This window comes from Cheilinus undulatus, linkage group 21 (genome assembly GCF_018320785.1).
Source record: "Cheilinus undulatus linkage group 21, ASM1832078v1, whole genome shotgun sequence".
Lineage (NCBI taxonomy): Eukaryota > Metazoa > Chordata > Actinopteri > Labriformes > Labridae > Cheilinus > Cheilinus undulatus.
The window spans coordinates 21,071,358-21,143,446 of NC_054885.1; the positions used below are offsets into that span (position 1 = coordinate 21,071,358).

The 72,089-nt window shown below is 38.0% G+C and overlaps 1 protein-coding gene and 2 long non-coding RNA genes across 3 annotated transcripts; 2 read left to right on the top strand and 1 right to left on the bottom strand.

The window, feature by feature from the left end:
- Positions 1 to 14,883: 14,883 nt before the first annotated feature.
- uncx (UNC homeobox) lies at positions 14,884 to 17,442 on the bottom strand. Its single transcript, XM_041778409.1, has 3 exons — positions 17,184 to 17,442; positions 16,622 to 16,797; positions 14,884 to 15,930 (listed from the first exon to the last, which is right to left on the bottom strand). The coding sequence occupies exons 1-3, from the start codon at positions 17,440 to 17,442 to the stop codon at positions 14,884 to 14,886; spliced, it is 1,482 nt and encodes a 493-aa protein (XP_041634343.1).
- A 16,069-nt stretch (positions 17,443 to 33,511) lies between these two features.
- Positions 33,512 to 34,670, top strand: LOC121503762. Its single transcript, XR_005991391.1, has 2 exons — positions 33,512 to 33,904; positions 34,352 to 34,670. It is a non-coding gene; the product is annotated as an uncharacterized LOC121503762 (long non-coding RNA).
- Positions 34,671 to 41,150: 6,480 nt separating this feature from the next.
- Positions 41,151 to 44,168, top strand: LOC121503761. Its single transcript, XR_005991390.1, has 3 exons — positions 41,151 to 41,263; positions 43,016 to 43,136; positions 43,708 to 44,168. It is a non-coding gene; the product is annotated as an uncharacterized LOC121503761 (long non-coding RNA).
- The last annotated feature ends 27,921 nt before the right edge of the window (positions 44,169 to 72,089 follow it).

Genomic DNA, 72,089 nt, shown 5'->3' on the forward strand with positions numbered 1-72,089 from the left:
TGGTTGGACCTGAAAAGTACTTTTCATGTCTGATCCCTGTGCAATCTGACAGAGCTTGAGCAGTTTTGCACAGAAGAATGTAGTTAAATTGCACATTACAGATGTGCAAGCCTGATTGAGATCTATCCACACAGACTCAGCGCTATGATTGCAGCCAAAGGGTCATGTGCTGAATACTGACTTGAAGGAGGTGAATATTTATGCAGTCATCTATTTTACATTACATATTCTTATTTAATTAACATTACTTTGGGGTGAATACTTTTTATAGCTACTGCAATGGGGAAACAGTAAACATATTTGCTCATCCATTTTTTTGTGTAGGCAGTTTAGTTGTAGAGGATACAATTCACCCTTAAAGAAATGCAGAAGGTGAATGCATGCATTTCTCTAAACTGCCTTACATCTGCCTAAAAGAGCTGCAGGAGGTACTTTAATTATTTTGCCTCGCTTTTAATCAATTATTTTGAAAGCCCTGTCTACCCATCAATAGCAGAGAACTGAATGTTATGTCTTAAAATGTCCCTTCCCCAGGTCCTCCTCAAACTGTCAATACTGAGTCGGGAGGAAGGTATCGTCGGCCGTCCTCAGTGCTGCTGATGGATAAGCTCACACCTCTGAGTGGTAACCAGCATTGATTCTATCCCACTATCACCTCTAATTTGCTTCCAGGCACTGCACAATAAGCTCCTTTATGACTAATCACACCCGTTTACAGCCCTGATACAAGGCATTGTTTCATTTTCAGAAGTGTTCCTGAAGCTCTAAGACACACTACGTCAGTACTGAAATGTTTCTGGGCTGTCACATCTTGACACTTCCTCAGCCCTAATGTGATCGATCGAGCTGACTACAGAGCCATAACATGCTCGTCTACAGAGCACTTTTATGGAAACATTTCAGGCCTGGTTGAACCCTTACACTTCCCCCTTTGGGCCATTAAATGAAAAACTGGACCTGAAGTGGATCTCTGAGGCTGGTCCATCCCTGAGCTTACAGGCACGTTAATGACAGAAATTGTACATGTCAGTACTACCAGGGAGCCCAAGGATTAAATAATGTGCATGTAATAGTGAGATCTGAGGTCTTGGCCTTGATGTGCTAAGAACATTTGCAATACCACTTTAATGACGAAAGGAAAGAGCGGGTCTGAGACTGCAGCTCTGAGGACATGTCAGGCCTTTCATGGGAACCATTTTAATTGCAACCAAAAACGTCTATTAGTGAAGCCTCCCTCAGGCACATATTGTATCCATTATAGAGGTCATAGAAGCAGTTGAAATGTATCATTTCAAATACCCTAGCAGAATTACCTTCAGTATTACAGTTGTTTTTCAAAATCTTATAAGTGCTGTTTTTTAAATGTTAGTATTTTTGCTGTTGTTAGCTCTTTGTTAACAGTGTTTAAACTGCTTTCAGTGTTATCAGTGGACTTGTCATCACTGTAGATGTTGTTTATTTACTTTTTTATTTTGTTGTTGTTGTTGTTATTGGTGCTAATAGTGTTTTGGTTGTTAATGTAGTTGTTATTAAAAGCTTTACTGCTTCTGTCTCAGTCAGCTCATTGTTGTAATGCTCTTGTAATTAGTTGTGATTTGTAGCCATTATTTTTGTGGTTTTTGTTTGTTTTTATTATTACCATTTATTGTGTGATTTTGTTGAAGTTAACTTTGATTTCAGTGACTTTCTCGTTGTTGATGGGTCATTCCGTAAAGCATGAATTTTTCTGTCCCTAGCCTTTAGTGAAATATTTCAATTGGAAAATAAATTAAGAATACATGTTTTTACATTTTAGAATAAAGTTAGATATTTTTTTTACAATTTACTTTCTTAAAAGATGAATTCATAGATGGTGATCACTGCAAAAGTGCTTGTCCACACTGTCATGTATAAAGGGTGAAGGCAGTATTTTGAGGCCAAACTATGGTTTATCTGCCATTCAGAAAACAAAAATATATACATTTCCATCAGAATCATACTGTAAAATACATAAACCAACAAAAACAACAAATAAATATAAATTATATAATGAAAGTAAATGTCCCTCAGCATCACGTCACTGGTGTTAACTGTAAAAGGTCACTTATTTTAAAAGGCAATCATGCTGAGGATATCACTTGACTTTCTGTTTCTTTTTCTAGATCAGTGGTTCTCAACCATTTTTTCCTTGGAGCCCCTCTACTCCTTTAAACCCAAGCTGAGCCCTCCAAGACCCTTACAAAAAATGTATATCATCATATTGTTGCCAAAAACCAACATCCATTTAATTGTTTCATTGATAACCCCCAAGGAAATGGCTCTTCACAGGTTTTTATTACCAACAGACCATTGTTTAAACTGTTGATTACGTGCTTTATCATGAATTTACTTAATAGTTGCTGATTTAATTTTGACAACCTCCCTTCTTACTTACTGTATTCATGTGAGAACTGAGCACTGACTGATGGCCAGAGGTGCCAGCTGGACTCCTTTGTGACAACTTTGGCATTTTGGGTATCGTTTGCAACACCGTGAGTCTAACGCTGATGTGCACAGGAGAGCTGGTATGGGAACTGCAGATGTGCCTTGATGGGCATCTGAGACACTTTCTTGGGCCAGATCCAGATCACCACATACTGGGTGCCCATGACCCGGTGGGGTGTGTGTGTGTCGTGGTGGGGTCAAATGGGAGGATACCTGGAGAGATGGGGCTGGAGGACGGCCATCAGGAGGCCAGAGCAGTACAAGACCAAGGTTGACACAGCAAAGTGTCGAACTGGCAGATGCTCCATTGTTTGACCTGACTGGTGAGCCCACCTTTTCTTGTTAGGGAATTGTGCAAAAATAGATTAATAGATAGATAATAATGTGAATATATCATGATTATCAAAATGTGTTTGTTTTCCTGTAGAGGACATTTTGTAAAATGAATTTTTCAGAAAAATGTCACTGCTGTTTCCTTCCTCATGTGTGACATCATTATGATCAGCAACACCAGTGACTCCAGTGCATATATGAACGTTGTTCAAAGACGTTTATTACATTATTTCCCTCAAATAGCAGCAAGATTTACTTTTTATCATTAAGCACAGCTTTTTTTGTAAAAGTGTTCTTTCTGTTGCCGTCAATGACGTTATTAGCATTGTTGCTAATGTTATCAGTGTCTTTGTTGCTGCTAGCTTTGAGTTATTAGCAAGGACGCTCATAAAGGTGATAAAAGGGAGAGCTTCCTGGGGAACAGGTGTATGAGGGGAGCCAAGGAAAACCATGGTTAATTGCAAATTTCATCTGTGATAACCATATGTTATATGGACAAAACCAGTAGACTTAAAAACTTCATAGGTAAGCTACAATTTGTACAAATGTCAGGATACCAGAGAATAAAGTAGAAGGAACTGAAATAACTTTAAGGGGAAAATAATGAAACAATTGCAAAAGAAAATAAGGCAAAAATTTGCAAAAATAGGTAGCAATATTGTCAATGCCCATCCTTTTAGTGCTTAAGGACTTTTGTCAAATTCATCAGCAAATGACAGCTTCACAGGCAAGCATTGTTTTTATTATCCTTATAGCCTCTACATCTGCTAACTGCTGTATTCATTGCTTTTATATAAAGAATTTACCGGCAATTTTTTTTTATCCTATGTGGCTATTAACTCATCCTGAAGTCCAAAATAAAGAAAGATGATGTTAACTTTGCATGTGATATTTCTCTGTATATTTCCAACTGAAAAACATCGGTGCAACGGTAAAGCAAATCAGTAAATTCCGTGAGTATAATCCTAATTCTTCCTCAGATCTTGTTATTATATCCTTTTATGTGGACCAGTTGGAACACATGAGCTGGCATTAGCCCCAGCAGAGTTAGCACATGTCCCATGGGGCATGTTTGCCACATTTGAGACTCATAAAGAACTGACACACACAAATAAATTTGGACAGTGTTGCTTTAACATCTGAGAACACTATTTAACTCATCCCATCTCAGGAAGTTTTCACACTTCACACTTCATTAACCTCTAGGGTACGGATTCCCTGGGAAGTCAAGGAAGGAAAATGCCTGTCTTTTTCATATAAATCAACACCAAGCGGTAAGCCCCCAATGTCGACATTTACATGCACACACAATTCTAGATAATAGCTGATATTCCGCTTCAGATGGGTTGTAGTAAATGCTGTTTATATGCACCTTCACGTCTCGTTCACAAATACCCATGTACATGTGCATAAACAGAATATTCCAAACACTACTGTGGAAACCAGGCTTGCAAAATTGCTGAAAACAACAGTTATTGTGATAAGATGAGGTTTACTTGTCTAGGTAACCAAGATTAAATTGACATATGCCAGAAACTAATGCAAGTGTCCATATACACGTATGTACATTAAACAAATAAAAGGAATTGTAGGAGTTTTTCCACAGAATAAATATCTGTCAGATTATAAAATTCAACAGTAAATAGAATAAGGCATTATGAAAGATTTGAGGTGTACTTGTACAAACTAATGCTCCAAATCCTCTTCACAAATCACATCAGTTTATGTAATACAGTTATTAATACTACATAAAAACATTTGCACCATGAATATTTTTACAAATGTAAAAATGAGGTTTGTGTCATGGATTTATTAATGCATTCCAATGCAATTTTTTTAATTTAGCTCTTTTAGTGATGGTTATTTCCCCTGTGTCATAGAAAATAAAGTTTAATGGCTTTTTTATGAGCTTATAATTAAACATGTTATATGAGATCTGGCCATGGAGGGGTTATGATAATTAATAAAGACAAATAAAAAGAGGGTGAGGTGTTAATTGCAATATTGAAAATCCTGCCCAAAAATTTTTACGAGAATTATTTTCTTACATTCTTGCACTTAAGATCCATTAATATGTGCAAAATTATAGTATTGAGTTTGATGCCATGTGGACTGTTATTATTTCTCAGAGAAAATGTTTAGAAATTATCATAATGATGTTTAAAACTTATTTAAAAATTAAAATTTGGATGCATAAAATACTATATTTTTTAGGTGTGGTCCTAAATATTGCCACTATTTTCCATCCTGGGGAATGGGAACCCCTGCATGGAGGTAGTCAAAATCAGACTTGCACAGTACACTGTCTAAAAATATGGCAAATAAGAAGAGGTGGGCACACAGATGGTCGAGTGGTTTAAGGCGATACCCATGTACGCAGGCGACCTGTGTTCAAATCTGGCCTGTGGCCCTTTACCGCATGTCTCTCCCCACTCTCTTCCCTGTCTCCGAGTCTTTCCACTGTCTTTCCTCTATCCAATAAAGGCATGAAAAAGGCCCAAAAATAAATCTTAAAAAAAATAAAAACAAAAAGAGCTTATGGTGTTAATTGTAAGGTTATTTTTTTATGTTGATTAAATCATGGTCAATATTAAATACAAAAAAATAAAGATGAATAAACAATACTTGAAATTTACAACATCATAACTGATTGCAGAGAAAATTGAAAAATAAAATTTTGAAAAAAAGTGATGAGATGTGCAAGAGTACAGTTACAATATTTAGTATGATACAGTATACTGCGTTCTGTAATTATTTATATTTAAAAAGTTTCAAAAAGTAATCATAATGATGTTTAAAACTGATTTTGGTGAAATGTTTGATGTATAAAATACTGTATCTTTAGGTGTGGCCCTAAATATTGCAGTGGTGAGAATTTTGTCTCACTTTTGTTGATCCGGATAAGGGTAGGCAACTGGTGGTCCGGGGGGCCACATGTGGCCCTCTCCTTCACTCAATGCAGCCCCCCAAAGTCCATGAATTAAAAACTTCAAGTCTTCTTAAGTCCTTCACTACTAGTACACGGTCAGAAAAAAATTTGTTTTCAATTTGTTTTGTTTTTTTAAACTTTCAATTCAATTTTCTACGTCATTTTTTTGTATATTTTAAATGTGTTTTAGTATAATTTATTTTTAGTTTTTTAGTAGTTTGAAACTAGAAGTTAATTTATTTTATTTTTATTTCTATTTAATTTTTAATTATTTACTTCATATTATTCAAACTGTATTCATTCGATTTTTCTTAATATTTGATTTTTTTTAAATTTAGTTATTGATTTAGTTATTCCTTTTCTTTTTATAGATTTTACTCACTGCAAGTGTTTCTCAAAAACATTCTCTTTTTTCTTTACTAAATGCACTTGTAAATAAATAAATATGAAAGTAAAATGACAAGCATCTACTGCATTCAGAAAGCAGCTTGAAATACATTTAATTCTGTTTTTCTCTTTAATTTACCATTTCTAGTTGTGCTTGAGTTCAAATGGATCTATGTTAGTATAATAACTGACCATGAGAGCGACATATTTGTCCTGTCATTGAATTATTAGTAGTCATAGGGTTTAACTTGAGAATACACAACAATCTATAACAATTTGGCCCTTTAGCACTGGCAACAAAATCATTGCAGCCCTCTTGATGACCAAAGTTGCCCCTCTCAGATTCAGACCATAGTCTAAACCATTGGTTTCTATTCCTGGGTGCTGGATCCCCTGCTCTTAGGTAGTCAAAATTAGATTTGCACAGTACATTCACTAAAATCATTTAGAGTGAGGCGGTTTCTCTTGCTGTTGGACTAAACTCTCATTTTGTATCGACCTTACAAAGAAAAAATAAAACAAGCATCATGTTGATAGCAAAGGAAAAAAGAGAGACTGAGAATCTTTGAAATCAAGATTTTTACACAGAGTATACTAAGTATTCATAAATGTTGCCCTTTGTGACTTTTATGAATATCTAACTCTTTATTATAGGCAAAGGAGTACCACAGGGTTCTGTCCATGGGTCACTTGTATTCACACTGTATGTTAATGAAATTGCAGAATAATAGAAAAGTCAAATTAAAAACCAAAACCACGCTATTTGTTATTATCACGTCTCACTTTGACTTATCTAAATCCGTGTCAGCTCTTAAGGGGTTCTAACTCTGAATGCACCTTCTTATAACGATGTTGAACTTTGACCAACTCTGTTGACATTTCAATAAGTGCCACTCTATAAACTTTGTTGCCACACTGTAGTCAATATGGTTGTTTATGAGAAACTGCACACTGCACATCCCCCTTATTCAACTATTTGCCTTTTGTTCCTGGATCACAGTAATGTCCTGCCTTGGACGATACTTCTGCAGGTCATTTGGGGTTTTGTTATTGAACCAAAGATAGTTCAGCCCCCCCCCCAGCTTTCAGGGTGTAGCTCTTCTGGGGTTCCTCTTCTGAGTTATAAACATCATGCTGGTGATTCATATTGATTGAGACAGAAAAGATTTAAGAAAATGGAAGGCTTATTGAACAATGAAATCCTGTACTGGGACCTTGGGCATTGAGTTATTCACCTGCTGCTAGTAGTATCTGGACTTAGCTATCACAAAAGTGGAAGACCAGCTCTCTCTGGTTTTATTTGGAAAAAAAGTGGTGGAGGGTTGATTCTGAAATTACTTAATTTATCCTTCTTTGTTCTTCACTCTCTGTGGTTGGATAGAGTAAAAAACAAAGAGTGCTATGACTAAATAATCAGAGGCAAGTTTTATGTAATTTCTCTTTACACAGCTAAAATCAACTCATCAGTCACCGTGCTGAATGCATCCTCTATGGAGCTAGACTGTGAGCATTACTGAGCTCAGTATATCCTCATGCTAATGGTCCTGGAGAAAAGAAGTGTAGGTGGAGGTTACCTGTAAATTTTGGAATATGTATCCTATTTGATACCCAAATAGCTCTTTCATTAACCCATCAGGACACTGCAACCAGGTCTTAGACAGAGAGATTCCTTTTAACTTGAAACAGGGTCGTGAAGTATATCCTTAGCCCTTGCTCCTGCCTCAACAAGCTAATCATAGCCACAAGTCATCATGCAGTATACCAAACCTTTCACAAGTAAGGCCAATTGCTGTCATTGCTTGAGGTTTTCTCTCAGTGTCACCCTTCTTTATTGGATCTTTTAGAGTGGCTTTGACTTAACAAAGCCACCCTGAATTAAAGTCTAACCCTGCCTACATCCTGTATTCTGATTCAGCTTAGCCACCAGCGGGGGATATTGTAATAACGTGCAATACAATACAATTTTTATGCACATATTCTGAATTACTGGACAAAACATTAGATATGGCAATTATTTTTTCCTCCACCAGATCTGTGGACAGGACTTTTAGCTTTTCCTATTTGACATCAGTAGTACCTACACAAAAAAATTAAAATTTTTATTTAGAACAAAAATAGGAATAATGGATATTTTGCATTTTTATCATCATATAATTAAATAGACAAATAAAGTTGACTTAAATCTGTTTTCTTTATGAAAATTGTAAAAATGGTTGTAAAATCATAGCCTGATCCCAGTATCAGGGCACGGTGGGGAAACTGTGTCTAATAGGTGAAGTCGGTCATCTCTCAACCAGAAGGTCAGGGGTTTGATCCCTAGGTCCTACAGAACATGCTGATGTGACCTTGGGCAAGACACTTTCACACCAGAGCTGTTTGGTCTGCTTTAAACGAACCCCAGATAGTCCAGTTTGTTTGGACTGGTGTGGAAGCTCATTCAAACTCTGGTGTGGACCAAACAAGTGAACCGTGGTCCACTTTAAAACAGGGGTCTCAGTTCACTTCCAAAGAAAGCTCGGTGCAGATCGTTTGAGGTGTGCAAACAAAGCGGAGCAAGTTGTGAGCCAAAGGCAGGAAGTGGCATGAAACGTTATGATTTACAGATGTCATTTAATACACCCAAATACATTTTGGCACCTCTGCACCTGTGTAAGCGTGGCACATCGTAGTCTCTCGCTCACCAGCACTGCTTCATTCGTCTCATGTTCAGAAGAACATGCTGGACAGCTCGCTTTCTTGCTCATAATGATGCCAAAGCAAAAGCAGAATTCCCACAATGTTGTTTCACTGATTACACGGTTAAAAAAACTGGAAGGAAATGGATTTCCAGTTTCATCTTCTTCTACATCTTCTTGTTTTCTTCACTGCTCTTTGTCTGGGAAGATAGCGCCACAAACGAATAACTGCTTGACACTATCCAAACGGTTTGGTTTTTCAAGTTCCCGACTATCAGATGTGAAAACGACCAAAAACTAAATTGCTCCTACTGCTGTCAATGCCGTGTAAATGTGTGTGGATGCGTATGGAAAGGTTTAGTTAATACTGATTGTCATTCTTCATAGCAGCCTCTAATACTGACTGCTACTCTACACAGCAGTGTGTGAATGTGTATGGATGCTTATTAATGGGGTAAGTTAACAGTGACAGCCACTTTACACAGCATCCTCAACCATCAGTGTGTGAATGCGTGTGAATGTGGAGTGAATAGGTAAGTGTGGCCTGCTTTCTGAAAAGTGCGTCAAGTCGTCTGATGACTAGAAAAGTGTTATGCGTGCACATGTCTATTCACCATACCCTATTTATGGTATCATGACCATGTTACATCCCTACCTCCAGCAGCACAGGGTCTGTTGCCTATGTGTCTCCTCATGATGTAGCAGGTCTTAGACCTCATGAGCTGTTTCAGTTGGATTCATCCACCAGCACTCTCAAAACCCTTATTGCTAGTAACATGGCGTTTCAGACTAATCCTCCTGTCTTCTAGATATTTACGTATCTGAAATCAGAGCCTACCAAGACATTTTAATACGTCCATGTTATCATTTAAGATTTGACTAAAGGACGTTAGTTACTGACTGTTTGGACAAACCTTATCATGCTTTAAAACAAGGACAAGGATGGATATTTTTACCCTGGAGTCCCACATATTTGTCTAATACAGAATTATTATATTTGGACTTTAATGGAGGGGTTACTTCAGGGGTGAGGCTGTTAAAATAAGCAAACATAAACCTGTGACTGCTTTTAATGTATTTTGACACATTAATGGCTGGAAAAAGCTTATGTGTAATGTGACATATAAGGATTTTATGTATCCTTTGCACTAACGTGTATTAAATCACCCAAACAAAAGATATTCACTCTAATGCTTCGTACTGCCAATAGTCTGCCAGTTAGCCATGTGGGCTGAAGGCAAATGTAGACGGGGTAAATTCTCTAAGACTTAATGGGTTTTTTTCACCTAAATAAAGATGTCACTAATTGATGTGCATAAAAATATCTGTAATTAGTTGTCGGTTCGTATAAATAATTTTGTATTAGCTAGGATTGTTCATTTTGGATTAACAGCTATAGCTCTTTCATCAAATGTTAGCACATGCCACCTTTGCCATGCCATGAGTCACTCTAAGATTCAAAGTTAAGTGGGCCAAGCAGCACGTAGTCTTGGCTATAGCTTCAAAACAGATCTACTACCTCCAAAAAGAAGGAGAAAAGAACTAGAGGTGCATACATTTCATATTGGGTTTGGCCAATTATTATATTTATTACATATTAAGCAGTTGATGGATGCTTTACACTCACAGCTGATCCGAGCCGCTATGCAAGCCTAATCTAGAGAAATTGAACCAGATTTGAAAGCTATGAAAATCAAGGACAAGAGGCATCAAAGTGTTCCTCAAAATCAGTGATTAGTGAAGAACATCTCTTTCAAGGATTTATGATACCCAGTCATTCTGCTTACTGTGTAAGACTGTGGGAGTAGGAGTTGCCAAATATTTTAATACGGGATGACTTCAACACGGTTTTTTGGAAGGAGAAAACTGTCAGGCTTAAGCGCTAAAGACAATGAGGAATCAGAAAGCAGTTGTTCATTTGATTTCAAATTTATGTCCAAGCATGTCTCCCAGTCTTCTCGTAAGAAGACCCTCTTATGTTTAAACTACCAAGACGTTTTTGACACATTACCAGCTTTTTCTAGCATGTTCTTTGTCCTATGAATTGTTCGGTAGTGTAATCCAGAAGCGAGGGTCACTGTGAAATAATGAGGGCCAGACTGATAGTAACAGGTGTGACCGTACTGAAAAGACTCCTGTCACCTCTCACATCATCATGCAAGGATGCAAGCGCTCTTATTGTGAAGAGGAGTCTAATATTTAATCCTTCCCTTTAGCGATTCTGACACAATATGGAGACAGCATAATGCAACGTGCAATATTTAATGAGAAAGTGGGAGAATTTTAAAAGGAAAGAGGAAATGGTATGATATGAAGTAATTTAAGAAAAATGGACACTTTATTCATTGGTATTTAAAAGTTAAATAGCTATCTTTAAGTAGAGGCAACAATGCTCAAACTTTCACAATAAAGCTTCTGTTTTGAAAGCCACTCCCTGGAAACAATGTGGAAAAATATATATTTTTAAGACACTAAAATTCAGCAAACACAAACAGGCATTAATTATTTTCTTTACCCAAAAAAAGACATATTTTACATCTTCTCTGGTTTTTGGTCTTTAAGTCACATTTAAAGCATAAAACCCCTCTTTTGTCAAACATCTCAGCCTTTGAATTTTGACTTTTAAGTCAATTTGAAATTTTACTTGCTAAAAAAATGGTATTAATGCATTTTCAGTTTTTGTCATGACTTTAATTTAACATATTATTCATTTTAAAGCCTAAATTGGGGCCTTTTTTGTCACAAAAATTGGCACAGCTAGTCTGACACCAGGGATAAAGCTTAATGTGGGCAAACATTGCATGCGGTATAAAGTAGAAACCCTCTTTACTTTAACATTTGTCGCATTCATTGCTCACCTTTTATTTTTTAGGAGTATTTTAGCTGATGTGGATCAGCATGTTTTGAATTGCCCTGGCATTAAATTTATAAGAAAACTTATGAGGTTTATTTTGAAAGGGCGCTGCAACTAAAAGTTCTCTTTTAGGCATATGAAGTCTCTAAGGTTGATTTTAAAAACATAAATAATTCTTTTGAGCTCTAACACCTCAAAGATTGCATATGTTAGTATATTTTGTGGAATTGCTCCTTTAGTGGATCAATCAGATATTTTTCAGAGAATCTTTGATTAGTCTAAATTGAGCCACCCTTAACACCAAGCTAAAATTGAGAAAGTACTCTTTAAAATAATGATTAAGGTCCTTTTTCTTCCTCTGAGATAATTAAAATTATTTGAAGGATCGTCCAGGAATCAATGCAGATGGTAATTTCAGGCTTATCCCAGGTATGCACAGGAAAGATAAGAAAGATTAAATCCAGCGGCGCATTAATGAGTATGTAGATGTAAAATAATCCTAAAAGGCATGGCAGAGTTGCTGCAGGAGAAGCCAAATGTCAAGTGGCATTTTATTTTATGGAGGATCCTTTTTAAAGTGACACGCTTCTTCTTCTTTTTTCATCCATGGCGCACGGATTCAAAGCGCACGAGAATGGGGGAGAAAACAGGACGCGAGGAAACTTGAACAAATCCGGACACCGTAGTTAAAGATTTTTTTTTTTTCCTTTCTATTTATTTATTTATGTAGTTCGTTATGAAAACAAAAGCAACTTATTTTTGTGCGTAATAAGTAAGTTGTGCGTTAATAAACTCTTATTAATTGACGTCTGGTGTTTGGATACAATAAAACGTGCAAATAAAACCTTTGCCTTGTAAATGAGGGGTTTATTTCTGCACAAGCTGATTTGCCCGCGTGCAGCAAATGAGAGCCTTAATATCATGCCCATAATTAATTGCGCAAATTTGTTTCTATTAAATAAAACTAACACATACTGAGAAAACTCTATTAGCCTTAATTAAGCTTGATATCCTAATTTAGGGATGGTGTGGTTGAAAACAAGCCGTTTTGCTAGATTTTTTTTCTGTCTTTCTCCGATAGTGAAAGCCTCCCAGCTTTCTGCCTTTGGGCTGCTTCTCCTCCTCTGAGAGTTGGAAATGAGAAATGGAAATGGAAATACCAGGAGGTGCTAAATTAGCTGCCTGATCTGCACTTATTGCCGCATACAGGCCCCTATTACTTTGCCAATCTGTGCCTCTCTTTTAGCATTCCGGGCATGGAGAAGCTTCGAGATAGCAGATTTATCAAATGGGAAAATGAATGCATGATGATCAGTTAAATTGAAAATCAGCGTCTGCATGACAGCCCGACCTGACACCTCCGTAATTAGAAAGAAAAATGATGGCGTCCGATGCATAATAGAGCAAAAACAATTTACACTCTCCCATAATGATCCGGCGTTCAAATTGAAAATTTCTGCGGGTATAAATTGAATTCATAAAGTATGATTCATGGACGACACAGCTCCTGGAGGCTGCCTGGGCATATCGATTGATAGTTTGTCTTGAATCATGCAGCGTGCAGCTCTCAGGCAAGAAAAGCTTAACTACTTAAGCAAATCGCTAATTTCACCTTAAGGCCACCAATGTGCAGCCAGCGATACTCCCATTCAGGGTGCTGATGAATTATGGATGAACTGGGCATACGTCCCAAATAGCCTCAGAGTAGCGTGGAAAAACACACAGAGAGGAATCCTGGAGGTTATTGCACAGTGGCATCAGTTATTACACAATTTAAGTGAACAATACAGTGATTCTTCAGTTTTTAAATGATGGGAGGACATTTATAATCAAGGAGACGCTGGTGATAGAAGTGCAGGCTGTGATCTCAGAGGTCAGGCCTAATCTTCAGCATGCGTGTGCCATGTTGGCTGTGCACGCCCCCCTTACACCCCCTCCTCCCCTCCAACCTAATAAGACATTGCTTCCTAAAGCAAACAGCTGCATGGCTGGAAATTTATGTAAATATTTTGAAAGGGACACTGGCTCAGAAATTCATTTGCGCCGGCTCAGACGTAAAGCTCAGCCCCTCTGATTATTTCCAATTTATTTGCAAATCACTGGATTTTAACAAGGAAGAGCTGCTTTATTTTAAGATTTTTTTTTTTTTTTTTTAACTTTGTGGTCAACACTGCTAATATTGCAAAATAAAGAAGGGGAGCAGATGTCCCAGATCGCGCGTGGCTTCCCCAGGGACCTGCAGCCCTATTAGAACAAATGTGTTCTGCTATTGTAAATAGGCACGTTTTCCTCAGCCCTGTCCTATTACAGCAGACGCGTGATCAATAGGCTGATAACACTGAAACATCAATGTAAAGCGACAGAACAATGAGGGATATCATCGAACATCTATCTTAATATAGCCCTGCTACAAGGGGGCCCTGACAAAGTGGAGAGAGAGAGAAGAAGAGGGGGGGAGAAGAGGGGAAAAAAAAAAACTCATGAAAATGCCTCCCCACGAATCCCCATCTCCTATCCAATATGCACAAACACACACACTCCCAGCTGCCGGGGCTATTATTTTCCTATTTCAATTTGACACCCAGGCCTTTTCATGCTAATTCTATTATTCTTGGAAGTTTATGTGATTTCATATCACTAGAAATCGGTAATGTATTATAACCCCCTTTGAGCTAAAATAAACTGAATCCCCCTGCAGTAGCCACCGGGAAAATAATTACTTTCATATCAAAACTCTGCAGGAGTCGAGCGGGTCCTTTTCGCCTCAGGCTCGTAACCTCATTTCAGTGGGGGCTTATAGATGAATAAATTTGTTAAGGCAATATACAAAGTACAACACGAGATTTCTTAAGAAAAGCCCTTCCTTACTGTACACTAGCCCTGCACTGGATGTGCAGCTATTTAAGGTCTCACACGGTTTCAGGTGCTTGTATACAATAGATTTATTTAAGAAAAAACTTACATATATAAATAGTATAATACCCTTTTTACAGCTCTTGAGGATTTTTGTTGGTCTTGTGTTTTTTTCTGACAAGTTATCACACATTTAAGGATATCTAGAGACTCCTGACTCACGCGCGCACACTCGCAGAAAGAGAGAGAGAAGGAGAGAGAGAGAAGGAGAGAGAGAGAGAGAGAGCACACCATTGTTAAAATCAGCAGAGAGGGGAACCTAGATTTGAGGTGAAGCTTTGGCCTAATGACAGAGGCTAAATCTGCTATGTCTTTACCCCCACATGATTTTATTCCACGTCTTCTTTAGAGTCTGTCTTTGTCTCAGCAGGACTGTCACTAAGGACAGTCTCGGGGTCAGGGTGCTCCTGGTTCTCTATGTGATCGTTTCTGTCTGCATCGACAGGCGGACTGGAGTGTTCGTGCAGGGCGAAAGTGGAGTCGCTGCAAATAACAGAGGTGTGAGTACTTTTGCCAGTGGGGAAGGCTGGCGTGGACGGGCTGCTGTGTGGTGAAGATGATGAAGATGATGATGAACGCGTCTTGTCCTCAGAGCCCACCTGTCCCCTCTGCGCTGCGTCTGCAGACTCCGGCGAGCTGCTCCTACATCCCGCAGAGATTGCGCAGCGCGCACTCGACTGGTTTCTCTCCGCTGGGGGGTCACTGTCACTGTTTGTTGTTGTGGTTGTTGTCTTCAGAGCAGTCTGAGGAACAATGAATCCAAGCGGCTGTGTGATGGGATAAAGAAGGAAGTGTCCCTTCCCTATCAAAGGCCGAGAGGAGGGTAAGGCCGCGGGGTTGCGTCTCGGACGTGCGTCCGAGAGGAGGCTCTCCACGCTAAAGGGGTTGAGTTTCTGCACCCCGGAGGCCCTGCTGTTGGTGGAGCACAGGCTGGAGCGGTGGCTGGCATCAGCCGAGTCCAGCTCGGATCCGCCAGCAGCGTCCTGCTCCAAGTGTCTTTGGTTGTGGTTCTGTGTCTGGAGAGGGTGGTGTGTTTTGTCGCAGCTTGGTTGCGTTTGGTTTGGTCCCCCCACAGAGTCAAAAGGCGGGCCCGTGGTGTGGTCACTGTCGGTGACGTGCGACACCCCGCTGTCGCTGTCCGAGCCCGGGGTGTGAAATAAATCCCCAGACAACAGCTTGTTCTGGGCCTTGAGGAGCCGGCGCTCCTGCTTGCGTTTCTTCTTCTCCAGCCGGTCCAGCTCCCTGCGCGCGATCTCCTCCGGGTCCATGGGCTCCCCGCTGCACGTGGTGGGGTGGGCGTTGTGGGCAGGTCGACCCGGACCTTTCTTTGTGTTCTCCTTTTTCCTCCACTTTGCTCTGCGATTCTGAAACCACACCTGCAGGAACACAAAGTCAAGAATGATAAATAATGTGGTGTGCAGTTGTGTCACTTTAAGGGCTGAAATTTAAAAAAAAATAATGATAATTAAACGAATGATGAGGTCACAGCTAATTCATTTGCAGGCCTTAATTAAACCTTTAATTAAAACCCCATCTGTGCAGAGACGACGCTGCAAAAATGACGTTTCTTTATGTGCGTAAAAGTCAACTTTGGGTCGTGTAAAATTTTGTGTATTAAATTTAAAAATGTATTAAAATTAGACAGAGAAAAATAGTTAAAATTTTACCCAAGATTGTCAATGTATTAAACGACAGAATTATTTTATTTGAATATATATTTCTTAAATAACAGCAGGATTTTTCTGCATCAATTTTATCCAATTTCTTTTCTTTTTTTTTAATCAACTAAACTTATTCTAAAAAAAAATTATTATTTTTATTTATTTTTTTAATTTTCCAAAATTTAGTCTGAGGTCAAATGTGTTTATTTGGCTGACATAAGGAAAGTCGTTTAATTTTTTTATTCAAATAAATAAAGGCCCAAATGTCATCTCTGCAACCTTACAATGGTTTGGGTTTAATAGTAGTTTGCTCATCATTTTAACGAGATAGTTTCATGATTGAATAAGAACCAAAGGGTGTAATGTGCACAGATAGGATGCTTATGAAATATAAATATATATTTACCTGAACCCTGGATTCTATGAGGTCAAGCCGCAGAGCCAGAGCCTCCCTCATGAACACGTCGGGATAGTGGCTCTCATTAAAAGCCTTTTCTAATTCCTCCAGCTGCCAACCAGTGAAATTAGTGCGAGTTCTCCGTCTCTTGCAACCAGGACTATCTTTGTCTGGGTCCCCCGAGTCTGACAGCAGAACGAGAACAGATGTAAACAATGGATGCACGTTCAAAAAATATATTAAAACCAAAGCAGTATTCTTCCAAGGCTTGCGCAAAAAAAAAATGCGCAAACTTTAGAGCAGCAGGAGAAAACGCATGCAGAATTAGTGAATTAAGAGAAACCACACGGATGTAAACAAACATTCCACTAGTATTAGTATTTACTGAGTGACAGGAACATTGTTTTTGCGTGGACGCATCATCTGGAACGAAGTGGGAGGCGAATACTCTCCTCTCTCTGCCTGCGCGTGTGCTTGTTTTGCTAAACAGACAACTTGTACGGCATCATCCTGCCTTTGTTTCTTTCTGTTTCTTGTCTTTACACATAGAGGGGGTGTTCTGGTGTCTTACCTGTCAGTTTGTAGTGCTGGTTATCTCCATTCATCCCGCAGCCTGAAGACAAGAGGGGGTTGGAATTACCCACCGAAGCCGTGCACGAACCATTGAGTAATCCGTCTATTGAGAAAGGGACCGCGGACGCAGATTGAAGTTGATGCCCGGCTAATTCGTAAACGTGATGGTGGCTCAGATGGTACGGGAAGCCTACCATCCCGCCGAGAGAGCCTCCGAACTGGGCGTGAGGTGGATCCAGTATCCTGCTGTCCATCATCCCGCAGGCAGAAGGAAACGACGTCTGGAGGCCGGTGATGGCAATTTAAAAAGCATGCAGCGAGTGTGGCCAACGAGCAGGGGACATGATGTGAAGGGAGGGGATGAGCTCTACTTTATCCACATGAACCTCCCAATAATTAGCCCAGGCTCGGGGAATATGAGGCCCAATGAGAAGCGGTAATGGGCGGTGACGTCAGAGGCGCGCTCTGCAAACGCTCCCCGTATCGATTGCTAATTAAAGCTGACATCCACCTCAATAAACAATATCAGAGCTGTCACAACAAGACAGGAGGGCTTTGATAAGAACTACATCGCTGCTACACGGGGGACCCACCGGGAGGAAGGGCTCAGAGAAGCCCGGGAAGAAAGGGCTGCGCTGCGGAGAGGTTAGGCCAGATGCTCCGCCACTTTTTGTTGTAGAAAATGACACCAGATAAGAACAGATTTTTAATATTCTGCTCCTTTAAACAATCTTTTTTTAAACTCTCAGGTGCTAAAAATGTAAAAATGTTTGGTTTAAAGAAAAAGAACACGCTTTAGGAAAGTCAGTGTGAGTTATGGAGTATCATTTAAACCTTTACACTCCTGCAAGTCCGCGCGCAGGGCGTAAAACAAACAGGATTGCTGAAATATCGGTGTATTTAAAAGCGAGCTGAGTCAAACTGTAATATTTGACTGTTACAAGGCGAAACCTTCTGTTACGACCTAAAAGCTGCTTAATGGACAAAATATACGAGCAAATAAAGAAAAAGGACAATAGAATTCAATATGAGGGGATAAAATGTACACTCCAGACCCGGAAACAAGAGTGGAGATCTGCAGCACTGTGCCCAGCTTAAATCCTGTCTGCTCATTAGCTTTTCAAATAATTAATTCGACTTTATTTATCCCGAGTCTGACGCTGTCATAATGTTAATCAGAGTTGAAATTTCGCACCCCACTCATTCCCTGACCCTTGGCACCCGGATTGGCATGTTGTAATAACCTGAATCTCTCAACAGAAGCTGCGATAATTGTTACCCTATTAGCATGCAAATTGTTTAATTAATATTATTATGAGCAAGTATATAATCCGCTCGTCACTTGACCCCCAAGCCCAAATAACAACCCTGTGTGTTTCAACGTGTAGCCCTACATTTTAATGAACTCCTCAGAAATTATCTCCTCTTTTTATCCAGCCCTCTTCTGTCTTTGAAGCCCTTTCCTCCTCTTTGGATTTTAACTTTAATTTTAACGAACAAGATCTTATGAATAATTCCTCCCCCCCATTCATTTCTTTTTTTGAACATCTAAAAATTCAATAATTGCTTTTCGTCATTCCCAAGCATACAGAGACTGCCCCCCCCCACCCCCCACCCCTAAAACTCGGGCGCACGCGGGAGCTCAGAGAAAAAGGAAGGCAGCCCTTGACACAGTCTCCAGAGACACTGCATTTAAATCCGTTTTTCTACAACCGGGTGACATTGTCAGATTTGAGCTTTAATTAACCCGATAATAAGGCGAACAAGGCCAGCATTCAGGCCTGCCTTGTTACCTTTTTACAGCTAGACCCTTTTGGCACATGTTCACAGGGAAAGAAATAACAATAAAGTATTTATTTTTCCTTATTATTGGGAGTTTGAGACTGCAGCTGCAGCTGGACACGTCTCTTTATTGCATTTATGTAATGTTGATCTGGATCAATAAGAGCACATGGCCTATGGACTAATTGATTAACTTTCAATCCAGGGAAATCATGACAGATGCACACATTTAAAGGCTTGCTTCTTCAATACAACACAAACATATATCCAAACCAGTGTTCCTCAAAATACACAGAAAGCAGCAACAAAAAACAGACAGAGTTAAATGCCATAGTCAACTAAAATGATGCATGGTCACTGTTTCTACTGTCTCCCTTGGTGTTAAAGGGACATTGTGGACAAAATATCCTAGCAGAAATATGTAAGAAGTAAGCAGTTATTTAAAAAAAGAACAAAACCCCTAAAGCTTTAAAGCTATAGTCACATAAGAACAGATAAAATAGAAAGTTTTCCCTGCAGAAATTTGTCCTTGACTTCTGTGTGCAAATATCTGCAGTTTAAAACAGAAGGTAACATTTAAGAAATTGGCAAACTTAGAAAAACTATTCAGCACAATTAAAGCGCATCAATGTGATAAAATTTTAAGTTTGGCACATGAAAAAGCGCTGACTTTACAAAGATGCATATGAGCTAACTGAGGCATGACACCTCAACCATTACACCATGAAACCCCTCCACCCAAAGCAACACTCACAATAAAATACAAACAGTCAAAGTCTAATTGTGCATGCAAAGGCAGAAATTTGTCTTCAAACAGGATGTAAAAATACATGGCATTTAAGACACAAGTACATTTAACTATTAAGCACAATTAAAACACAGTAAGTCCAAAAAAGAAACAATAAAAATCAGAGTTTGGCACATGAAATAGTATTTTGCAAGTGTGCTGAAACTGTGGTTGAGACACCCACCCCTTACATAAAGCAAACCCTTCACCTAAAGCGGCACTCAGAATAAAGGAGATTTGTACTTCTGCATGAGAAGATGTGATTTTTCTTACATGTATATGAGAATATATAGCATTTATAACACAAGGTTTGCATGTAACAAGGTGGCACACTTACAATAAACCACAATAAACAAAAAGGAAACATAAAAATCAAAGTTTGGTTCATAGAATAGCACTTTGACTCTACAAACTTCCATATAGGCTTTAACTGTGCCTTTGACACCTCAACCTTTCCACCATGCAACCCTTCACCTAAAGCAGGGGTCATCAACCAGAGCTGTACAAGAGCCAGATTTTGTCTGGAGGTGCTGTGTGGGCCAGACCATCATCTAAACTAAAGTTAAATTAATATATCTATCTATATATGTCTATTATCAATATTTGTTTTATTAGTATTTTCTTTAATTTTATCAGGATTGGACTGATACGTTTGTGTTTTTTATAAATCATATTAACTAATAATGGCTGACAGGTGAATTTCTGTTCACACAGATCAAATGTGAAGTTACTACTGATAAAATGGTTTCATATAAATCATTTTTAGGGCTGATTTAATAGCCATAGGTATATAAAAACAAAAAGAAACCCTATAAACTTCACTTATTCTGAATTAAGTCATATTCTGGGGGCCTGATGTGGCCCTCAGCTGCAAGTTCATGATCACTGACATAAAAAACTCACACAAAAAAAAAAAAAAATAGAAAATGTACCTGTGCATGCAAAGGCATGATTTTTACATGCATGTGCAAATATATTCCACTTAAAACACAAGGTATGCATTCAAAAAGGTGGCACACTTACAGAACTATTAAAAAACAATTAAAACACAATAAGTTCATAAAGGATGCAAAGTAGAATTTAACTTTGGTTCATGAAATAGTGCTTTTCTTGCAAAGATGCATATGGGCAATAACTGGCAATCAAGCAAACGGCACACTTAAAAGCATATGTATAAAGTGAAAACACAAAGATAAAGTTTGCACATAAAATAGCTATTTCACTCTATAGAAATGCATTTAAATGCTTTCTTAAGAGAAATGCATGAGCACACGGAGGTTATAAGTGTATAATATCGATAAATAGGTGATGCTTCTCATCTTTCTGTTCACCTGTATTGTTTTTTCTTTATGTCAAATGTCTCTTGCATTATTTGGGAGTGTTAAATGTTGATATAATCAATCTGAAATGCTCAAGTTGGCTGATAAGTCATCCGTTTACCACAGTGTTGGACTGCAGCCTATATAGAGCATCAGAAGTCAGCTAAGAATTCAAACATTCAACTAAATATGCATCTTTCTGTGTTGTTAACACATTCAAAGTTTCTTTTTAGGGCCCAAAACAACATAAGTCAACCCCTTTTGCTTGCACTTTCACTTTCCATTAAATAACCCTCTTTCATGCCAACTTTTTGTGTTGTTCTGTGTGTTCATCTCACTCCTTTAAGAGGATTTCGCAGCCCTATCCTCTCACCTGCCTCGAGATACTCAGATAAGTGAAAGTCACACACGTGCCAACTTAATAAAGGTGTTCAGATGATACACAACACCCCGCGCAGTCCCAAAATAAGACACAGGCCTTATCAGGATGCCCATCCAACACTGATGCTTCCTTCAGCAGCATAGAATCAAACTCAGTTTTAATTAGGCAGGCAAATTAATAGGCAGCAGTTTAGGAGTTTAATTACTCAATTAACTTCACGCACGTTAATTTTTAACTATCTAAATTAGGTTGCACATTATTCGATTTGATGATAATTATAGAATTAAATCTAAATTAATTGTTTTGGATGATTTGGATGAACTAGATGCAATTCCAATTAAACAGTAAGGGGGGAAAAAAGCTGGTTGCCATTTTAAGCTCGCAAATCCTTTGATTCGATTTTAAGCAAGAAACTCTGGCTGGAAATTTTCCCTCTGATCCGACAAATTCTCTCTCCCTCTAATCCCACAATTAAAAGTTTCCTCCCATCTAATTATCTGTAATTGTGCCGCTGTCAAAGTAGAATGGAGAAGTGAAAGCGATTGATTTGGACTTTTAATTCAGTTCATTTCTGATAGAAGAGAAAGTAATTCCCTTCAAATTACCTCATTCAATCCTGACACCCTAATGCCCTTCAAAATCTTTTTTTCTCCTCTCTCGCCAGCATTTATATATTAAAAATGAAGCCAGAATGACTAGTGCCTCCTAATAATAATAACCAAACTTCCATTAGAATAATAATTTCATTTCAATTAAAACTGACTTATCACCTTTGCTAAAACGTGCTTAATATGCCGAAAATTATCAATGCTTGAAGGAGCCCAAACTGGGGAGTCTAATTGTAATCAGCAAATCAGAGGTGCTTGTCGCTGCCGAGCCTTTGCAGAGAGGCAGCCTCGGAAATAGAACTAATTTACTCAACTCCCCCGGGAAATCCGCTCAACAGATTAACATTTTCAAAATATAGTAATGATATAATTTGAGAAATGGTGACGCCAATTTGTGAGGAGCCTTTGTGCAGAATAATTTGCATTTTTTTTCTTCCTTCGCCACCGCCTGCATTTTGCCCCCGTTAATTACAGCTCTGCAGATGAAGGCTGTGCTGTTTGACTCACTGCTTATTATTCAACTTCAATCTAATAATTCAACTCTACAGGAATATAGGAGAGAGCAAAAAAAGGAGTGTAGCCTATCCAAATTTTTAAGCCATCCTCCATATAATCCCAAATGGTTTTGGATGGCTGGAAGTATGAATAGGTGCACATATAGGGTGCCTGTCACTTTGTGAGTGTGTTATTACAGCTTGTATTCTCTCTGCATGACTACATGCAAATTATGCGTTTGATTTTAAGCAACTCAAGCAGCCTGAAAGTCCCTGCAACAACACAGTGTCAAGAGATATGAAATAAATCATCTTGAGCCCCATTTGTCGATGTTAAAGACAAATCCAAGCTCTAAATCTAGAGATAGAGTTGAAAAAGTGGCTATTTGTTACACTAACTACTACTTGTGTGGTTTGTTTGTTTGCTGCCAAATTGGAAGAAGTGAAGGCAGGATAGCGAGCAGTCCCTCGCTGCTTTCTCACATTACAAAGATCTGTGACTGTACTCTGCAGCCCGGCCATCTGCTGCTGCACAACTGAAACCCCAGAGGTATTTACTGTACCAATACACTGCAGCACAACAAGACAACATGTATGACACAAACACACAAACCCAACCTTAATGGGAGATTCAGAAAAATACATGTCTGACAGGTTTGAGGCTGCGGCTGTCTTACAATAAAAATGTACATTTGGATAAAAGTTGATATCATCCTGTCATTCGGTCTTATTTTGCATCCTTACATGATAGAAATTCACCACTAATGCCTTCTGAATACAGCCAGGCTGCTCTAGCTGCAGACCTTTAGGCCTCTTTGACCTCCAGTCTTCAAAAAGCTGCTTCAGTTTGGATTAAAAGACCTGTGGTGCCCTCTAGTGGCCTTTTTCTTCCATCATTTTGTCTGTCATATATTTGTCTGACTGCTCAATAGATGGGGTCCAACCTCAGTTAATGACCTCTGATTTCTTGCTTTCAGAACTCTAAATTTGTACCATTAATGACCCACTCTCCACAGCTCCCTGTGCATTATATAAAGGAAGCATCCTATAAAGGAAGATTGGTTGTAAGTAAAAGACACTTTCAAACACTATATGGTTATTTAAATTGCTCCATATGGAAAAGGATTGGGGCCACTGAAAAAAAAAATGGAGGAGTAATTTTTTTTCCAGTTCTGAGAAAAGTCAGAATTCTGACTATAGGCACGATTAAAACATGATAAGTGCATAAAGGAAATATAGTAAAAATCATATTTTGTACATGAAATAGAACACTATCACACAAAGATGCATATGGGAAACTAATATGGTTCATTCTGAATTCTGACCTTAAAGTCTGGCCTTTATTCTCAGAATTTAATCTCAGAATTTTTTTTAAAAAGTGTCTTTTTTCAGTTGCCCTTATCCTCTTCCATAGCTCCATCACTAATATCATTGCTGGTTGTTGTTGTTGTTGTTTTATGTAATTTTAGCACAATGCATTCCGGTTATTAGTGCTGTGCTGGTGGCTTTTGGTTGTAAAACATTTTATTCATAATATCAGTAAAAAAGTAATTAATTTGGTTAAATGAACCTAAAATAGTTATTGATGGGCTGCCTTACATTCTTAATTGACTGATTTTGAATTGAAGGTGAAATAAATTTGCATCCATGAAATGCTGTAGTATTTAAGCTCACTTAACTTGTGTTTCGGATTTGCTTGTTTAGTGACCACATGTCTTTGTTATTCTTGGTCAGACCAGGATGTGAATAAGAGTCCCTCTGGCTACAAGCTAGCCCAGTGGTTCTCAACTGGTCTGGCCATAGGACCCAACACCTACTGTAATGTGAAGTAGGGACCCAAATTTCTGATTCTGATGAAATAAATTCAACAAAAAAAGCTGAACTTTAAACCTTGGGAGGAACACAACAAAAGGAGACTGGCTAATACTTTGGGAGGACATGCATGCAAACATTTTATTTCACTGTGTTTTACCATTATAACACACATATCCAAGATAACAAAATAAATAAGTGAAGATCTCAAGAAAACAATCAGAATTTACTCATTTTCCTGCAAAATAAAGTAAATAGATGTCTGCCTAGGGCTTCAATATCAGATATTTTGCCTTTTGTTCCTGAAACCGGTTCACGACCCACTGAAAACAGCCCCACGACCCACTTTTGGGTCCCGACCTACCAGGTGAGAACCACTGCTCATACCACATCATCTATTTGGACTCCACACTGTAATAAAGTTTGACTCATATTCTTAACTTAAAAATAATCATGTTTTCTTAAGTTGAAAGACTAATTTGAGATGACATAAAAACAAAATATCAGCTCATCACAACATTTCCACTAAACTTCAGTTCAGCTAACAAGGAATTAAAAATGACTGAGACTGATTGCTTTAGTCACATTTAGTCAACCATACTAAGATTCTTAAAATCCATTCAGTGGAGAATCCCCTTCTCCTCCTCTTCCTCCTCCACCTGCCTCTCTACTTCCTGTATGGGCAGCACTTCAGACACTATTTATGCAGCCTGCTCACTTTGGTAAAACTATAAGAGCTCCAACTGTTTAAACATTGTATTCAATGTTTCCTTTAGTGCATTTAGAGAGTATTCACTTCCTTCACTTCACTTCTTTCAGTTTTGTAATGTTGTAGCCTGATGCTTCTGTAGTTTGAATTAAGTATTCTTATTTATCTCCACTCTGTACCCCATCATTACCAAGTCAAAATATTTTACATTTTTTGCAAATTTATTAAAAATCAAAAACTGAAATATCACATCGACATAGGTATTCAGACCCTTTGCAACGACACTAAATAAACCGCAGTTGCCTCCCATTTCTCTTCATCATTACTGAGATGTTTCTCCTGTTATAAATTAAACTGAATGGACATGATGTTGAAAGGCAAACACCTCTCTACAGCTGATAATCAGAGTAAAAACCAAGCCATGAGGTCAAAGGAACTGCCAGCAGAGGTCAGAGACTCATATTTAGGGAAGGCTACAAACAATTTCTGCTGCACGGAAGGTTCCCAAGAGCACAGTTGCCGCCATAATTCCCAAATAGAAGACGTTTGCCACAACCAGGACACTTTTAAGAGCTGATCACCTGGCCAAACTGGGCAATCAGGGAAGACTGGCCTTAGTAAGAGAGGTGACTGAACACCTGATGGTCTCTCTGACTGAGCTCCAGAGATCCTGTGTGGAGATGGAACAAAGTTCCAGAAGGACAACCATCGCTGCAGCTCTCCACTGACCTGGTATATCTGAAATCATCTGTTGGTGCATGACTTTGCACACTGTACCTTTAATATCCCATCCGTTTTATGCATGATGTTACAAAAGTAAAACATCTTATTATAAAATATAAAGAATTTTGATGAAACAAATTTTTTTGTAGGCCTTTGGTCTGCACTGAGGGTTATTCACCCATGAACCCAGCTTTGACACTTCTTCATTAGTTGTATATCAGTAACTTCCTCACTGTGGTGCAGACATACAGACATACAGACATACTCTGTGAATTTCTGAGAGACTTCTGTACTGCAAAAAGTCTAATCTTAAGACATGTATTTGGCTATTTCCAGACCAAAGACATCTCATTAAGCCTGAATTACTATCAAGAACACAAAATATCTGCCAATGCAACATGAAAATCTGTCTAGAAATTAGATGAAACTAATTGAGACGCAGACATCTCCACACAAGATACTTAACTAGTAAAATTTCCTTGGGTCTCTGGTATCTTTATTTTAACAAATGCAGAATATTCTAGACTTGTGTTTTGCCTCTCATATCTTTAAATGAGGTGGTAGTCTGGACTTTTCAGGTGTATATGTGTAAATGTATTTTTGATTCAAATTTAAGCTTTAAAAAAAAGTTAGGGTTTGAGTACTCACCATGAATAATGGCTGATTATCTGAAACTGATGAAGAGAAGCATGTGTGTGCAACATCTGAGTGAGTGAGAGAGAGAGAGATTTTTTAAACGCCTCATTCTCTGCATTTTTAACCGTAATTTTACCTATTTATCTGTATTACTGAAAGTGAAAAACTTTAATTTCAATCTATAATTTGAAGTTAGACCCAGATTTTCGACACACATGCCAACTATAATAGTGCAGTCTTTTTTCTGTAATTCTACACATTTATTAATTTTTTGTTGGCAATGCTAGCATGTTTTCCTTGCCAGAATACTGCAGAATAGAATTTAATTGAGAGGGAGAAAGAAAAAAATTAACTTGTTGTCATGAATCAACCAAAAAACAAAGCAAACTGGAACACTATTTGTCCCCTAATAGGGAATATGGTGTTTCAGAATACTTAAGCACTATGACTGATCCACAGCTGAGCAAATGTTTGATGATATACAGTCTCAGTGAGGAAAACCTCGCCGTCAAGAGATGACGCCACAAACAAAGCTGGATCCTCAAAGATGACAAGACTGTGCACCCGCTGCAGCCAACAGGAGGTGGAAACAGAGCTGCACTTTCTAACCACCTGTCCTTTACACAGGGACACCAGATACAAGTTATTCCTACTTATCATGAGCAAACAAAAAAAATACACCATGAGCAAAAAGAAGCTTCTATATCTGCTGGGCAAAGTGCAAGAGAGGGGAAATGTTGCAGCTGTTGTGAGAAAATCAAATACCACAACCACCATCATGAACAGGACTGTTTAGGTAGGTACAGAATTTCTACATTTTTACTATAATTATAACATTAAACCACAAACTTTATCCACCAATTACAATACTTTATTTCTGTTTCTATTATTATCATACATTTGTAAACTGCTTTGGCAATGCAAACTGATGTTTTCTATGCCAATAAAGCTCATTGGATTGAACTGAATAGACTTAAGAGAGAGAGGGGGCAGGTGTGTTCAGTGTGGTGCCATCTGGTTGTTGCTTTATGAGGCAGGTGTTGCAGAAGGACAGAGAAATTGATGCTCTCTTAAAGAGCCTCCGTTTGTTCCTATTGATGCAGCCTTACATTAAACCGAACAACAGTGTCACCTGTTCTAATGTCGGTTCAATCATTCATTTCATTTTTTTGAGTAGCTAAAATGGAAAAAACTGAAAAAGCATGGCCTCTCACCTTAAATATTCTTGTAAATAATTACGGTGTAATGATATTTTGATCAATTAGCATTTAACAATGTTTAGGAGTAAATGAGTAAGGTTTTCATGATAAAAGATAGTCAAATATTTAAATGCACTCAGTCTTCAGTGATCAGTGGCATCCTGCTGCCATCAGCTGGTAAAACCTGCAAACACACCACTCAGCCTGCTAACATTAAACCAACAAATCCTCTTCTCTGCTAAATTCACATTTAAAGCCATTAGATGGAGAGAGCTTTAGCCTGAATGTCATCTAAAACTATGCTGGCTCCATTAAACTCACTCATCAGAGAGAGCCGACCACACTCAACTTCAAGAACATCATTCCACATTCATTCAGGCTAAATTGTCAAAAGATTGGATGATTGGACTTGAGCTTAAATTATTGATGTCAAAAAGTAATATTGGAATTCTACTGCTCTTTTTCACTTTTTAATAAAAGTGACTAAAGCACATCTTCATGAATGCTGAATATGACTGCAGGCTCTTCAAAGAGTCTTTGGGGGTTCAATATTTCAAAGGATGGAAAGCACATAACGGGGTGTCTATCTTCAGTGATCACTCTATCAGAGCTGCTGTGGAGAGGATTTTATATTTTCTAAGATTAGAAGAGTGCAATTATTATCACTCTTATTAAGTCTAAATCAGCCCTCAACTCGACAAATACTAAAGCTGCTTTACTAGTAGACTAGTGAAATTAAAACTGCAAGAGTTGCACAATATGAAAAAGACAAAAATATATTTGGATATTGAAAAATAGCTCAGCGTGTTGTGTAAATTTGAATCCTGTGTGATATTAGAAAACAGAATAAGGTGTGTTACTTTGTTAAATAAGGTGCGTCAAATGACCAAAAGGTTAAAGAGTGCATTTGAACTATAATTAGCAGTTTCTATGTTGATCTTCTTGATGTTTTTCACAATACATGTGTTTGCAGTTTCTCTCCTGACTCCAAAATCAATCCAATACGCAGATGTTCACCAGTAAATCAGCACCAATTGATCTGAGTATCTTACAGCTTCATCTGAGTGCATCAAAATGTTGTGAAAGCACAACCGTTACACTCTTGTCTCTATCCAACAGATAAAATGTGAACATACACTATATGGACAAAAGTATTTGGTTACTCCTGTTATAGTTCGGCCATTCCGACATGTCTGTGCCTTAGTGCATTAAAGCCAGGACTATATAGACATGGAAGGAGAGGGGTTAACTGGCTGCTTAGTGTGGCTAAGGTGATTCAATAGTAAACCAAAATTGGGTGCTCTTTGAAAACAAGGTGAAAAACTGTCCAAAAAAAAGGGAGAAAACAGGCACTCCGTACACAAAAAAGTGAAAACGGGTAAGGAAATACTAAAAAGCCTTTATTATAATGGCCAAATCTTTAAAAAGCCAACATGTTTCCACCAAGCAGGTCTTCGTCAGGGCTAACAAACGTTTGTGGTGTGGTATGTAGACTACAGCCAATGAAGGCAAACTTGACTTACCCATGTTTGGGATGAACTGGAATAAAGATAGGAAGCCAGGCCTTCTTGTCCAACATCAGTGCCTGATCTCATAAACGCTCCTAGAAGAGCGGAGGATGATTATCTGCAACAGGGGGAACAAATCTATATTAAAGTACATGTTTTTGAATGCAATGTTATTATAGTTCCTGTTGGTGTAATGTTCAAAATAATCCCCAAAATAATCCCCATACTCTATGTGGACAAAACACTTTTGTCCACATAGAGTATATCCTAATTTAAAACCTTATGTTTAACAGATTATAACCAAAATGAATCGTTTAACTTTGTTTGACCCTGATAAATTAATCTTGTCAGGTGAAGTCAAAATTCTTAAAAATGCACTGAAGTATATCTGCTCCACTAAATAACTTCAAAAGGACATTTCCTCTTTGTTTTTCCATACTGCAGTACAAAATGTTTACAAGCACAAGTCTCCTGTACTAGCATCCCTCCCACTGCCCTGCTAATGATAATGAGAAAAAGAACAAATGTAGGGTTCACTGAGCAAATGTTCCCCCTAAAACATCCTGTGAAGAAAGCAGCATGACCTCTCAGGTACCTGCAGCTGCCAACTGGCCATCTATTGAGCAGCCGACGCAGCAAGTAAAGGAACATGCTGCCCGCTCAACGGGCAACTCTTCTTCCTCACCATTCATGCATGGCAGAACTAAATACTGACATCATGAAGATGTCAGGGTGTTCAGTGACCCACAATAGATTAAGACTGACCCCAGAAATCCAGTAATATAAGCTCTGTAAAAAGTCTAGAAGTAGATCTCGAGATAACAGAGTTTTATGAAAGGTATGGGTATGGGTATGATAACTCTTAAACAGCCTCATGTATTACAACAGAAGAACAGCAAGACAATGAGGATTACAGTGACTTAAAATATGATGCATGTTCTTAAATGTCGGGTTGGCCCAACCGTAATCATTGGAATTTTATTTTTAAATGAAGTGGAAAAAAAGATTGTTGCATAACTAAGAATTTATTTGACTCCAGCTGATATTCATGGATGACTTCAGTGGTTTCAATTGAAGATAAAAAAACATTTTTCTTAAGTCAAAGGTGGTTGGAGACACTTTCACTGTCAAGTGGTACAACCAATGTAAAACTGATAAAAATCTATTTTACCAAAAAAAATAACAACTTGATTTCATTTTAAAAATATGTTTCCCCTTTCTAATAAGGACAAAGTAGAAATGTATAAGAGTATTGGTCTGTTTATTTGAAATAAGTGGCAAATGTCAGGTGGTGAAACTGCAAAAAGTGTCATTACATGAAATAAATCAAATGATTCAAAGTGCTAAATTACTTTACTTCCAGTTAGGTAAAGGAGGTATTAGATGTTAAAAAGAATCGGATTAATTGCAGCTTTTCCAGGGTTGGTAGGGTTGGCAGGGAAATCACGGCTCAAGGAAAAAAAAAATCATGTGATCACTGATTTGAACCTCTGAATGCATCAATTTTAAAGACAATGAAGTATAATTTTAAATCTGTTGTTTTTAGTGATGGACTGTTGTTGAGTTTGTATTATTTTAAATGCTAGCATGTTTGTTTAATCATTTGTATTGTATATTTTTTTATGTAAATTAGCTGTATAGCTAAACAATTTTGTTTTGCATGGCCCCTGTCAAATAAACTAATAAACTAAAAAACTAAACTACATTTTCCATATCTTGTGGTACAACCAAGGTAAAACAGCTAAATCTTAGTTTACCATTTTTTCTGAAATGTATGTATCCACTTTCTAACAGGAATAAAAGTAACAACATGTTTCAAAGCATTTACCTGTTTCATCTCAGATTAGTTGCAAATGTCAGGTGGCACAATCACAAATGAATGAAGCTTTATATGTCATTGACCAAAATACAAACTTAACTAAATGACAAAATTAGAATTTAATAGACTTGACAAATGATGAATATGATAAACGTAATATCTTAGGCTATATAAAACTGCCATCAAGAGAAAAAATCAGTTCGTCCATGTTTATTTGTTGAAGTACTCACCGGAAGTGCATGCTGGCTTCCAAGCCGTGACCACTAAACGGCATCAAACACTAACAACTTATATTTAACCTGGTTTATTCTAGTAGTATTGGTTTATTCAGTAGATTTAACATGAAAACAATGCCTGAAGTAGTATAAGGCAACCGGATTAGAGGAATAATTAAGGGGGGTTTCAAATCAGTGGTGTTGTACACTTTCTCAGTCTTACACAATATTTTCTCAATATTTTCCTATTACATGTCACTGCAAAGTTCAGTTCAACCACTGGATGAACGTTCTGTCTGTCACACCTCTACAGGCCAATCAGAGCAACAAAACACGTGACTTAGCCGCTTTCGAGCTGGGCATGCACAGCTACCAAGGAATAACGCGAAACATGGTGACTATAGACATGTAAGTACTCGACTTTTGTTGTTTTTGGAAAGAAAACAACTTACTGCTGTTCTTGTTCTTCTTTTAGCGAAGCATTTTTGTCAAGTTCTGATAAAACTGGCGCTTTAGCAGCATCCATGCTAAGCTCTTCCACCATAATTGCACCGGCCTCTTGCTGCTGCTTGTTTACGTCACGGCTCTGCCGCGCCTGAAAGTACTGCCCCTCGTCGCTGATTGGTCCTGTCACTCTCTAACTGGGCCCAAACGGTTCAGATGGGAGCTTTGCAAAATGGATTTGCCAGTTAAAAACAAGGAAACAGGCATATCCATCTGCTTTGCAAGGTTATGTGGATGCAGGATTCAGCATCAGTGACTTGTGGCAGTTCAGCTGGTACAGGTGTTGAAACAGGTGTTGGAACAAACTCTTTTGCAGTTGGCCTGAGTGTTGTGCTTTGTTCTTTTGCAGGTATTTTTGTGGCTGGATGGCTCCGGTTGACCAAGGTAGTGATGCTGCGTGGATAATACTATTCCTAATCATCAGAACGTTCCACCTCTACTCCATCAGTCTCAGTGTCTTCAGTTCTTGTTTGGCTTTGTCTTTTCCTTGTTTGTTTGGGAGTGTCTTGCTCAACTGGAAGTTTATTCACAGCCAGGAGGAGATTTCTGTGCAACACACGCATTGCTTTGGAGCTCATCTCTGCTTGGATCCTATAAACGGGCCCCTCTCCAACTCTCTCAACTAACCGATGAACAACCTTCTCCCAGTAGGGACGGAGTTTCCTAGGCCCACTCCTCTCTGACAGGTTTCTGACAAGAACTCTGTCTCCTGGTTGGAGAGTAATGCCTTGAATTTGTTGTCATAGTACTTTTTGCCTTTTGCAGAAGACCTGTTGCTGTTTTTTTGCGGCGATCCTGTAGACTTCTCGCATTCTTGATGACCATCTATGTGAAAATGACTCATGTGTCTCTTAATGTTGTGTGGACTTGAGATCAAACAATAGATCTACTGGCAGTCTTGGATGTCTTCCATACAACAAGAAAAATGGTGAATAGCCTGTAACATCATGTCTGGTGCAATTGTATGCATGGACCATGTGTGGAAGATGTTCTTTCCAGTCTGCTTTCTTGTCTTCCTGGAGAGTGTGCAGCATTTGTAACAACGTTCAATTCTGCCTCTCCACAGGATTGCTTTGTGGATGATAAGGTGTTGCACGTGAATGAGAGATGCCAGCAAGTTGCTGCAATCGCTGGAAGAGATTGTTTTCAACTTCACACCCCTGATCATGATGAAGTTTTTCAGGAAAGCCGAATCGTGGAAAGAAGTCTCTCAGCTGCAGTCTTGCCTGACTTGTTTTTAGTTGGGTAAAGCTTGGGCAACGTGCGTGAAATGATCCATGACAACAAGCACGTACTCATAACCACCTTTGCTCTGCTCCATAAGATAATCAGTGGAGGCTAGTTCAAAAGGTGCACTTGTTTTGATGCAGCCCATTGGTGCTCTGTCAGGAATTTTTGGATGTTTTTGTGTTACGCAAGAGAACTTTTTAGTTACATAGTCTTCTACTTCTTCTTTTTGCATAAATGGCCAGTAGAATCTTTCATGAGCTAAGTGAATAACTTTGTCATCGTGCAAGCTCTTGAGGACAAGTGTTTTTAGATTACTGGGCACGACCAATTGCTTTCTGTCTGCTGAATGTCTGTAGAAAACACTGTCATCCAGGACTAATTTAATCCATGTACCAGCCGTCTGGTTTCTCTGCTCAGATTTCTCTTGTCCTTCTTATTTGGGACCTATTCCTCTTCCTTGAGCTGAATAACTGTTTTTATAACTTGATCATCAAGCTGAGCTGATTTGATATCCTCCTTGGACCAGGTAGGTGTTACACAGTCACTGTGGAGTTCTTTCTCCACACTGTCTGATAAGCCAAGTCTCAGAGCAGCAACCCACTCTACATCTCCATCCTTGGCAGTTTTCTCTCCTTGCCAATGTAACCCAGTGAATTAATTTAAATGTATACAGATTGTGCCATCCTGCCTGCCTGCAGGAGTGACCTTGTGCCGCCATAACAAACTGGTTATTTTATTTTTTCCCCAAATTGATTTACTAATTTCCTTAAACTGTTTATTTTGTTTACAAACCGTTCATACCACACCCCAAATCCGCAACTCATTATCCAATTCGAGCTCATCCCATAACACATAAATATCCGGTGCACAAGGTCACTTCCTCTTTGGCAATCTCCTCACCTGGGGTCACGCAGGCAGCACGGCTGGTTGGCAGCAGAAATTTCACACTACCTTCACTAAACGGTCGATCCTAACATTATAGAGACTCAGCGGTGAGTGTTGTTTCTTTTGTTATTCTCATAATATGTCCTAAGTTGATTTAAAACTCCCGCTAGTGCCTTTGTTCCTCCGCGGGACTTGCGGAGATTTATATGCCAAACCTCATTAAGAAAACAGCTAATTTAAGCTGCGTGCAGCTGCACGCCGTTTTGTCTTTGACTTATTTGTATGTATATTTGTTAAAATTATTTGATATGTTAAAGTAAATCGGCTTTGCCGAAATGTTAGGTACATTCCATTGAAAATGAGAACTTTATTTTTTTAAGTGAAATGCTTAATGAGATTAATTAATTTTTATATTAGATAAATTGTGTTCTCGTAGTGAGAATTGGATGTGAAGTGCGGATTTTGTGATGAAAGAGTTTGAATTAACGAAGAGTAGTACAACATATGTTTGATAAAGAATAGTAATTGTTTGTATTTTACTGACCCCTTTTTAGGTCAGGTTTTTTTTGTTACCCCTTCCTTTCCCTGGATTGGATCCGTCGTAAGACTGGCGAGCTACCCAAGGAACTCTGAACTCCCCACACCTCCCCCCCCTTCCCCAAAGAAGACTACCACGGTTAGGGTAGGAACAAGGACTCTGGGACATGAGGAACTGAACTGATTTAAGGTCGATTAAAGAAAGGGCAGAACTTTAATTTTTTTGCATTTTTTTAAAAAGGCCTCCCTTTGTTATTATTGATGGATTGTTTGAAGTTGTTTGTGTTTATTATTTGGAAAAAATATTATTTGTCAATACACTTACTTTAAACTTAACTTCTGTATTTGTTGTATTATTCACACACCCTGGGCTTCCTTTGAGACGAACCTAAGTTTTCTGAATTACCTAATTTTCCACTATTTATTATTTCAATTTTTTCCAATTAATATAATTTTCGTTTATCTAGGTTAACATATTCAAAATGTTACACCAAACTGCAGTGACAACATCAGGAGGCATCACCTCTGTGTATTCATCTAGGAATCTACAATGTCAACGGGATACTTGATCTTTTGGATCAACGTGAATGCCATCTCCGGACACCAATCTGCCAACATATCTGATTTGACGTTTGAACAGTTCACACTCTTTAGGATGCAGTTTAATTCCATGTTCAGGCATTCTGCAAAGTACTTTCCTCACATCTTCAAGGTGTTCACTGACGGTTTCGGAAAAACACAGGACAAATTCTTGGTTTAAACTTCCCACTAACATTTTTGGGGGATTTCGGGGGTATAAAATTTTTACTAAAATGTGATTTTGAAATTTGTAAACTGCCAGTCAAGCTATCAAAATTCCCCCAACAGGTCCTCCATTACTGGAAACTAATATTTAAACACAATTTTTCTCCTCACAACACACCAATTTGGAACAATAGATGTATATTAATAAAAGAAATTGTTCTATTTTAAAGAGAGAGTATTATACTTTTCCGGTTTTAAAACATAAACATAAAGTCACAATGTTGGGTGTCCATACTCCACGTGCTGCTGGCAAATCGGAACAGACCGCCCCCACTAGGCTTTTTAGCATTTAGCATTTAGCAACACAGTAAGTAAACACTTACCAAACGGATACGTCCTGCTCTATCCTTCGCTGCTGCTGGTTTTCTTCCCCCTCTCTCTCCCCAGAATATCAGGGTCAGACTCTGGGTCTAACACGTATGGACTTATATCAAAATTCGCCATATTTCACTCAGTTGTACTGGTTCATTCAAAGTTTACGCACACTAGCATAACAACATTAGCCACATCAGAGGGGGTGGACACAAAACATTGAGTCTTGTCGCCGGCCAGCCTCCGGAAAATCGGCCAATCGGAGGAAAGCAGGTCCGTGGAGCCGGGGGGGGGGGTTAAAGAGACAGCAGCGAAACCGAAGCTTTTCAGACGGAGGTGAAAATAAGAGTTTTTCTGGTTGCCACTGTGAGAAACATGAGGGATTTTTTGAGCTGTAAACCATGTAATGCTACTACGTGTGTATCACAGAGATGGTATAAAGCCTTGAAAAAAGGCATAATACCCCCCACTTTAAAGAGTGGTTTGATCAAGGAATTTGGTCATTTTACATTTAATGGATGACAGAGGCAATATTTTACATTTTACAGAATTCTGTAATAAATACAACTTAAACTGCATCCAAAAGAATATAATGTTGTAGTTCATTCAATTCCAAGAGCTCTTGTGGCTACAATCAAAGGATACTTATTTTATGTATCAATAGTTCCCCATCTGCACCCTCTGTTTATTCAAGACAGTCTTTTTTCAGATGAAAAATGAAGCAAAAAACAAATTTCTAAGATCATTACTCTCAAAAGAGTGTTTCCCCTCACCCTTAAAAGGAGGTTTTTGTTAAACCACTCAAATGTTGTTTACACCTCTAGAAAAATTAGATGTAACTATTTGAAATTTGAAAGTTTAATATCCATTCAAATGAATGTACATTCTGCAAAAATGGTATTGAAACTCAGGAACACCTTTTCTTTTCTTGTAATACTTCTGATTTATTTTGGAAAAAAGTTTCAGAAATGGGTTTCTGATCATAACTTGCCTTGGTCAATATTAACATACAGTAATGTAAGACTTGACGTACCTTTGGAGGATTTCAAGTTGGAATTTGTGTTTAATAACCTATTAATCCTTGCAAAATGTTTTATTCATAAATGTAAGTTTATGAATGTTAATCCACAGTTCCTGGTCTTCTTGAAAGAGCTTTCTATAGTTTTTAATACTTTAAAGGGTATCAAAGCTAAAAATGCACAGTGTCTTTATGAGCATTTGTTAGTCTCTCCTTTGATCAGACCCCAGGAAATTGAAATTATAATAGTTTTTTTTTTCTTCAGGAATTTGACTGCTGCTGTTTTAAATACTTAGATTTTGTGTCCACTACGGTTTCGAGCTGGAAGCCTGTGATTGTGGAGGTCATAGTCAAGGCTTGCAAGCAAGGTCTGTGTCCTGTTTACAGGCTGTAACCAAACCGCTGGGCTGCATACATCAGGGTGTGGTTTTGGAAACTAAATCACATGACGTTCTATTGGATGGTTAAAAAAGGTTTAAAAACATAAATAAATAAATAAAAATGTCCACTTCATATTGCACTAAAAGTGGATGCAAGGAAATTTGAGTCCTAAGCTTGAAAATCAGCTTGAACAATACAGCAAGCCCTTATGTATTAAAGTTACTTGTTTGAAATACTTTTAGCAACCCTAAATAACAAAAGTATATCTCTGGAACATATGAAAAAGCACAAAGCTAATATTATAACAGGGTCTCTGCAGGTTTCAACAAGTCAAATTTAAGACTTTTTAAAGACCATAATAAATACAATTTAAGACCCATTTCACATCCATACTGGCAAAAAATTAAATAAGACATAAAGGAAAATTGGAGGCCCAGAATTACTTGCAAAGTATATTTAGGGCCCTCAGTTTTATTTTTTGCCAAATTCCGTTCTCATGTTTTTTGGAATTCCATTTTTTAACCAACCATTTTAACACATTTTTGACTAGTAATGTGGAGGCAGGGGTGGTGGCGCTGAAGCTTTACTAGCAGCAGTGTGGTATAAAAAGCATTGATGAAGCAAGGATTAGTGAGAAGAACATTGTATCTACAAAGTGTACCATGTTGTCATATGTGCCCACAAAATAAATCTCCTGTTGACCTGAAGAGTCCATTCTGACATCACCCACCGGCACTGCGTAAGACTGCACATGAGTAAATATGTTGGATTATAATACTAACACTGATTATTAACAGCATTTCTCTGGCTGTTTTGAAATTTTACTTTTAAAACTGAAACAGATTTGTTATGTCTCATTATATTTACTTACAAAGATCAGACTTTTCTGACAGATGAAAAAAAAACAAACAAAAAAAAATCACACATACCACAAATGAAGAAAAGGATCGAATCCTTCATCAGAGGTGTCCTCATCTTCTTAAACACCCTTTTGAGCAAAATCCTCCATTTCAATATTGCACATGAACACAAACACTGTAGTCTAAAAACATGTCAGTGAATAACTACAAGACACAAGTGATCAGCTACAGCCACTTACATGCCTCGAGTCATACCTCCTCTTCATCCAGGAACTCATGCGGCTTGCCACTGGAAATATTCAGGGTGTGCATGCTGCAGTGTACAAACAAAGGCATCAATACCAGGAATACTTCCGCTAAAAACAATGTGAACAAAGTGTACACATTGTTTGTACAATGTGTTTTGCACATTAAAGTTGTTCAAACTCACCTGGATTCTACAACATAAATCTCCTCAGCCTCTTCAGTCAGGGGTTGTACACTTTTTACAGCAAAATCAGCGCTTCTATATCAGAAGACAAAAAAAAAAACACAGTTTACAACTCCATTAACCCTTGTGTCCTCCTCAAATTTACTACACACTTTTCACTTTCGAGGTAAAAATGTCCACGTACAGAAAAATTGCCATTAAATCACCATACATCAATATTTTTTCTACTTTTTTTTCCATAAATCTCCTTAACAACTTCAGACCTGCTCAAAACTACCAAACAGTCAACTTTTTTCAAGATTTTAACCCTTTAAATGCCAGTTTGAGTATTTGAAATTTTTCCATTTTTTCTGCAAAAAAAAACGCAAAAAGTGAATTATTTTCTATAAAATTAATAGTAGAAAGATGGGGCTTTGGTGCTGATTAGAGTCTTGGATGGGTTGTTTACAAATTCACACACACCCACACACAGCCATATTCACACATAAAAACTCTCCATAATTTAACTGGCAAAAAGACAATAATTTGGTGCATGGTCCTACAATGGGAAAATGGTTGAATCTGGTGGAATACGGTCAAAATGTCAAATTTCACTAGATTTCTTCACATTGGAATGCTGACATTAGAGAATGCATGATTTTATACTGCAATGACAGTGAGATTGAAAAACCTAGTTTTAATGGAAGTCAATGGGGGCATTTTTGCCTTGAAGATGTAAAAAGGGTATTTCTGGCACTACATAAAAATACAAATGCAATCAAATCAATTTTGTTGCAAATCTTTGACCCATCCAAGACTCTCATCGGCACCAAAGCCCCATCTTTCTACTATTAATTTTATGGAAAATAATTCACTTTTTGTGTTTTTTGCAGCAAAAATGGAAAAATTTCAAATATTCAAACCGGCATTTTAAGGGTTAAAATTCTGAAAATACTGGAATGTTTGGTAGTTTTGTGCAGAGCTTTAAAAGTTTAACTTGAAAGAGAAGTTCCTGGAAAAAAATCATGCCACAGGCTCTAAAACTGACAAAATGATCACAAGTTGAAAAAAAATAAACTTGCAAAAAATGGCCAAAAATGCCCGAGGAGGGCAGGAGGGTTAAGTACTTATGTATAGATGATAACATATCTCCAGGAAAACATAGCTCTCGTGGTCAACTCTGTAAGACTTGACAAAGGCAGGGGTGGGGGTTGTACTATCACTTTGAAAAGAGTTGATGCCGATCGCCTTTTGAGGTAACTCGGGGAAAAGGAAAGCCCATAGTTAGCATGCTAATCGTCACAGCTAACATAAAATATCATTAAGGAGCGTAGGCCATGTTGACAAAAGTTTAGCCGGTACTAGCATATTTGCTAAAGCTACGGGTTGAAACAGACATATGGCTCACCTGTCCAACAGCAAGTTAAGATGGAAAAGTTCCATATTGTTAAAGTTGTAGCTAGCTGAAGCCAGACCACTTTGGGATTGGCATAAGCAATTTTTTTCCCAAATGTTAAAAATGAGTGTGATGTCTCGCATTCCCGCCTGCAAGCCTCATTCACGTGTTGGCGGTCAGCATCCCCCCTTCCTAACTCACTCCGGGGATCCTCCCGCCGCCGACTGGCCGCGAACTCGTGACCTCTCGGCTCTTAGGCGAGAACCAATACCGCTCAACTATCACACTGCTAGGAAATCATGATAAAAGAAATGGGTTTTATCTTTAATTTTTTTTTTTCATTCATAACACCCCAGCAGATGCTCGAATGCTGCGGGAACTGGCGAATCGTCTGGAGAACAGTAAGTAATGAATGACCCAGTGAACAACATGTAACCCAGGTCACAAAGTGACCAGATTAATATTTTTAAACAAGGACAAAAAGATGAAAAGATGAGAAGAATGAACCTAATTGATAATGTTGTGTTTAAATGATATATTGTAAATTTAGAGAAAGATGTTTTAAGATATAATTAATTCTTTGTGACACTTTTAATGAAATGCAATGAGATCTAGCGGAAATACGTGAAATCCCGTTTTATCACGTTTGAAATCTCGCGCAGCGCGAACCAGCCAATGGTAGCACACATGCAGGTTTTTAAGCAGGAAGTGGGACACATACTGGGAGATATGTTCCTAAGGGGCACGGGGTTGGCAGCTAGAATATAATATGAGGAAAGTGACATGATATTGCACACTCTTGTACAGTAGGTGGCGGTATGCACCTAAAAGTTGTTTGCGAGCCGCCAATAAAACAAGAGAAGAAGAAGAAGAACGTACTGGGAGACGCTGAGAGAAAACATCACTGAACTGAGTCTGCTCAAACTTCGATAATAAAACTTAAGAAACATCATTAGAACTTTTCATGAATTGAACCCTAGCTAAAAACCTACCGAACAACAACCTTGTACAGTCTATGACAACAACACAGGACCGCTGGAATCAAGTAAGGACACTTAAAATAATACAAGAACCACGAATTGGTGAGTGGCATTCCCCACCTGTCTATCAATGACTGATTAATGGCATGGCATTTGATGGTATAGTGATTTGAAATAATGTATTTTTGTTCTAATAGCACGTGTGTGCACGCATTAAGCTAATGTTGAATTTATATGGGAAAAAAAGATATCTAAAACCATCATCATCATCATCGTCGTCATCATCTCCCCTCAACCAACGTGGCCCCAGCAGGCTGGTAGGACCAAATGAACAATTTCCTTTCTCATTACGATTTAAGTTGACTATTAAAAACCCCCAATGACTTAAGGTATTTTTTAAAAACTGTGTTTTTTTAACTGAAATTTGCAAGAAAATCCTAATTTATGTATTGAAAAAATATACTAACACTGGCTACCGTGTCCAGTATTTTAAAGACCCTCAAACTCAGATTGGACATGCTAAAGTCTTCATTCAAGCACTTCAAAATAATCTGGATCTGGAGCCTGTGGGTTTCTTGATCTTATATTGCTCGTACAGACCAAGTAGCAGTGATGTTGTTATTTTGTTTACAATCCAGTTCTGTCCTTCCCTACAGATTTCTCTACCAGGATGCAGTAGAGAGCTGGTTGGACCAGCTCAGAAATGCATAAGATGTGGAGAAGAATTCCCTTTTTCAAGTATTAAGGCTCATAGTGATCAGTGCATGGGGTAAGACTCTGTTGAGTTTATTTTGGAGTAATTTTAGGTTTGTCATGCGGTGTGAGAGCATGCAGATGTAGGGACTCTTGCTAGTGTATAACTGGGAAACATCCTAACAGAGTTTTTGATGGGCAAAAATGTGAAAAAAAGTTTGAGTTGAATGTTCCTGTTGGATTTAGTTTCTGTTTAAATGTGACTGTCAAATACAGCATTTTTTGGTCTTCTGTAATTGTATCTTTGGAGTTTGACCAAAAACCTAACAAACACAATGACCCATTCATGTTATAGACAATTTCAGGGAGGTGTTGAGGACCTTTGTAAGTTATAAGTAATTTTTTTTTTTTTTTTTTTTTTTACATTTTCTTACTGGTTTAGATTGGAAAATAGAGCAGGATCCCATGGATATGGCAAAAATGTTCAGAGAGGAGATTTAATTCAGCATGCAAATGGAAAACCATTAAGTGTGGTCATGGATCTTGGAGACAGTGCAGAGGAAAGGGGCAGAGCTATCTTTTCTTTCTACAACATGGCTCATGATGAATGGGCCTCTCCTTTGACATGCACACTGAAAGGTACATTTCTTTTCTACCTAACAAATCAAACTTGCAGAGAAATCTTTAAGATTATAGGAATGAATTATTTGTAGAATTTAACCCTTAACTTAACTTTTAATTTCTTTTGTATTGACCTCTGTGTGGTTTGATTTTTTTTTTCCCCTTTATTTTAAGCACCAGGGGGAACTCTTTTGTTTGAGGGGGAGACGGACCATTTGATTCCTTCCACTTCCCATTTCCTCCTTAAAAGTTTACATTTAAAATTCAATCATTCATTTTTTAAATAGATTTCTTAAAATATCTTTTTTTTTTATAAGCTGGATGGTACAGCTGAACTATCATCCATCTGCACAGTGTTCTGTCTGTACTATTCACTATGGAGCATTTCTCCCCAACATATTTTTGAAACAAATGGTTAGCAAAGTAACAGGCATTATTTTCACTGTATTCTCACTTGAACTTGCTCTGTTTAGTGCAATAGTTAGCTTTAGTCCAGTGACAGAATGCATGCACTGTTGTTGAAAGCACACTCCAGTGAGAACAGAACACTGTTAGTTTGGACAGTGTGGAATTGGGGGTAAGTTGAAGTCCATAAAAACTGCCTTATTTTTTTCTTACAAGGAATAACTGACTTCAACAGAAAAGTTAACTCCAAAATAAAGCAGCAGTTATATTTTAATCAGTTTGAAAAGTGTTGAGTATTTTTCTTATAGAGTAATACCTTAAAATACAAAGGGTACCTGCTTTTGAAATGCGAGAATCTGATTATCACTTCTTAATTTTAATAATGTTAATGGGATGTTTCCGATTGCTTACAGGGACAAAGATATTTACCCTTGGCAGTTTTGGCTGTAAATTCTGTTTATTATTATGACGTCTCATGTCAACAGAAATAATCTAATTAACACTATTAGATATTTTATGGAGCAAAAACAATTGGAAAAGTCCTAAAAAATCATTTGAAAAAGTTCCCATTGTTGGCTGATATTTTGAAGATGATCAGCAGCATATTTTGGTACTAACAAAGGAAAACAGTCAGTTTTTCTTTGTAACTCACTGTATCATGAGCATGCCTTAACTACAGTTTGCCTTGCATCACTGTGTGGGCTGTCTTATGGTTATCCATGGAGCGTTTTCTTGTACTTTTTTTTAGCTGCTTGGAGAAGTTATTGTTTCCTGATTCCTTTTATTATTAATACTATCACAGTTTTGTTAGATGGTCTTGGACAAGATCAACTGGCCCACACTGGACCAAGAAGAAGACAATGACGTGTCTTTGGAAGATCTGTGCAGACTCGCAGGATTCCTGCATGCATTCACTGAGAATGGTGAGTGTGTTACTGATGCTGTTGTTTTAACACTACCGTAGGTTACTCTAGAGTGTGCTTCCCTCTAGTTTTTTGTTCTTTCTTAACTACTGTAATGACCCAAAGCAAATATTCTGTAGAATTATTGAGGTGAGTTTTAATGTAGTTTTACTCTTAACCACAATTTTAGCCTTTTCCAAATCAAAGAAACTTGATTGGTGCAATGATATTTTTATGACATATATTCATAGGGGTCGGTGGTTTCATGTTTAGCCATCAGTTTTCAAGCTGTCGTTAGCCCAAAACCATCCAAAATTATTGTTTTCTGAGCCAGTCACAGCAATAGGTACAAAGCTGTCTGTGAACTCATCTATAATGGCTGGTTTAATATGAACACTATGCCAATTATTTCATTAAATATACACTTTATGTTGACCACTAGATGTGCTGCTTCTACAACATATACAACCTTAAACGTCTGTTTTGCTCTCTTTGAATAATTGTGATCATTTTAGTCGTCCTAACTTTCATGCTGTTAAAAAAAGTAATTTCAGTTTATAATAGAGGATTTTTTTTCTCTCTTCTGTGGCAGCATCTCCAAACTTGCTTGGAAAACTTCTGCAGTTTTGGGTGGGATGGGATATGCTTCCCAGACACTTAGATGTTGAAGTTGTGGAGAGCTCCTTCCCAGGGTCTTCAGCCTGCTTCCATCTGCTGAAACTCCCTGGACATTGCACAGACTATAGTGTCTTTAATAGAGACCTCCTTGCTGCTGTTGGGACTGTTGATACTGGTTTTGGATTGATCTGAGCAGAATACGTGTGTGTCATTGTCCCAAAGTTCCAAATATCATATGCCCTCTGGATATCTGAGACTAGTTAATATACCCGTTGGAAACAGCTCTGAACAGTTGTTTTAAACAAAAAAGGTTTTAGATGATGCCTCATCTGCTCTCTGGACAGTGCTTTGGATATGTTGAGCTTGGATTTACAAAGTTCTTTTGTCAAATGTTTTTTCAGGTTCAGTCCTCTTAATATGAAAAATGCTTTGCTTCTTTGATTTAAAAAAAAAAAAAAAAATTCAGGTGCAACTGTTCGAAGAAATCTTTCCTGAATGAGATGCAATTTGATTACAGTTTAGGATAAAGAAATATCCCTAATGTGGTCACTGAGATGGGCATTACAGTATGTGTTTAGATAAAGAGCAGTAAAAAAAAGATTTTTGTTCTCCTTATTATGTTCCTCTGTTCTGCAGGGCACATGGCTTTCCAGTCTCTGAGTCACTCAAGCATTTCTGATATTTTTCTCATAGTTTCTATGTAGATATTCAACACATGCTCGGTCAGTGAGCGCTCAAGTTCAACTTCAGGAACAACAACATCTGGTTCCCGATGACCACTTGGTCCAGTCCAGTCTACTCCATACTCTGTCAACTTGTGGATGTAGTAGATGGAGTAAAAGAGTCTGTTAACAAAAATTTGTGATGAAGAGACCGGTCCAATGTGTCTGAGAAATCGACGTGCTGAAAACTAAAAGAAAAAAACTAAAATGATTGTCCTAACAGCCTGTATCAGAGCTGGTTATTTACAAAAGGAAGATTCAAATCCCAGGTTTTATGTTTTCAGGCAAAGTTACTGCTCCTTGTGAGATTTCAAATTAGAATACGAATGAGAGACCATTTATTTCAAAGACAAAAACCTTATTTTATAAGTTAAAAAAAAGGTGCCTATTGTTTTTTTTGTTTGTTTTTTTAATTATTATTTTCACTCTATTCTATTCACAGTATAAAAGAATGTATGAAAACTGGACGAAAAATGTATGCACTGGACAAAAATGTAAAATTTTTAAAATATTTTTCAGCTTAGTTTTTAAAGCAATTTTTCATTGTCACTTTAGGAACAATTCAAATAATTTCAAATTTGTGAGAATTAAGCCACGTAATACAGAACAACCATAAAAATGCATTACCCAGTGATGATCGTATGTCTACTTAGAATAAATTACAACTTAAACACTTATGAGTTTCACCATCTGACATTTATAAAAGGAGAGAGTGGAAACTATTTTTCAATGTTACATTTCTACAGTAGGTGCAGACAAGTATTTCAAGACTTAATCATACATAAGGCCTCTTCAAAGTGGTTGGGATGTTAAGATAAGTGAGAAAGCTACACAAAAACTAATGTAAACCTGCAATGGATCCTGGAGTGCCTCACGCTCATGGCGATTCCACGGCTTGAGTGGAGACTGATTTCCCTCCGCGTTCCAGCCCTGTTGGAAAACTTCAAGACGCCTCTGGATGTGAGGGAGGAAACACCAGTGAAGAGCGTACAGGTGGACTTCACTGTCAGAATTGAGAAGCCCTTCTCTCTCCAGGTTGGTAAAGATGGTGTAGAAAAGATCAAGCACTCCCACATAAACATCTCTCCAGAGTCTCTCCATCCATCTCCTAACAGACAGTCCAGAAAAAATAAGAGAGACAGGAAATTTTCTTCATCTGTGTGCATAAAGGTGAAACCCAGAACATTCCAGCAGAGACAGAGGAGTGGAGGACTTCCTGATCTCCCAGAGACAATCCCAGTCCTTTTCAGATCCACAACAGTCCAGCTCACAGCTCAGTTTACTGCATGCATGCCAGTGGGCCCACAATCTGGATCTAGTAGTCAATAACATCATGTACAAGGATGATCATCCTTGGACTAAATAGACAGTTCATACACACTGATCAAATGAGTGCAATTGCAGGCACGTGTGTGTTAATTGTTCATCAGTGTTAATTGTTGATGTGTCTCTGATGTGCACATCACATTTATTTATTCCAACAGTTTCTCAGCATCACCTCTAAGTGTCGCCAAGGATCCACGGCTGTAGAAACGTGCGTACGCCAGCCATGAAGTTGGTGTGAGGCACTGCACATTTCCACGGTCATTTCACTCTTGATACATGTGAACTTTGCCGTGAAAAAGAACGTAAGCCATGTTTTTGTGCATACGCACCCTTTGTACATGAGGCCCCAGATCTCCTCCTTGTTGTGGCACAGACTGACCTGCATGGATCCTCCAGCCGCTCTCCTCCCTCAGGTACAACGTCTGTTGCAGCTACCAAGGTGCCCAAAACAAGCGCACCTCTCCAGTGACGCCGTTTTCCCCACGGCAGTCATGAATGAACTGATTAGCTGGAGGCGGGGTTAATGCAATTTACTATGTTTGTAGATATTCATTCAGTGGTGAATAAACACACACGAAAAAGCATGGAAAAGATTCTGTCTTGTTTGAACTTAAGATGTAGTGCAATAGTTGGTGCCGAAACCCGGGAATTGAAAGAATGAAAGGACGACAAGTTCAATAGTTTGCACACAACCCAGAAGGCAGAAAAGAGGAACAATGGCTGAAATGGATCGTGTGAAAAAGAAGAGAACTCCAATTCGCTCCTCTTTGACCAAGTACTGAGTAAGATTGATGATGAACTTTGTAAATCACAAATTGATGTTGACGTTTTGGAAGAGTTGCTGGAGCAATTAAAAGGAAAGGAAGAATGTTTGGACAAAATAGACAAAGAAGTGGAGGACGTAACCAAAAGTGATGATTTGGAAGAGGAGGTTTCAAGAGTTTTGGAGTATGAGGAACATATAACACTGAGAAAGACGAAATTAAGAAGAGCGCATGGAGATGCAGTGTCTGTAATGTCCTTTGAATCAGATCCCATGCGTAATAATGTGAAACTGCCAAAACTCGTAATCGAAAAATATGCAGGTGATGTTAGTCAGTGGCAGTATTTTTGGGGACAGTTTGAGACAGCTGTAAATAATAATCCCAACCTGACCAAAACGGACAAATTCAGTTATCGCAGATCCTTTCTCACTGGCGCAGCCGCTAATGTTGTTGCAGGATTGCCATTAACTGACGCCAATTATGACAATGCCATTCAGATGCTGCAGAAAAGATTTGGTGATTAATGCACATATGAGCAAACTTTGAAATCTTAATCCTGTTAAGAATGCCAGTGACATTAAAGCACTCAGATATTTGTATGATGACTGTGAAATTCAGATCCGTAGTCTGGCTTCAATGGGAGTCGTCTCTGACACCTCTGGTAGTTTACTGTGCCCCATTCTAATGAAACTTATTCCAGAAGAGCTGACTTTAGAGTTTAGCAGACAAGTAGAAGAGGATGATGTGTGGAAAGTTGAGGAGCTAATGAACTTCATTCAGAAGGAAGTGGACAGCCGAGAGCGCACTGCAAACATGACAAAAAGCGCAAAGGAAAACACAAGCAAAGAGCGTGAAAAGGAAAAACAAGGTACGTGGGAAATGCGCACAAAACGACAGAATATGATGACAACGTCTGCTCTTTATTCTTCCAGTCAAATGGACAGACAAACGTGCCTCTTCTGTGAAAAATATGCTCACCTGTCTAAACAGTGGAATGAAATGTCTGTTCCTGAAAAACGTGAAAAGTTAAGAAAACAAGGAAGATGCTTTGTGTGTTTTGGAACAAGACACGTTGCTAAAGACTGCCGTACTAGAGGCATTTCATGTGAAAAACGTAACCGACGTCACCACAAAGCCCTGTGCACTCATAATGAAAATGAATGTAAAAAAGAAAATGAGCCAACAGATACAGTGATCTCAGTTTCTCCCAAAGCGAGGAACAGTTCTCCTTCAGACTGCCACCGTTTGGATAGAGACCCCAGTGAAACGACAGCTGACCCATTGTCTTTTAGACGGAGGGAGTCAGCGCAGCTTTGTGCGCCAAGATCTCTCCCGTGCGTTAAAGCTCCCCAAAGTAGGTGAAGAGACTTTCAAACTACACACCTTTGGCTCTGATGTCCCTCAAACCATCACCTGTAATCAAGTCAAATTACGATTAAGCAACATTAGAAACGGCCAAGGTGTAGATTTGGTAGTTTTACAAACTCCCCGTGTGTGCTCTTCCATCATGAGAGTGGCTGGAGAAGAATTACGCAGAGAACTGGAGCGCGAAGGCATGCACCTTGCTGACACTGCTGTAAGCGGAATGGAAATGCAGGAGCTGGGAATCCTAATAGGAGGAGATCATTACTGGGAAGTTGTGTCCGGAAAAGTGGAGCGGATTTCAGAATCTCTGGTTGCACTGGAAAGTAAGTTTGGATGGCTCATCCAAGGCACCGTATCCATGCTTAATGTAGCTACAGCTGCAGCTCCGACAGATATCGGAACTCTTCACGTGAGTGTTGGAGTAGAGGAAAAAATGAATCAAACACTTCGCTCCTTTTGGGAAAGTGAATCAATCGGCATTGTAACAGAAAAAGAGGCAAAGAAAAGTGACGAGGAGACGCTGCAGTTGTTTGAAAAGTCAGTCCAGTTTAAAGATTCAAGATATGAGGAAAAATGAAAAGCATGATCTGGCCACTAACTATGATGTTGCAAAAAGACGTTTTGATCAGCTCGTGAAGAAGTTTCAAACTAATGTGGCATTCTATGAACAGTACCGTGACGTCATCCAGGAGTACGTCAGTCAGGGCATAGTGGAGCAGGTGAAAAATCTTGTCACAGACAATCCTACGTACTATCTCCCTCACAGAGCAGTGATTAATGAGGATCGTGTGACTACAAAACTCAGTTGTTTTTGATGCATCCTCACATGCAGCTGGTTGTCAGTCTCTGAATGATTGTTTGTGGAGTGACTCAATGATAACTTTACACTGGATAAAGAGTTGAGCCAAACAGTGGAAACCTTTTGTGGAGAATCGAGTTAGAGAAATCCAAAGTCTCACAGAACCCGCACAGTGGAACTACTGCCGCGGAAATGAAAATCCTGCAGATGTTGCAACAAGAGGAATAAATGTCAACAAATTATTAGACAGTTCTTTGTGGTGGACAGGACCTGGTTGGCTCAAAGAAAAACAAGTCAATTACTGTCCAAATGATGTTAAATCAAATGAAGATGACGACATTCTTAAAGAAAATCTGGCTGCTGTTGAAACGACAAGTTTAACCAGTTTTGAAAGCTCAAAGAAAAGAGAAATTCTGGAATTGAAAAATCAGTGACCTCAACCGAATGTGACGTGACGTGAGCTACGTTCTGCACACACTCCTCTCCCGTAAAGAAAGCCTCGGACCAAAAGCTGGAGATGTAGTTTTAGTTAGTGAGGATAAACTACCCAAACATCTGTGGAAAATGGGAAGAATTCAAGAAGTTTACGTGGGCAGAGATGGAAAGGTACGTTCATGTCTTGTGCTGCTTCCTTCCAAGATTACTAGACGAAGATGCGTAAAGGTGCGTAAAACAAGCGCACCTCTCCAGTGACGCCGTTTTCCCACGGCAGTCATGAATGAACTGATTAGCTGGGGGCGGGGTTAATGCAACTTACTATGTTTGTAGATATTCATTCAGTGGTGAATAAACACACACGAAAAAGCATGGAAAAGATTCTGTCTTCTTTGAACTTAAGATGTAGTGCAATAACGTCTTTCAGTCGATTTTATCAGGGACAGGATGCACTGGACTCCATAGAGTGTCCTTTTCCTCCCCAAAGAGGAGGGGGGTCAAGGCCTGGTCCATTTAGCCAGCAGGGGGGCAGCTTTCCACCTGCAATTTATTCAAAGACTTTTAACATGACCAAAGGACACTGTGGACATCCTTAGCATGCTGCATCCTGAAGCATTTTAACAACCTGGGTATGGATTTCAGTTTGTTTTTAATGAACAGCACCGTTTTCAACAGGTCATCTCTGCCTAGTTTTTCTAAAAGTGTTTTTAATGTTTGGAGTCTAGTTAGAAAAGAAAGCGAGAAGCAGGCCGCCTCCCTATACTGTCTACTACAGGAGCCTGTTGTTAAGCATCCCCCATCTGTCCCAGCTGGGCAGGCCCCTCCCTGTGTTCCCGGTTCCAGACAGCAGAGGTCACTACTCTGGGCCAGGTGGGTGCAGCGGCTGGACCTCAGGTCCAGGACTCTGCTGGTCTGGCTGCTGGGACTAAGATCCCACTTTAAAGAGTGCTTTGATCAAGGAATTTGGTCTAGTTTACATTTAATGGATGACAGAGGCAATATTTTACATTTGACAGAATTCTGTAATAAATACAACTTAAACTGCACCCAAAAAGAATATAATGTTGTAGTTCATTCAATTCCAAGAGCTCTTGTGGCTACAATCAAAGGATACTTATTTTATGAATCAACAGTTCCCCATCTGCACCCTCTGTTTATTCAAGACAGTCTTTTTTCAGATGAAAAATGAAGCAAAAACAAATTTCTAAGATCATTACTCTCAAAAGAGTGTTTCCCCTCACCCTTAAAAGGGAGGCTTTTGTTAGAATACTCAAATGTTGTTTTCACCTCTAGAAAAATTAGATGTAACTATTGAAATCTGAAAGTTTAATATCCATTCAAATGAATGTACATTCTGCAAAAATGGTATTGAAACTCAGGAACACCTTTTCTTTTCTTGTAATACTTCTGATTTATTTTGGAAAAAAGTTTCAGAAATAGGTTTCTGATCATAACTTGCCTTGGTCAATATAGCGGCCGATCCATCCAAAATTAAAGCCGCTGCAGGCTAAACACGGGAGTCAAAGTGAAGACGCGCACTCCTTACTTTATCGCACCAAACCCAGTTTATTTACATAGCGTTGCATCTTACCATTTAACAGCTTTGCCGAACAAAACCCGGTAATAGGCCAAACTTTAACCAAGAACGTGCGGTCAACAGAAAATGTCCTCCCTGTGCTCACCCCACTCCAACTTTAAGCAGAAGCACCCCACAGGTGCACAGGTGAAGTAAGTTAACTGATCACCACCGTGCCACCAATCACCACACCCACTAATCCGTGTGTAAACCAAAACCCACCTACACCCAAAGGCATCGTCAAACTTACATGTTTGGCTCCTACAGTCAATATTAACATACAGTAATGTAAGACTTGACGTACCTTTGGAGGATTTCAAGTTGGAATTTCTGTTAAATAAATAAATGAAAGTTTATGAATGTTAATCCACAGTTCCTGGTCTTCTTGAAAGAGCTTTCTATAGTTTTTAATACTTTAAAGGGTATCAAAGCTAAAAATGCACAGTGTCTTTATGAGCATTTGTTAGTCTTCTCCTGTGATCAGACCCCAGGAAATTGAAATTATAATAGTTTTTTTTTTCCTCAGGAATTTGACTGTTTTTGTCTCCCCCTCTTTAACTGGCTATCTATGGTTGTTTTATTATTTTTTTTCTTTTCTTTTGTTGTTTGTTCACTGTATTGTTCTGGTCAGTCTCAAAAGTGATTGTCTTTGGAAATTAATCTGCTTGTAAAATTTGTATTCACAAAGTTAAAAAAAAAAAAAAAAAAAAAAAAAACTTGTTCTGACGTTTTCATCGCTTCCTGGCTGTTTTACTCTTAGCCAGAACAAGACTTCTTGTCAGTGTGTGTGCAGAGCACCATCTCCTGGACAAACTGAGTATGGCACATTAGCTCAACAGATATTGGTTTATTCAGTGACTTTATCTTTTCTAAAATACACATGAATTTACACAATAACAACTTGAACATTTTCAAAGACTTTTTAATGAACTTGTTAATTTAAATGAAGTGCAATTTCAAGACCTGTACACATATGGAAATAAATGAATGGACTTAAAAGTAAAAATGAAGAAATAAATACGGAAATATGAAAATAAATTTATCAGCATAAAAGTAAATAAATAAATGAGTCATGAAATGTCAAAAAAGACAAATAAATACATATATATTTAGACATTTTTGCTTAATTTGAAAGTCATTTATTTATATATTCCTGTATTTATTTATTTATTTCTATCCGTAATTATTTCTGTATTTATTTCTACATTTATTGATGACCAGGAGCCAGGGAGGGTAGCAGTAACAGAATACGCAGAATCAGGAGAATCCTAGATATCTTTCCTGATCCAGGGGGGGCATTATAAAGGCTTCAGGGTGTGCTGCCCTGTGTGTTTTTTTCCCCTCCATTTTTGACTTGTAAATACATTTTTGTGTGGGTGTTGTTTTTTCCAGTTTTGACTGATGTTGAGTTTTGTTGAAGCTGTTCTTGGCAGATACATATTATTTCTTACACCATTGTTTTCAGTTTAATCTAAAAATATATTTAGGAATTAGGGGGGAAATCCCACTGAAAGTTGTACTGTCTTATTTTATTTACAAAATAAAAAAAGAGTTGTACATGTTTAAAAATTCAAGCCTTAGTCATTGTGAAAAGCAAACACCTTCATCTCACTGAGGTTTGAAGTACCCAGGATAAAACACAGTGATGAGAAAATATGATCAAGAAAATACAACAGGAATAAATAAAGACAAAATAGGTGATAAGAGAAAAATGACTCTATACAAATAATGTTAGTAATAAACATTATTTACACTTGATACAATCATTACTTTCCCAGGTATACTGGATACTGTTCACTGTACTTGAAAGTGAAATATGATGAAAAATCTATAATTACAGAAAATTGGATCCCAGAGCACTTATTGTTAGTGGAGTCGTGCAGAGAGTTCTACTTTCACCGTGTGAAATGTGTGTTTGGACAAGTTCAGCTGTGAGTGGTGGTTGTATTGCAAGCCGAGGTGCCTTGGATCATCTGGTCTTAGACTTCGTCTCCCAGGGAGGCCTGTTCCACTCCGAATCCTTCTTGTGACAATGGCTCTCGGCTGGTTTGGGATGTAGCCGTAGTCCCTGGACCCCTTCAAGGCACAGACACTCCAGCTCTTGTTGTAGTATCATCTGTACCTAAGATGAGAATAGCATTTTGTATCCATGTAGTTGCACGATTTTACTGATTGACAGATATCAGTGTATTTGAGTGCAAGACAACTGCTGTACTAAATACTTAGATTTTGTGTCCACTACGGTTTCGAGCTGGAAGCCTGTGATTGTGGAGGTCATAGTCAAGGCTTGCAAGCAAGGTCTGTGTCCTGTTTAGCGGTGGGCTGTAACCAAACCGCTGGGCTGCATACATCAGGGTGTGGTTTTGGAAACTAAATCAAATGACGTCCTATTGGATGGTTAAAAAAAAAAGTTTAACACATAAATAAATAAATAAAAATGTCCACTTCATATTGCACTAAAAGTGGATGCAAGGAAATTTGAGTCCTAAGCCTGAAAATCAGCTTGAACAATACAGCAAGCCCTTATGTATTAAAGTTACTTGTTTGACATACTTTTAGCAACCCTAAATAACAAAAGTATATCTCTGGAAGATATGAAAAAGCACAAAGCTAATATTATAACAGGGTCTCTGCAGGTTTCAACAAGTCAAATTTCAGACTTTTTAAGATGTTTTAAAGACCATAAATAAATGCAATTTAAGACCCATTTCACATCCATACTGGCAATAAATAAGACATAAAGGAAAATCGGAGGCCCAGAATTACTTGCAAAGTATATTTAGGGCCCTCGGTTTTATTTTTTGCCAAATTCCGTTTTAACGGTTTTTGGAATTCCATTTTTTAACCAACCATTTGAACACATTTTTGACTAGTAATGTGGAGGCAGGGGTGGTGGCGCTGAAGCTTTACTAGCAGCAGTGTGGTATGAAAAACAATGATGAAGCAAGGATTAGTGAGAAGAACATTGTACCTACAACGTGTGCCATGTTGGGATAATGTGCTGTGATTGGCTGTGAGGGCTGTGTGGTTATAACTGAAATCAGCTGGCCATCATGTGTGAATTATGTGCCCACAAAATAAATCTCCTGTTGACCTGAAGAGTCCATTCTGACATCTCCCACCGGCACTGCGTAAGACTGCACATGAGTAAATATGTCGGATTATAATACTAACACTGATTATTAACAGCATTTCTCTGGCTGTTTTGAAATTTTACTTTTAAAACTGAAACAGATTTGTTATGTCTCATTATATTTACTTACAAAGATCAGACTTTTCTGACAGATGAAAAAAAAACAACAAAAAAAAATCACACATACCACAAATGAAGAAAAGGATCGAATTCTTCATCAGAGGTGTCCTCATCTTCTTAAACACCCTTTTGAGCAAAATCCTCCATTTCAATACTGCACGTGAACACAAACACTGTAGTCTAAAAACATGTCAGTGAATAACTACAAAAAGACACAAGTGATCAGCTACAGCCACTTACATGCCTCGAGTCATACCTCCTCTTCATCCAGGAACTCATGCGGCTTGCCACTGGAAATATTCAGGGTGTGCATGCTGCAGTGTACACACAAAGGCATCAACACCAGGAATACTTCTGCTAAAAACAATGTGAACCAAGTGTACACATTGTTTGTACAATGTGTTTTGCACATTAAAGTTGTTCAAACTCACCTGGATTCTACAACATAAATCTCCTCAGCCTCTTCAGTCAGGGGTTGTACACCTTTTACAGCAAAATCAGCGCTTCTATATCAGAAGACAAAAAAAAAAAAAACACAGTTTACAACTCTATTAAGTACTTGTGTACAGATGATAACATATCTCCAGGAAAACATAGCTCTCGTGGTCGACTCTGTAAAACTTGACAAAGGCAGGGGTGGGGGTTGTACTATCACTTTGAAAAGAGTTGATGCTGATCGCTTTTTTCTTTTTTTTATTGAACAATCAGGGTATTATACAAAATGCAGAACATTGTATAATGTGAGTACAGTAAACAAGAAAAAAACATACTCATATGTAACTTTCCTACACTGGAATTAAAGAATTATCACACCTCCTAGGTACAATTTTCTAAATTATAGTACAAAACTGTAGCTTGAAATTTTGGATTGAGGAGCAAGGAGAGAATGAGAGATAAAAAATAAAATTGGTAAATAAATGAAATACCAACAACAACACTAAAAGAAAACAAAATTACAAGGGGTCAGGATCAATCAAAATTTTCTAGAGCAGTGTAGAGTTTATTTGCCTGGGGGTTACCAACTTGCTTTAGGCACTGTTTAAACAAAAATAAGTCATTTTTTAAACCAGGCCACGAAGGGGGGAAATTGGCATAGCGACATTTGTGTATGAAATATTTTGTAAAGATTACCAGATTATTGACTATGAATTCAGATTTCTTTTCCTTGAAGATTACACCAACTTGAATATTTCGATATGACCAGAAGTCCATGTTCATGCAATCAGATGAAATTCAGTTATAGAGAGATTTCCATAAATTTTGAATAGGTTCACATTCAAAGAACAGGTGTTCTGTTGTTTCTACATTCCTTTGGCAAATATAGCAATGTTCTACAGCTAATTTAAATCTTTTATTAATAAAATCATTAGAGGGGTAAATATTATTTATGGTTTTGAAGTGTACTTCTTTGCATTTGAGAGGGATTGAGAATTTTAAATATTTTGTTCGAATAGATACTCTTTTAGATTTATCATACTCTGTAAGGGTGAATGTACTTCTGACTATGTTTGGATAAAAAGTGTTAACTAAGTACTGTCTTAAAAATGTATCATTACATTTTTCACTAACAAGGTCCCTGTTCTCAATTTTAATTTTGTGCAGAACTGGAGTATGTACGTTTGGCATATTGTTTCTGGTTGACTGAATCAGGGCTTCTGGAATATTCTGTGTAACTTTTCTATAGAGTTCAGCGGAGCAATTCATGTTATATTTAACCATGAATTCATCCAATTCAAGTATGTTCCCATTACTAGCCATTAAATGTGTCACAGACCAAATTTGTTTAACCATCCAGTTTTCCATGAACATAGACTTCCTTCTATTCAGTATTACTCTATTATTCCGCAATGTGACATTATGGGGGCTGAAATTATGTTTCAACATCATTTTCCACCGTAACAGAACCTGCTGCTGAAATTTTGATATTTTAATTGGCAATTTTGATCATTCAAAGTCACACACTAATAAAAATTCAATGCCTCTGACTTTGTCAAAAATAAGGGTGGGTAAGGAGAACCAAATCTCATCTGCATTTTTTTACAAAGGACCTGAGCCAGTTAATCTTTAACATTCCATTCATAATTTCAAAATCAATAGCATTTATACCACCGTCCTCATGGTTCTTCACCAAGTCCCCATTTCTGATGTAGTGATGTCTAATCTTCCATATGAAATTGAAATTTATTCTATTAATATCTTTTATGATCCTTGGTGGGATTGCTAGGGAGTATGCTGGATAGATTAACCTGGATAATGACTCAGTCTTGGTTAGCAGTGTTCTTCCAAACAGTGTTAAGTCCCTTTGCAGCCAATTATTTAGGGGTTTTTTGCATTTCTCAATATTATTTTGGATATTCTTTTTTTCACTAGTGTCAGAGCTTTTAGTGATCCAAATTCCTAAATATTTTATCTCAGGCATACCATACAATGAAGATACAGAACAGTTATGTATGCTCATGAGTTCGCACTTGTCCATATTCAGATGTAGACCCGAGGCTCGGGAGAACAACTTAATAGTTTCTAAGGCCAATGGAATTTGTTCTTTGTCTTTAAGAAATATTGTTGTATCGTCAGCAAGCTGACTAATGATCAAATTATGGTTATTAATTTGTAATCCTTTGATGTTTGAATGCTTAACCGTAATAGCTAGTAATTCGGCGGCTACGATAAATAAGAGTGGTGAGATGCTGCATCCCTGCCTAATGCCTCTTTCTACATTGAATCTACAACAAGTGCCTTCTGACAGGGAAACGCAGCTATTGATATCAGTGGATAACATCCCAATCATATCAAGGAATGCATTACCAAAACCAAAATGTTAAAATGTGTGGATAATAAAAGTATGTTCAATTCAATCAAATGCTTTCTTAAAATCCAAAAACAGCATAAACCCATCATCCTTAATGAGGTGATTGCAGTCTATCAGATCCAGAACCAGGCGGATATTATTATGGATGGATCGACCTTTAAGAAATCCTGATTGTGTTGTGCTAATTATTTTGGAGATACCTGTTTTTAATCTTGTTGCCAAGACTTTATCGTCTGTGTTTAAAAGTGTTATAGGTCTCAGGTTACTGAGAATTTTCTTATCTTTTCCAGGTTTTGGGATTAGTTTTATTACACCTTGTTTCATTGTTTCCATCAGCTCTTTTTGATTAATACATTCAATCAAAGCTTGAAATAGCATGAGTTTTTTTTGAGTCTTCCCAAAAATGTTTATAGAAATTTGTTGTTAATCCATCTGGCCCCGGTGATCGGTTTGAAGACATGTTTTTAATTGCACAGTCAAATTCTTCAATAATTATCTCATCATTACAGATTGCTTTAAAATGATCGTCAATCTTAGGAATCAAATGACTAATTTTATCAAAGAAAGCTGTGGCATTTTGTTCTGATGCCGATCACTTTTTGAGGTAACTCGGGGAAAAGGAAAGCCCATAGTTAGCATGCTAATCGTCACAGCTAACAAAAAATATCATTAAGGAGCGTAGGCCATGTTGACAAAAGTTTAGCCGGTACTAGCATATTTGCTAAAGCTACGGGCTTTTTGCTCACGTTACCGGCAAAACTTTTGATTGTCATGGGCTTGACTCGCAACCAACAGCTAAACAGTTGTCGACTTTTGCCGATCCTACAGCCCGTCTGCAGGAAACTCCGACATAAACGTTAGCATGCAAAGCTAACGCAACACAATAACATGATTTGCTAACTTCTGGTGAGATATGCTGTGAAGTTTATGATATAAAATGCCATAACGACTCGACAGCAATGACAACCGATGCAACAAATCGAACAAATGGGTTGAAACGGACATATGGCTCACCTGTCCAACAGCAAGTTAAGATGGAAAAGTTCCATATTGTTAAAGTTGTAGCTAGCTGAAGCCAGACCACTTTGGGATTGGCATAAGCAATTTTTTTCCCCAAATGTTAAAAATGAGTGTGATGTCTCGCATTCCCGCCTGCAAGCCTCATTCACGTGTTGGCGGTCAGCATCCCCCCTTCCTAGCTCACTCCGGGGATCCTCCCGCCGCCGACTGGCCGCGAACTCGTGACCTCTCGGCTCTTAGGCGGGAACCAATACCGCTCGACTATCACACTGCTGGGAAATCGTGATATAAGAAATGGGTTTTATCTTTAATTTTTTTTTTTTTTTAAATTCAGATGCTCGAATGCTGCGGGAACTGGCGAATCGTCTGGAGAACAGTAAGTAATGAATGACCCAGTGAACAACATGTAACCCAGGTCACAAAGTGACCAGATTAATATTTTAAAAAAGGACAAAAAGATGAAAAGATGAGAAGAATGAACCTAATTGATAATGTTGTGTTTAAATGATATATTGTAAATTTAGAGAAAGATGTTTTAAGATATAACTAATTATTTGTGACACTTTTAATGAAATGCAATGAGATCCAGCGGAAATACGTGAAATCCCGTTTTATCACGTTTGAAATCTCGCGCAGCGCGAACCAGCCAATGGTAGCACACATGCAGGCTTTTAAGCAGGAAGTGGGACACATACTGGGAGATTTTTTTTTTTTTTTTTTTTTTTTTTTAACACTTGTAGAAATACAATCTCTCGTAGGAGTACAAAAAAAAGACAGTCTTCAAGACACACATAAACAATGAAATCATAACAAAAACAACAACTAAAAAAAACAAAAGAGAAACAAAAAGGGCAAGGCATCACTTTCTACTTTAGATTCCATACTAACATATCATACACGTTTAGCTCCGATGGCATCATTATTAATACTCTATTACAAGGACACAACTCCATTAAGACCAAGTAAGATACTCATTCAAATACCAACAGTCTTTTCATATTCTCATAAAGTATCTCCACCCGCTGGTAGGTATTTATCAGGGTTTGTAGTGATACAAAGTAGTTCTTAATTACATTCTTAAAATGAACAATTGATGGTTTCTGATTCTTCCATTTGCAAATATGAATATGATATTTTCCCAACATTATAATTATGTTTATCATAGTAGAATTCTCTGTGGGTACATTATCATTGTATAATAAAATTTGTTGTATTTCAAAAGCACAGATATTTCCAATTTTTATGTTCAGCCAGTTTTTTACGTCTTGCCAAAATACTGATGTAATTGAGCATGAAAAAAAAAGATGTTCTATTGTTTCAGGTTCGTTTTCACAAAAAACACAACTGTCCACCTCAAATTTGAATCTCTTCCGAAGTAATTCAGCTACCGGGTAATACCCATTGAGAATTTTAAATTGAACTTCTTTTGCCTTTGGTGAAATTGGCCATTTCATATAATTAAGGATTTTGTTAGTAACTGATAATATGTAATTATTTAACCTAAACTTGGTACACACTTATAGTCATGAAATATAGTCCCCTTCAGGGTTCTTCCCAGAGTTTTATTATTACACTTCCTGTCCCCAAGTGGCATTTGTTCAACTTTCAAAGCTGGTAGGACTATCTGAACCTCTGAATGTGTAAGAATATTTTGTATTATTTGCATCAAGGGGAGAGGAATAGCTTTACATGTTCTGTCATATTCTCTATATGAACATTGGAGCTTATATTTATCCTTGAATGTGTTGTACTCTAGGAGTTGACCATTTTCATCCAATAGATCAGCAACAAAAGCAATGTCTTTTTCAAACCATTTTTTCTGAAACAAAGTTTTCCTATTAATTGTGATTGTTCTGTTGTTCCACAAGGTGGAGCCATGTGGAGTAAAATTATGGGAAAATATCATTTTCCAGTAGTACAGTACTTGTCTGTGGAATTCTGACAGCTTTATTGGTAATTTTGTGATTTCAAAATCACATTTTAACAAAAATTCAAGTCCTCCTACCTTTTTAAATATATTTTTAGGAATATGAAACCAGAGAGATTCAGATTTTGTCAAAAAAGCTTTAACCCAGTTTATCTTAAACACTCCAACCATTGCTTCAAAGTCAAGTGTTTTTAAGCCTCCTTTACTGCTCTCTTTGACCAGCTGTGACTTTTTAACATAGTGTGTTTTGTTTCTCCAGATAAAATTGTAAATGATAGAATTGACTTTTTTCATTGTACATGGGGGAACATACAGGGAGTGACAGGGGTATACCAGCTTTGAGATTCCTTCCGCTTTGGATAGCAGATTCCTACCAAAGATGGATAAATCTCTCATTAACCAGTGATTTAAGGACTTATTCATGGTCTCTATTTTACTCGAGATATTGTCTTTTACCAGTTTTTCTGCATTATTTGTTAAATTTATTCCTAGGTATTTCACCTCCCTTTTGACAGGAATGTACATTATTTGAGAATCATTACAGGGATACAGGGGTAGAAGTTCACATTTCTTCAGATTTAAATTTAGGCCTGAAGCTTTGGAGAAAATAGAAATAATGTTCAATGCCTTTTCGATGATAGATTTGTCCTTTATGAAAAAAACTGTGTCATCAGCAAACTGACTGATTTTAAATTCACGTCCAAGAATATCAATTCCTTTAAATTCTGGGTGATTTAAGACTAGGTAAGCTAACAGCTGTGTACACAAAATGAAGAGTTTTGGGGAAATTGGGCAACCTTGTCTAATTCCACGAGAAATCTCGATTCTCTGGGTCATTCCTGGGTTTAGCAAAACATAACTGACAATTTCATTATAGAACATTTTAATAACCTTACAAAATTTTTGACCAAATCCAAATTTTTCCAATGTTTGAATTAGAAATGTATGTTCTATAGAATCAAAGGCTTTAAAAAAGTCTATAAATAAAATCAAACTTTCTGATTCTATAAGGGACTGGTAATCTAACATGTCCAATATCAGTCTCACATTATTATGTATGTATCTACCTTTGATGAACGCTGACTGACACTCTTCCACCAGTTTACCTAGTATTTGTTTAAGTCTGTTTGCATACACAATGGCTATTAGTTTATAATCATTACAGAGAAGAGATATTGGTCTCCAGTTGTCGAGTTTCATTAGATTCTTATTTGGTTTTGGTAACAAAGTTATTAACCCTGTTTTCATAGAGGGAGACAAAGAACCTCTTCTTAGACATTCCAAGAAGGCTTTATACAACAGATCCTTCACTTCTTCCCAAAAGTATTTGTAGAATTCTGATGTTAAACCATCGATTCCTGGAGATTTCCCATCTTTCATCTGTTTCAATGCACTTTCAAGTTCTGCCAAAGTTAAGTCATTTTCTAAAAATTCTTTATCTTCCTCATTTAGTGTTTTAATTTGATTTTGAATTGTTACAAATAGAGAATCACAACCATCTTCATTAAAGTTCGATTCATATAACTTGTTATAGAAGTGCCATATCTCATCATTAATCTGTTTTTGGTCAACTAAAATAGTATCATTTATTTCAAGTTTATTTATTCTTTTTTTATTTTGCCTATGTTTTTCTAAACCAAAGAAATACGCTGTATTTTTCTCTCCCTGTTCTAGCCATCTAGCCCTTGATCTAATAAATGCTCCCTTAGCTTTCTCCATGTAAATCTCATCAAGTTGAGTCTGAAATGCTTCTAATTCAGCTTTTTCCTCAGTTGACAATTCTGTTTTCTTACAGAGATTGTTTATTTTTTCAGTTATCCCACGTTGTTTTTCCATGCGTGTTTTGGTCATTCTTTTCCCTGTATCAATAGCTAACTTTTTTATTTCAAATTTGAACCATTCCCATTTGTTCAAATCAGACATATCTAAATTGTTTATTTCGTGTAAGAGCATTTTGGTTTGTTCACAGAATTCTCTGTTATGTAAAAGACTGTTATTAAATTTCCATATGTTCTCTGATAATATTGGTTGTCTGAGAATTTTCAATGTAAAATATATCATACAGTGGTCTGTAAGAGGTGATGCTGCTATTTCACATTTTGATATATCTTTGCATAATCCCTGTGATATGAGCCAGTAATCTAGTCTAGAGCAATGATTTCTATTTGAGGCGTTAAACCACGTGTATCTTAAGGAGGTAGGGTTTGACACTCTCCATATATCGATTACATTCAAAGATTGGCAAAAAAAATTTAAATTATCATCATAAACAGGTTGCTGTCCTCTGTGTGGAAAACGATCTAACCATGAGTCTGGTGCTATATTGAAGTCCCCTCCCATTATCACATTCTCTATCATATGAGTTATTTTACACTCTCTTATCAGCAGTTCTAGTTTAACCATCAGTTCTCTGTTTAGCGTTGTATTGTTATAACCGTAAACACAGAGTAGGATATATTTCTGATTGTCCATTTCAGTTGCTACCATAAGCCAGTGTCCATCTGTGTCCCTTCTGGTTTCAATTATCTTGCCTGAAAATCGGTGTAATAAAACCATCACTCCAGCAGAGTGAGAGGTCCCATGAGAAAAAAAAATCTCATCACCCCATTGTTGTTTCCAAAATTTTTCTTCTGAAGTTATGGAATGTGTCTCTTGTAGAAAAATAACATTAGCCTTCTGTTCTTTACAAAACATAAAAAGTGCCTTGCGTTTAACTATATTTTTTAACCCTCGAACATTTAAAGATAAAAAGGAAACAGACATGAATAGTGTATGCCCTGTAGAATGCGCTAACTAAATTAACCCTGCGCAGGAATGAACATTTTGTCCCTTAACAAGACTGTAACCCAGGAAACGATTACACTCGTTAAATATAACAGTTTAAGACTCTCTTATTCAGTTCTTAGAGGAAAAAGGGAAGTGAGAAAAAAAAAAAAAAAACACTCAATCATGCTACTCAGCATTTGATACCTAACTTCACATAAAATCTTTTCAGTCTTAAACCTTTCTCTTTACCTTTCTTAATGGTTTCTCGTGTCTTTCATGGATCAACCCGTCTACCATCTATTATGGCATATCCTTCTTTGAGGGTTGCTTTCTTTCCATTTCGACGTGCTTCTTGGACTTTGGCCACAGCTTAGCTCTTGCTTCTCTGTCTTCCTTAGAAAAGTCCTCTCTGAATTGAATGCCAAGTTCCTTGCAGACCCTCGCATCCTTTGACTTCTTCCACACCTCATTCCTGATGGACCGCGTTGCAAACTGGATGATGATAGGTCTCGACATGTTATTGTGAGCTGCATCATTCTTCCTTCCTAGACGGTGCACAGTGTCAACTGTCTCTCTGAGTTTGTCCACAGCCACTGGGATCACCTTGGTAAGGATCCCGACCACTACCTCCTTCGTGTCCTCATTGTTTTTTTCCGGTAAGCCCAGCAGTCTTAGGTCCCATCTTCTCTTGTATCTGGCGTTCTCCAAGCACATCTCTTTTAATGCGATGTTTTCTTTCTTTAAAGCCTCAATTTTCCCCTGCAGTTTTCCGATTTCTTTTTTATTTTCTTTAACTGCTTTGGTGTTAGCTTCAATGAGGATCTCGAATTTCTTGAGGCGCGCGTCTTGGTCGTCAAATTTTTTTAAGACCACTTGAATAGCATCGTATATGTTAGCGTTGCTAACCTCAACTTCGTTTATTTTTTGATCTTTAGTCTTCAATCTTTTAGGGTCTGGGCTTGGGAGCGGCGTGTGGTCATCCAGGCGAATGGTCGAACCCTCCTCCTCCATTTCTTCCAACAACTCTTCATCGCATGCCTCTTTTAAAGCTGCTAGATCATAGTCATGATCTTGTATGCTAGCAAACTTTTTAGCTTTAGGCATGGCGTTGGTCAGTTAAGCTCGTATATCTTTTTAAACTCGGATTGATTGTCCAAAAGCTTATTCAAGGTCTTATTAATAGTCTTTTTTTTTTCCTTGGGTTGGCATTAAAACTTCTGTAACTCACATTAGGACAAGGAAAAACGTATTTACATTGGACCCCGCTGCGAGTGCTGCTGCTCATTCCGCCATCTTTTCGACTCCCCCAGGAAGTGGGACACATACTGGGAGATGTGTTCCTAAGGGGAACAAGGGAGGGGCTGGCAGCTAGAATATAATATGAGGAAAGTGACATGATGTTGCACACTCTTGTACAGTAGGTGGCGGTATGCACCTAAAAGTTGTTTGCGAGCCGCCAATAAAACAAGAGAAGAAGAAGAAGAACGTACTGGGAGACGCTGAGAGAAAACATCACCGAACTGAGTCTGCTCAAACTTCGATGATAAAACTTAAGAAACATCATTAGAACTTTTCATGATTTTCATGAATTGAACCCTAGCTAAAAAGCTACCGAACAACAACCTTGTACAGTCTATGACAACAACACAGGACCGCTGGAATCAAGTAAGGACACTTAAAATAATACAAGAACCACGAATTGGTGAGTGGCATTCCCCACCTGTCTATCAATGACTGATTAATGGCATGGCATTTGATGGTATAGTGATTTGAAATAATGTATTTTTGTTCTAATAGCACGTGTGTGCACGCGTTAAGCTAATGTTGAATTTATATGGGAAAAAAAGATATCTAAAAGCATCATCATCATCATCATCTCCCCTCAACCAACGTGGCCCCAGCAGGCTGGTAGGACCAAATGAACAATTCCCTTTCTCATTACGATTTAAGTTGACTATTAAAAAACCCCAATGACTTAAGGTATTTTTAAAAAATTGTGTTTTTTGAACTGAAATTTGCAAGAAAATCCTAATTTATGTATTGAAAAATATACTAACACTGGCTACCATGTCCAGTATTTTAAAGACCCTCAAACTCAGATTGGACATGCTAAAGTCTTCATTCAAGCACTTCAAAATAATCTGGATCTGGAGCCTGTGGGTTTCTTGATCTTATATTGCTCGTACAGACCAAGTAGCAGTGATGTTGTTATTTTGTTTACAATCCAATTCTGTCCTTCCCTACAGATTTCTCTACCAGGATGCAGTAGAGAGCTGGTTGGACCAGCTCAGAAATGCATAAGATGTGGAGAAGAATTCCCTTTTTCAAGTATTAAGGCTCATAGTGATCAGTGCATGGGGTAAGACTCTGTTGAGTTTATTTTGGAGTAATTTTAGGTTTGTCATGCAGTGTGAGAGCATGCAGATGTAGGGACTCCTGCTAGTGTATAACTGGGAAACATCCTAACAGAGTTTTTGATTGGCAAAAATGTGAAAAAAGTTTGAGTTGAATGTTCCTGTTGGATTTAGTTTCTGTTTAAATGTGACTGTCAACTACAGCATTTTTTGGTCTTCTGTAATTGTATCTTTGGAGTTTGACCAAAAACCTAACAAACACAATGACCCATTCATGTTATTTCATGTAATTTCAGGGAGGTGTTGAGGACCTTTGTAAGTTATAAGTAAGTTTTTTTTTTTTTTTTTTTTTACATTTTCTTACTGGTTTAGATTGGAAAATAGAGCAGGATCCCATGGATATGGCAAAAATGTTCAGAGAGGAGATTTAAATCAGCATGCAAATGGAAAACCATTAAGTGTGGTCATGGATCTTGGAGACAGTGCAGAGGAAAGGGGCAGAGCTATCTTTTCTTTCTACAACATGGCTCATGATGAGTGGGCCTCTCCTTTGACATGCACACTGAAAGGTACATTACTTTTCTACCTAACAAATCAAACTTGCAGAGAAATCTGTAAGATTTTAGGAATGAATTATTTGTAGAATTTAACCCTTAACTTAACTTTTAATTTCTTTTGTATTGACCTCTGTGTGGTTTGATCTTTTTTTCCCCCTTTATTTTAAGCACCAGGGGGAACTCTTTTGTTTGAGGGGGAGACGGACCATTTGATTCCTTCCACTTCCCATTTCCTCCTTAAAAGTTTACATTTAAAATTCAATCATTCATTTTTTAAATAGATTTCTTAAAATATCTTTTTTTTTTATAAGCTGGATGGTACAGCTGAACTATCATCCATCTGCACAGTGTTCTGTCTGTACTATTCACTATGGAGCATTTCTCCCCAACATATTTTTGAAACAAATGGTTAGCAAAGTAACAGGCATTATTTTCACTGTATTCTCACTTGAACTTGCTCTGTTTAGTGCAATAGTTAGCTTTAGTCCAGTGACAGAATGCATGCACTGTTGTTGAAAGCACACTCCAGTGAGAACAGAACACTGTTAGTTTGGACAGTGTGGAATTGGGGGTAAGTTGAAGTCCATAAAAACTGCCTTATTTTTTTCTTACAAGGAATAACTGACTTCAACAGAAAAGTTAACTCCAAAATAAAGCAGCAGTTATATTTTGATCAGTTTGAAAAGTGTTGAGTATTTTTCTTATAGAGTAATACCTTAAAATACAAAGGGTACCTGCTTTTGAAATGTGAGAATCTGATTATCACTTCTTAATTTTAATAATGTTAATGGGATTTTTCTGATTGCTTGCAGGGACAAAGATATTTACCCTTGGCAGTTTTGACTGTAAATTCTGTTTATTATTATGACATCTCAAGTCAATAGAAAAAAAATCAAATTAACACTATTAAATATTTCATGGAGCAAAAACAATTGGAAAAGTCCTAAAGAATCATTTGGAAAAAGTTCCTGTTGTTGGCTGATATTTTGAAGATGATCAGCAGCATATTTTGGTACTAACAAAGGAAAACAGTCAGTTTTTCTTTGTAACTCACTGTATCATGAGCATGCCTTAACTACAGTTTGCCTTGCATCACTGTGTGGGCTGTCTTATGGTTATCCGTGGAGCTTTTTAATGTACTTTTTTAGCTGCTTGGAGAAGTTATTGTTTCCTGATTCCTTTTATTATTAATACTATCACAGTTTTGTTAGATGGTCTTGGACAAGATCAACTGGCCCACACTGGACCAAGAAGAAGACAATGACGTGTCTTTGGAAGATCTGTGCAGACTCGCAGGATTCCTGCATGCATTCACTGAGAATGGTGAGTGTGTTACTGATGCTGTTGTTTTAACACTACCGTAGGTTACTCTAGAGTGTGCTTCCCTCTAGTTTTTTGTTCTTTCTTAACTACTGTAATGACCCAAAGCAAATATTCTGTAAAATTATTGAGGTGAGTTTGAATGTAGTTTTACTCTTAACCACAATTTTGGCCTTTTCCAAATCAAAGAAACTTGATTGGTGCAATGATATTTTTATGACATATATTCATAGGGGTCGGTGGTTTCATGTTTAGCCATCAGTTTTCAAGCTGTCGTTAGCCCAAAACCATCCAAAATCATTGTTTTCTGAGCCAGTCACAGCAATAGGTACAAAGCTGTCTGTGAACTCATCTTTAATGGCTGGTTTAATATGAACACTATGCCAATTATTTCATTAAATATACACTTTATGTTGACCACTAGATGTGCTGCTTCTACAACATATACAACCTTAAACGTCTGTTTTGCTCTCTTTGAATAATTGTGATCATTTTAGTCGTCCTAACTTTCATGCTGTTAAAAAAAGTAATTTCAGTTTATAATAGAGGATTTTTTTTCTCTCTTCTGTGGCAGCATCTCCAAACTTGCTTGGAAAACTTCTGCAGTTTTGGGTGGGATGGGATATGCTTCCCAGACACTTAGATGTTGAAGTTGTGGAGAGCTCCTTCCCAGGGTCTTCAGCCTGCTTCCATCTGCTGAAACTCCCTGGACATTGCACAGACTATAGTGTCTTTAATAGAGACCTCCTTGCTGCTGTTGGGACTGTTGATACTGGTTTTGGATTGATCTGAGCAGAATACGTGTGTGTCATTGTCCCAAAGTTCCAAATATCATATGCCCTCTGGATATCTGAGACTAGTTAATATACCCGTTGGAAACAGCTCTGAACAGTTGTTTTAAACAAAAAAGGTTTTAGATGATGCCTCATCTGCTCTCTGGACAGTGCTTTGGATATGTTGAGCTTGGATTTACAAAGTTCTTTTGTCAAATGTTTTTTCAGGTTCAGTCCTCTTAATATGAAAAATGCTTTGCTTCTTTGATAAAAAAACAAAATGTCAGGTGCAACTGTTCAAAGAAATCTTTCCTGAATGAGATGCAATTTGATTACAGTTTAGGATAAAGAAATATCCCTAATGTGGTCACTGAGATGGGCATTACAGTATGTGTTTAGATAAGGAGCAGTAAAAAAAAGATTTTTGTTCTCCTTATTATGTTCCTCTGTTCTGCAGGGCACATGGCTTTCCAGTCTCTGAGTCACTCAAGCATTTCTGATATTTTTCTCATAGTTTCTATGTAGATATTCAACACATGCTCGGTCAGTGAGCGCTCAAGTTCAACTTCAGGAACAACAACATCTGGTTCCCGATGACCACTTGGTCCAGTCCAGTCTACTCCATACTCTGTCAACTTGTGGATGTAGTAGATGGAGTAAAAGAGTCTGTTAACAAAAATTTGTGATGAAGAGACCGGTCCAGTGTGTCTGAGAAATCGATGTGCTGAAAACTAAAAGAAAAAAACTAAAATGATTGTCCTAACAGCCTGTATCAGAGCTGGTTATTTACAAAAGGAAGATTCAAATCCCAGGTTTTATGTTTTCAGGCAAAGTTACTGCTCCTTGTGAGATTTCAAATTAGAATACGAATGAGAGACCATTTATTTCAAAGACAAAAACCTTATTTTATAAGTAAAAAAAAAGGTGCCTATTGTTTTTTTTGTTTGTTTGTTTTTTTAATTATTATTTTCACTCTATTCTATTCACAGTATAAAAGAATGTATGAAAACTGGACGAAAAATGTATGCACTGGACAAAAATGTAAAATTTTTAAAATATTTATCAGCTTAGTTTTCAAAGCAATTTTTCATTGTCACTTTAGGAACAATTCAAATAATTTCAAATTTGTGAGGATTAAGCCACGTAATACAGAACAACCATAAAAATGCATTACCCAGTGATGATCGTATGTCTACTTAGAATCAATTACAACTTAAACACTTATGAGTTTCACCATCTGACATTTATAAAGGAGAGAGTGGAAACTATTTTTCAATGTTACATTTCTACAGTAGGTGCAGACATGTATTTCAAGACTTAATCATACATAAGGCCTCTTCAAAGTGGTTGGGATGTTAAGATAAGTGAGAAAGCTACACAAAAACTAATGTAAACCTGCAATGGATCCTGGAGTGCCTCACGCTCATGGCGATCCCACGGCTTGAGTGGAGACTGATTTATCTCCGCGTTCCAGCCATGTTGGTAAACTTCAAGATGCCTCTGGATGTGAGGGAGGAAACACCAGTGAAGAGCGTACAGGTGGACTTCACTGTCAGAATTGAGAAGCCCTTCTCTCTCCAGGTTGGTAAAGATGGTGTAGAAAAGATCAAGCACTCCCACATAAACATCTCTCCAGAGTCTCTCCATCCATCTCCTAACAGACAGTCCAGAAAAAATAAGAGACAGGAAATTTTCTTCATCTGTGTGCATAAAGGTGAAACCCAGAACATTCCAGCAGAGACAGAGGAGTGGAGGACTTCCTGATCTCCCAGAGACAATCCCAGTCCTTTTCAGATCCACAACAGTCCAGCTCACAGCTCAGTTTACTGCATGCATGCCAGTGGGCCCACAATCTGGATCTAGTAGTCAATAACATCATGTACAAGGATGATCATCCTTGGACTAAATAGACAGTTCATACACACTGATCAAATGAGTGCAATTGCAGGCACGTGTGTGTTAATTGTTCATCAGTGTTAATTGTTGATGTGTCTCTGATGTGCACATCACATTTATTTATTCCAACAGTTTCTCAGCATCACCTCTAAGTGTCGCCAAGGATCCACGGCTGTAGAAACGTGCGTACGCCAGCCATGAAGTTGGTGTGAGGCACTGCACATTTCCACGGTCATTTCACTCTTGATACATGTGAACTTTGCCGTGAAAAAGAACGTAAGCCATGTTTTTGTGCATACGCACCCTTTGTACATGAGGCCCCAGATCTCCTCCTTGTTGTGGCACAGACTGACCTGCATGGATCCTCCAGCCGCTCTCCTCCCTCAGGTACGTCTGTTGCAGCTACCAAGGTGCCCAAAACAAGCGCACCTCTCCAGTGACGCCGTTTTCCCCACGGCAGTCATGAATGAACTGATTAGCTGGAGGCGGGGTTAATGCAATTTACTATGTTTGTAGATATTCATTCAGTGGTGAATAAACACACACGAAAAAGCATGGAAAAGATTCTGTCTTGTTTGAACTTAAGATGTAGTGCAATAGTTGGTGCCGAAACCCGGGAATTGAAAGAATGAAAGGACGACAAGTTCAATAGTTTGCACACAACCCAGAAGGCAGAAAAGAGGAACAGTGGCTGAAATGGATCGTGTGAAAAAGAAGAGAACTCCAATTCGCTCCTCTTTGACCAAGTACTGAGTAAGATTGATGATGAACTTTGTAAATCACAAATTGATGTTGACGTTTTGGAAGAGTTGCTGGAGCAATTAAAAGGAAAGGAAGAATGTTTGGACAAAATAGACAAAGAAGTGGAGGACGTAACCAAAAGTGATGATTTGGAAGAGGAGGTTTCAAGAGTTTTGGAGTATGAGGAACATATAACACTGAGAAAGACGAAATTAAGAAGAGCGCATGGAGATGCAGTGTCTGTAATGTCCTTTGAATCAGATCCCATGCGTAATAATGTGAAACTGCCAAAACTCGTAATCGAAAAATATGCAGGTGATGTTAGTCAGTGGCAGTACTTTTGGGGACAGTTTGAGACAGCTGTAAATAATAATCCCAACCTGACCAAAACGGACAAATTCAGTTATCGCAGATCCTTTCTCACTGGCGCAGCCGCTAATGTTGTTGCAGGATTGCCATTAACTGACGCCAATTATGACAATGCCATTCAGATGCTGCAGAAAAGATTTGGTGATTAATGCACATATGAGCAAACTTTGAAATCTTAATCCTGTTAAGAATGCCAGTGACATTAAAGCACTCAGATATTTGTATGATGACTGTGAAATTCAGATCCGTAGTCTGGCTTCAATGGGAGTCGTCTCTGACACCTCTGGTAGTTTACTGTGCCCCATTCTAATGAAACTTATTCCAGAAGAGCTGACTTTAGAGTTTAGCAGACAAGTAGAAGAGGATGATGTGTGGAAAGTTGAGGAGCTAATGAACTTCATTCAGAAGGAAGTGGACAGCCGAGAGCGCACTGCAAACATGACAAAAAGCGCAAAGGAAAACACAAGCAAAGAGCGTGAAAAGGAAAAACAAGGTACGTGGGAAATGCGCACAAAACGACAGAATATGATGACAACGTCTGCTCTTTATTCTTCCAGTCAAATGGACAGACAAACGTGCCTCTTCTGTGAAAAATATGCTCACCTGTCTAAACAGTGGAATGAAATGTCTGTTCCTGAAAAACGTGAAAAGTTAAGAAAACAAGGAAGATGCTTTGTGTGTTTTGGAACAAGACACGTTGCTAAAGACTGCCGTACTAGAGGCATTTCATGTGAAAAACGTAACCGACGTCACCACAAAGCCCTGTGCACTCATAATGAAAATGAATGTAAAAAAGAAAATGAGCCAACAGATACAGTGATCTCAGTTTCTCCCAAAGCGAGGAACAGTTCTCCTTCAGACTGCCACCGTTTGGATAGAGACCCCAGTGAAACGACAGCTGACCCGCTGTCTTTTAGACGGAGGGAGTCAGCGCAGCTTTGTGCGCCAAGATCGCTCCCGTGCGTTAAAGCTCCCCAAAGTAGGTGAAGAGACTTTCAAACTACACACCTTTGGCTCTGATGTCCCTCAAACCATCACCTGTAATCAAGTCAAATTACGATTAAGCAACATTAGAAATGGCCAAGGTGTAGATTTGGTAGTTTTACAAACTCCCCGTGTGTGCTCTTCCATCATGAGAGTGGCTGGAGAAGAATTACGCAGAGAACTGGAGCGCGAAGGCATGCACCTTGCTGACACTGCTGTAAGCGGAATGGAAATGCAGGAGCTGGGAATTCTAATAGGAGGAGATCATTACTGGGAAGTTGTGTCCGGAAAAGTGGAGCGGATTTCAGAATCTCTGGTTGCACTGGAAAGTAAGTTTGGATGGCTCATCCAAGGCACCGTATCCATGCTTAATGTAGCTACAGCTGCAGCTCCGACAGATATCGGAACTCTTCACGTGAGTGTTGGAGTAGAGGAAAAAATGAATCAAACACTTCGCTCCTTTTGGGAAAGTGAATCAATCGGCATTGTAACAGAAAAAGAGGCAAAGAAAAGTGACGAGGAGACGCTGCAGTTGTTTGAAAAGTCAGTCCAGTTTAAAGATTCAAGATATGAGGAAAAATGAAAAGCATGATCTGGCCA

Bases quoted from the DNA above. Each gene is read 5' to 3' on its own strand.
- uncx (XM_041778409.1), bottom strand. From the start codon at position 17,442: ATGATGGACAGCAGGATACTGGATCCACCTCACGCCCAGTTCGGAGGC. The intron at 16,798-17,183 runs GTAAGACACCAG...TTCTGCTGTCAG, and splicing joins CCAGCACTACAAACTGACAG to ACTCGGGGGACCCAGACAAA. The intron at 15,931-16,621 runs GTAAATATATAT...GTGTTCCTGCAG, and splicing joins TCATAGAATCCAGGGTTCAG to GTGTGGTTTCAGAATCGCAG.